The sequence below is a fragment of the Carcharodon carcharias genome, chromosome 7 (genome assembly GCF_017639515.1).
Source record: "Carcharodon carcharias isolate sCarCar2 chromosome 7, sCarCar2.pri, whole genome shotgun sequence".
In the NCBI taxonomy this organism is placed as follows: Eukaryota; Metazoa; Chordata; class Chondrichthyes; order Lamniformes; family Lamnidae; genus Carcharodon; species Carcharodon carcharias.
The window spans coordinates 169,921,777-169,993,865 of record NC_054473.1 but is presented as its reverse complement, the minus strand read 5'-3'; the positions used below and the strand labels follow the sequence as shown (position 1 = coordinate 169,993,865).

At 42.5% G+C, this 72,089-nt stretch overlaps 1 protein-coding gene across 1 annotated transcript; it reads right to left on the bottom strand.

The window, feature by feature from the left end:
* Positions 1–23,758: 23,758 nt before the first annotated feature.
* crispld2 (cysteine-rich secretory protein LCCL domain containing 2) lies at positions 23,759–70,478 on the bottom strand. Its single transcript, XM_041191316.1, has 15 exons — positions 70,236–70,478; positions 69,299–69,556; positions 67,913–68,031; positions 63,219–63,351; positions 61,336–61,451; positions 60,123–60,223; positions 56,614–56,772; positions 44,023–44,083; positions 42,816–42,882; positions 42,002–42,135; positions 40,299–40,342; positions 40,117–40,189; positions 37,483–37,558; positions 29,168–29,301; positions 23,759–25,806 (listed from the first exon to the last, which is right to left on the bottom strand). Exons 2-15 carry the CDS (start codon positions 69,521–69,523, stop codon positions 25,755–25,757), a joined length of 1,494 nt encoding a protein of 497 aa, XP_041047250.1. The 5' UTR covers positions 69,524–69,556; positions 70,236–70,478; the 3' UTR covers positions 23,759–25,754.
* Between the last annotated feature and the right edge of the window lie 1,611 nt (positions 70,479–72,089).

Sequence of the window (72,089 nt, the reverse complement as noted above, 5' to 3'; positions counted from 1 at the left end):
CATTGCGACATGATCTTCACCCTTCAGCAAATACAAGAGAAATGCCATGAACAACAGATGGGACTCCACTGTTTAAAAGCAGTTTAAAATTTTTTAAAACCCTGAAGAATCACGATCACGGGGCTCCAGCCAAACTCGAAAAGAGCACAAAACACAGCTGAGAAAAGCTGACAGCTGCAGAGACGGAGTTAAAAAAAAAATACTGTGACTGCTCTTAAAGCGGCAATGCATTTAAGCTGGTAAATATATGAAAAATGGCTATGGACAAAAAATAATAAGAGACTCCAGAGAGAGGGCAACCTAGATTCGTCATCATCTGGAAAGCCTATTGGAAGTGCAGTCCCTTTGCAGTCGTTCACAATGCCACAGTTTGGGCATGTCGATCCATTCGACCCCATTGCAAATGACTGGTCTCAGTATATCGAGTGCCTAGCGTTCTTTTTTACTGCTAATGACATCATGGGGGAGGAGAAGAATGGGGTGATTCTTTTGTTCTCATGCAGGAGCAAAACGTACAGGCTGATCCACAACCTTACATCACCTAGCGCCCCAGACTTGAAGACTTTTGCCGAGTTAATAAAAATTGTACAGAACCACCTGAGACCAAAGCCCTCAGTTACGATGCAGCGCTTCAAATTCAATTCAAGAATTCAAGGGACAGGCTTCCGGAGGAGACAATAACTGACGATGTGGCCATTATAGAGGCATTAACTGAGCGTTGTGAATTCAGAACATCCATTAGTGTTATGTTGAGAGACCGGCTGATATGCCGGATTGGAGATGATACATTCCAAAGGTGTTTACGAGCCAAACCTAGTCTAGACTTCAACAAGGCATTAGAATTAGCTACCGCCATGGAGAGTGCTGTTAGAAATTCCAAAGTAATAAAAGATACACAAAATGGCGCCATCCATCTGGTCAAGTGGGACAATCCGGCAACAAAAGAAACAAAAACTTTGGACTCCGCGGAAAAGCGGAAGTGCTATCTAGCTCCAGACCATTGAAAAACAACGGTGCTACAATGAAAACCCACAAAATGAATGAGAGAAATACACCCAGGCCTCCAGTGAGCGAATGACAACTCAAACAAGTCGAGTGCTTTTACTGCCAATGCTATGGCCACATAAGGCGGCACTGCAGAGAAAGGCTAAAACAACACTATAAAGGCAGAAGGGAAAATCGTGAAATATGCCTCATGGAAGAGCCAGAAGAAATAGAATCAGACAGCCATTCGTTATATAAACTCAAAGTGGGTAGAACCGAGCGGATCCAAGTAGTCATTACAATTAACGGACAACCCATTAAGGCAGAAGTTGATACAGGAGCATCGATGCCCATCACTGGAGGGCATACATTTAGTTATCTGAGTAAAGTAATCCATCCTATGAAGTTAGAAGTTTCGGACACAAAGCTGAGGAAATACACAGGCGAAGAAATAAATGTGAAAGGGGTATGTCAAGTCAAGATGCAGGATAAGGAACAGTCTGCAAAATTACCCCCATTTGTAATGTCAGGCAGGGGCCAAGTCTCCCTGGAAGGAACTGGCTGGGAGAGATATATCTTGGGGGCCTTCTAAGCTCCCAATTCAAAACCAGAAATGTTTCTGCAAGAAAAATGAGTACGCTGAGACCCAGTGGGAGAAGCCCATAGAAATGTACTCCGGGACAGGGTTCAAGCTGAAGTTAGCATCCTTTGAAAGGAAATGGAAAATCTATTAAAGGATTTTTGTGTGCTACAACATTTAATCAGCTACCAATTTGTGCCACAAAAAAAGATATGAAGAAGAAAAGGAAGAGTTAAACCTACCTCTGAGTTAAGGAACAAATTAGCTGAGAAAGAGCAATGATATGAGATTCTTCAGGAAACTATTAATGAGAATAGGAAAGAATTGGAAGAGCTGAAGCAGCAGCTGCGTAAAAGCCCTGAAGTTTTAAAGCTAGAAGGCCCTGAATTCTCAGAAGAGCTGTCGGATAACCCAACAACTAAACTTATTCACGTTCAGCTCACGCCTGAGTCTAGTCCAGCCAACATTGAAATTAAAGAGAAGACAGAGATACGGGTCAGTGCTACCAAGAAAAGAACATGCAGGAAGAAAGAAAGAAATTATTGACAGTCCTCGGAAAGAAAAACAATAAGAATCTTTTTTTCCCTTTTTCCTCTTTCTCCTCACACGTCATGCAGCTCATCGCTGTATTGCTTTTTGCTTGGTGTCCTTTATCTGTTTCTTGGAGGGGAGGGGCAGCAGGAGTGAATGTGACTGCACCCAGAAGATGGTGAAAATCATCCACTGAGGGACATGGTGGGCAACTGCCCCTGAAAAGGAGGAGGTCTCGGGAACACCAGCCAAGGTTATTGGGCTACGATGCTCAACCCATCAAAGAAAGCCTCCTGAGAGACTTGACCTGTAAATAGTTATTGTGTAAGTAATTAATGTGTTTTAAGTTTGTTAGCTGTACTTTTAAGTAAAGGGAGAGGGATGTGGTAAAGTGAGGTACCCTGCCCCTTTAAGAGAATACAAGCGTACTGTTCGTGTGACAGCACTGATGAATCGCAGTACAGCATGGGCAACTGGAAACAATCTACTTCTGGAGGTTTCTGAGTGAGCATGTATGATCTGGTGCTCTGCTCTATGTCTCAATAAACCATCACTGTTTATTCTTACATCAGTCTCTCCCCATTATTGATTGCTAGCAGCAATTGAGGGGAACATAGAAAGGCATGCAGTTAGAGTTCAGTTGGCCAACGAATTCATTTACCCAAGACATAAAAGCTTTGTCAACCTCCACAACAGAGGGTTTGCTGTCCAGGTTTTCACATTTGACCCAGTCTGGAAGCTTGTCTACAGCTGCCCCATTTACAGTGAATGGGCAGTTAAACACGCACTTAAAGTACTCAGCCCAGCACTCTTTGCTGCCTGTCATGTCCACCAGGACCGATTCCCCTTCAGCAGTGGAATAGTGAGTAGCCACTTGAGGGAGGACCATACCAGTCTTCAGGACTTCATAGAAATTCTTCATGTCATACTGATCAACGTAGGCTTGAAGCTTTCTGGGTTTTTTGCCCTATCCTGCGTCTTCTATTCTACAACATTTGTTTTGTTCTCCCAGGGTGGTTTCTTAACAACATATGGATCTTCATTTCCAGCCATGCGTCTTATGCTGCATTTGTCTCCTGTAACAGTTCCTTAATTTGATCGTCATTTTCATCAAACCAATCTCAGATTCTTTTCTATGTTTCCGCAATATCATTGGCAGCTTTCAGGACTGTTGATTTGAAGGTTGATCGCACCGCTTCAAAATCATCACTTGAGTTTCCTTCGGAGGACAGCTGTTCCTCGGGTCTGAAACTGAATTGTTAGCAGCGCTCTGCAGATGCCTCTTTCTGCACATCTAGCTTTCCTGGGGGTCGAACGCATGCTGGTCTTCTATTCAGTAAGATTGTATATTTCATCTTACAGCATAGCATCCTGTTGTCTGTCAAGCACCCTGCTCCTCTCATAGCCCTACCGATCATAACATCTTTTATGTTGCCCGGCTGGGTGATGATAAAGTCGGTCTGATGCCAGATCTTGGGTGCATCCAAGTGTTTCTGTACTTTGCCTTCTGTCTAAAGCTGGTGTTGGTGAGTGACATATTCCAGCAAGCGCTAAGACTCAGGAGAAGCAACCATTGCTGCTGAATCTCCCCACACCTTGATTCCACACCATCCCAAGCCTGATTGCCAGCTCTTACCCTTGCATTGAAGTTCCCCATCACTATGAGCTTGTCCTCCTGTGGAGTATTTGCAATATCTCTGCCCAAATCATCATAGAATTTGTCCTTGATATCCCCAGAACCAGCCATTGTTGGAACATATGCGCAGATGATTCTTCCTTACTTATTGTTCACAAAAAGTAGGCGTAAAGTCACGATGTGATCATTATTGCTCTTAGGGAGAGTATTCCATTTTTTTTGCAGTGACAGACTTGATAGCAAAGCTGACACCTGCCTCTCACCTCTCACTCTTTCTCTCACCTATCCAGAAGAAGTGGATTCTGCTGATGGTTCTGTTACCTGGCCCTCCTCAGCTAGGTGGGTTTTGCTTAAAGCAGCAAAGCCAATATTGTATTGCAATAGCTCCATGTCAACCAGAGTAGATTTGCACTGGGGTCTGGAATTGTTGTCTTTATCAATTTTTGCAGAATTCGCGCATTCCAAGAAGTGAAGTAGATTTCCTGTTTCTTCTTCTTTTTGTCTCACTCACAATATACATTAACGGAGTGCATTTTAAGATATAATGGGGTGTGTGTATGAAGGAGTCAGTAAGGTGTGCACACAAGAAACACCCCTGCGTGAGTTGATTATGGATTGTGCTTAGCCAGCCCCACACTCTCGGTCTTACACATCTGTTCCTGGTGGTTTGGCAAGTCAAGACGATTGGACGTATGGATCAACTGCAGTGGATGATTTGCAACACCTTCTGCACCCATGTGGATGAACATTACAGATGTCCTGCGATGCCTTCAGTACAGTAAGGGAACATCATTTCCTCTGCTTATCCGTCAAGGCAGCTTTATGAGAAGGTGCGGTTGGAAATAGGCATTCTCTCTCACATGTGGACACCAGCCCACATGCTAACCTCACCTGATTTGGCCTGCAAACAGACACAGTTACTGCGGTGTGGTTGCTGATGGAAAAAGCAGCTACATGGAGCCACAGGTGAGAGCTTGGTGCATATCGAGGACCAGGTGCAGTGTTAGCCATCTAGTGAGTAGGACGTAGCTAACTCCTGAAGAAGGGGCTAACTCTGACACACACCACAGACAAAACCTGGTCAGGACATAGTGGGGCAATTTCCACTGTGTCTGGTAGATGCCAGTGTTGTAGTTCCACTGGAACAGCTTGATGAGGGGCTGTTGTCCCTGTGTCTTTTATTGGTTCATAGGATGTTATTATTGCCCATCCCTAATTGTCCTTGTGCAGAAGGTATTTTAAGAGTCAATCACATTGCTATGAGCCTGGAGTCACATGTAGACCAGCAGATTTCCTCTCCATTACTGAACCAGATGGATTTTTTATGACTATCAGCAATAGTTTTGTGGTGATCATCTGGATTAATTCTGGATTTTTATCAAATTCAAATTTCACTATCTGCCATGATGGGATTCGAACCCAGGTCCCCAGAGCATTACCCTAGGTCTCTGGAATATTAGTCCAGTGAGAATGCCGCAATGCCACCGCCTGCCCCCAACCCATCCCCTGCCTGTTGTAATATGCCTTTAAGGGATAGCAGCACGCCTTCACTAAAAGGGAAGGGTTTCATGTGATCTAGTCTCAGTTTCACTTTGGCCTGTGAGCAGAACACAGCACACATAGCTCTGCTGCTGATGCCTTCAAGCTGTATATGTATATATGTTCTCATGTGCCTGGTTTAAATAAATGATTCCACCATATAGTTTACCCAATCCTTTATCAGTGATTGGTGCTTTTATGTCATTATAAAAACATGACAGTGGTGTGGCTAGTTTTGGAGCACAAGTGTTCAGGACTACAGCCGGGATGTTATCAGGGCACATAGCCTAATACCAGTACGTTTGGCCATTTCTGCACATGGGGTTAATCTAATTGGCTGAAGACTAGGATCTGTGATGCTGGGGAACTCAGGGGCCAAAATGGGTCAACCACCCGGCACTTGTGGCTGAAGATGATTTGCAGAGGAGATGTTGTCTGGACTGGAGAGTTTTAGTTATGAGGAGAGATTGGATAGACTGGATTTTCCTTGGAGCATAGGAGATTGAGGGGGAACATAATTGAGGTGTATAAAATTATGAGGGGCATAGGTAGGGTAGACAGGAAGGAACTTTTCTCCTTGGTGGAGGGATCAATAACAATGGGGGCATAGATTTAAGATAAGGGGCAGGAGGTTTAGAGGGGATGTGAGGAAGAATTTTTTCACCCAGAGGGTGGTGGGAATCTGGAACTCACTGCCTGAAAGGGTGGTAGAGGCAGAAACCCTCACAACATTTAAGAAATATTTGGATGTGCACTTGCAATGCCATGGCATACACGGCTATGGGTCTAGTGCTAGAAAATGGGATTAGAATAGTTAGGTACTTGTTTGACCAGCACAGACTTGATGGGCCGAAAGGCCTTTTCTCTGCTGTAGGCCTCTATGGGTCTATGACTCTGTGACTCTATGGTTGCAAAGGCTTCAGCCTTCTCCCTGAGAGCAGGTTACCTGAACAGAACCCTTGAAATCAGAAGACCCTCTAAGAACCTTTCCATGTACAACGCCCAGCCCCTTCAACATCACCAACTTTAAACAACTCTGAAAACCATAAAACAATTCTGCACAATCAAATAGAGACAATTGAATCAGCAACTACAAAAACAACTTGTATTTTTACCATAATAAATTGCCCCAAAACTTCATACGAGCATTATAAAGCAGAATATGTCACTGATCCACATAAGGCAAATATTAGGGCAGGTGGCCAAAAGCTTAGGCCTGAAGTTTACCCTTGGGATGCACCTGAAGTCAGCGCAGCTGGAAGCGGATGTAAAACCAACTCCCGGCCGAGTTTGCGTCGTGAATGCGATCTTACGCTGGGTGGCCAGTTAAGCCCGCCTGCTGTGAAACGCGGCCACCAGATGTGTTTTCCATGCGCAGGAGCGGGAAAGCATAGGGCGCCAGGTCAAATGGGGACCAGGCAGGCTGTTCAAAAATGGAAGAATCAACTCGCTGAAGGCTGCCAGGAGTTGTGGGGAGGCTGAGGGAGCAGCCTGGAAGCTGCTCAAGAAGTGTCCTGGTGTGCAGTCATGGCCTCAGCACCCGGTGGTCATGGAAGTGGGGAGGCAAATCAGGTTGGCACTCTGCCCCCTGTTTCTAAGAGGAGTGCCTGGGTTGAGGAGGTCAGTGCCAGACAGCATATCTTAATGCCCAGAAGAAGGCATTAAGAGTGTGTATGCCAACTGACGCTGAAACCTGCCCTGCAAAGGCTGGGATGTCAGTACGGCTGGCCTCAGTGCATTACAGGGTGAGATGTGCCATAGTGACACGGCCTGCCTAATCCCCGGGTGGGAACCAGCAAAGGGCCTTCAGGGAGACGGAGCAATAATAAAGCTATTTTTCCCTGTCAGAAGAAAAGGAGTTATAATGCCGCTGGGCGCTGCAGAACAGGTGGAGGAGGGCCAAATCTGTGCATCCTCACTAAGCACGAGAGCGATGCACTGGAGCTGGAATGCCATCGGCCAGCTCGCTCCTCCAGTTGCAGTGAGGTGGGGGTCTCGGACAAAGGTAAAAGTGCAGGTGACAGATGCGTGTGCGGTGCCTGCTGGAAACATATCGGGCTCCTCTCATCAGAAACTGAACTGTCGTAGCCAGAGACTTACTGATGCTCTAATGCAGCAGGTCTCCATTGTCTCCTAAGCCTGCCTAGCGTGCATAGTGACTTTGATAATTGAATGTACTGATCTTTTGCCTTCCTCCCACAGATGCACCATCCAGAGAAGCCGCCAGTGACCTTGAGGACCCCCTATTGAGCTCTGAGGAAAACAGCTCACCCACACCAATGTCACACTGTCCCTCTGAACCAGGCACCAGTGCAGATACTCACACGTCGGTGGGCATTAGGAATTCAGCAATTCAGCTCTGTGGGCAGTGAGGGCACATCATATTCACATAAGGAGCTGGCAGAGGCAGAGAGGCCTCAGAGAGCTGACAGTGGGAGCACAGGTAGCGACCAGTACCATGTTTTGTCCGAGGCAGATGATGAGCCTCTGGAGTTGTCTATCAGGCAGCAGGTGCTGGATGTCCAGCAGGATGAGTGTGGAGATCTGGCAGAGATCCATGAGGGTCTGTGTACCATGGTCTCCATCATGGAGGAGTCCTTGAGGAGCATGAGTTCTGCGTTGACCCTTAACATCCAACGAACAGACTCCTTCATGGAGAGAATGGCGACTCTCATGGAGAGACAGCTTCAGGAACAGACTCAGGGGTTCCCGGTGTTGCACTCAGACCTGCAAACCCTCACTGACAGCGTAAGAGATGGATGAGGCACCTAGTCTCCCTGCTAGGTCCCTATCCATCAATGGTAGCAGGGAGATGCAAACGCACCTCACGGTGGCAGACGAGCCACCTGTCGTCTCTATGGGCTTCTCTCAGGGCACTCTGGACGAAGGCACCAGCTCCTCCGCCCCTCTATCAGTGGTGGCTGCATCTGATGATGATATGATGACTGAGGAGTGCCCAGCTATAGGCAGAGCCTGCTCAGGCTCCGGCAGCCAGAGGACGACCACCAAGGTCATCAGGGCCACCAGGACAGCAGAGTCAGCAGCTGCCATTGTCAGCGAGGGAGGGCACCAAGACGCAGCACCCACAAATGTAAGTTGAAGGCACCTTGAGCACAGTAGGGGCATTAATTATTTTGACTCTTGTGTTAAGGGTGGACACTCGGTTTCTCCTTTGTTTGTTAATGTGAAGTAACATAAACATTTATTTGATTTAAATGGGCTGAGTTGGCTGGATGGTCTGAATAGGTGCCAGATGCAGCACAGGCTTATAAAAGCATGGCGTTGTTTGGTGCTGGCGTACTGGGTTGGGTTTTCATTTATTGATTGTTAGCAAAGGAGACAGTGCCATTGGCTTGACGAGGCATCGATGCCTTGGATGCCTAGCAGAAGGTTCACTGGATCAAAGCATCCCTGGTGTCCCTGCCTCCATGAGGGTTCCTGGCCTCAGCCTCGAGGTCCTTGCCCTGCCCCTCCCCAGGTTCTTCCTCTGAGCTAACACTTGAGTCATCCTCCCTGGCCTGTGGAGCTGCCTCGCTTTCCTCAGCCTCCAGTGGGTCCCCCTTGACAGAGCCAGGTTGTGCAGAATGCAGCATGTGACAACTATGGGGGAGACACGCTCTGGAGGATACTGCAATGCTCCCCCTGACTGGTCCAGGCATCTGAAGCGCATCTTCAGCAGCCCGATCATCCTCCCCACCACTGACCTTATGGAGGCATGACTCCTGTTGTATCTCTCCTCGGCATCAGTTCTTGGGTGACGGAGTGGGGTCATCAGCCACCTCTTCAAGGGATAGCACTTGTTACCCAGGAGCCATCCATCCACTTGTGCCGGAGCCATGAGCAGCCTTGGTACCTGTGAGTGCCGCAAGATGTAAGCATCGTGTGAGCTCCCAGGGTAACGGGCATAAACTTGGAGAATCTGTGTCCTGGGGTCACAGGTGATCTTAACATTTATTGAGTGGAACCCCTTTCTGTTGACGAAAGCTCCAGACTCAACTGCTGGTGCCTTGATGGCCACATGAGTGTAACGTATTACACCCTGAACACGAGGGAACCCAGCCATCGCAGCAAAGCCTCACGCTCTCTCTGGCTGGCTCACCTCATCGGTCTGGAAATGGATGAATGTGCGAACATGTCTAAAGATATCATCTGAAAAAAACCAGAGGCATAGAAGTTGAGAGCCACTGTGACCTTCAAAGCCAATGGCATGGGGTGTCCATCCACGCAGTTGGAGGCGATTTCCAGACCTATCATGTGACATATTGCTGTCACCCTGTCCCTGGAGAGGTGGAGCCACCTGTGGCACTGGACCTTGGACATCTGGAGGTAGTTAGAGCGCTGCCTGAACACCCTAGTGACTGGGTAGTGGCTTCTTTAGCAGGCCCTCCTGCCCTGGCCTCCATGCTGGGCCTACACCAACTGAGCCCCTGCCTCTCCTCTTAAAGGTCTGTCCCTGGGGGATGCTACCTGTGCTCACTTGGTCTCCTTTCTGTCCTGTCCCTCTCTTCCTCTTTAGAGGAGGTTCTACTGGCGGAATACACTATCCCCATTAGATGGGATGCAGAGGGGCAGTGCCTCTAAAATGAAGGAGCGCCATGCTGCAATACTCAGGGGAACCTTCCAGGGCAAATGAAGATCCGAGATGCTGAAAGGCAGGCTTGACAATCAAACGAGAAAGCAAGAAACTCTGTGACAACTCTGTAATCACACACAAAAGGACCGACAATGACAGAGAAAGTGCTGCTGCTTTTTATTCTGCCCATGTGACGAGCTAAAAATCACACAGAAAATCACGGTCAATAATCTTCGGTGGGCGCTGCTCCGACTTCCGCACATGCCCGCCGACCTCAGTGTTGCACACATGCACAGTAACGTCAGGACGCACGCCCGGCGCCTTTTTGTACAATTTTACCTGTGTTCGGGTGGGCACATGCCCGACCTCAGAACGCAAAATCCAGGCCTTAGCCAAAGAGTTAGTTTCTAAGGACCACCTTAAAGAGAAAAGAGTAAGCGAGGTGGAGGGATTTAAGGAGAGGAATCCAGGGCTTCGGGCCTCGTCAGCTGAAGGCACAGCCACCAGTGGTGGAGCAATTAAGATCAGTGATGCAAAGATAACCACACTGTATTGTGTATTATTGCCCGGGTGGTAAATGTGGCTGGTTGCTCTGTAATTATGGCCAAATAGCTTTATCAGCCACAGGCCATACAAACTCACTGTGGGATCTCTAATTCAATCTTAAATCTGGTGGCAGAGGGCAATGTCTAGGCCAAGGATGCCTGTAAAGCCAACCTCACACAGAATGTCTGATCACACACTGTGCTTATTGGTGAAACTTGCAAGGGTTTAAGTCTTGTCTATTTGATCGGTAACGGAGAATGTTGTAACATCTCATCTTTATGGGTGAAACTTAATAGGTTGGTGAGAGCATTTATTTGCTATAAAACAGCAGCCCACTCAGTTGGTGAAAAATTCTGTTTATTCTTTACTTTGAAAACATGAGTCACTGTTCAGTGGGTAAAGAGTGAGCACACAGACAGAACCTGTGCACACAGCATGTATGTTTAAATGCTGCCCACAGTCCAACAGGCCACAGCAGCATCATGTGGGGCTCAGTATCGTCTAGTGTCGCTCTAGTTTATTTTTTTAATCCCAACAATTTCTACCTTTTATTCTTCACCATTACAACCCAGGCCTTCATAGGCCTTCTCCAGCCAAGAAGGTTGGTAAACAAACGTCAGCCACCACCAGTGATTGCTGACACAGTGCTTTTCCTTGTTTAGCCAGGAGGTTTCTTAGATTCAAGTCAGAATAACTGACCTTATCATATTTTTACTCTAACACTGCAAAGCACTATTATGCTTCCACACGTCACCATCCAAGGCAAGAATATGGATTTATTTTAGTCAGAATTCAGAGTTCTTTTTTAAGTAGCTCTGAGGAAGGCTCATATTCGACCCGAAACGCTAACTCTGCTTCTCTCTCCACAGACGCTGCCAGACCAGCCTGGTAGTTCCGGCGCTTTCTGGCTTTAATTCCAGATTTCCAACATCCGCAGTATTTTGCTTTTAATTTATCCTTTTTTCAAATATCCTAGTTATCAGCCTATAATGCTCTTGCCTTTGTCTCAACCAGTCATGGGTTTCACTCCCACTTCAACAGATAATGTAGGCTGACATCTCAATACTGTGCAGAGGGAGTGCCAGTTTATAGGATGTGCCATAACTCAGATGAGACCAATAAAGTGAGGCCCCAACTGCCTACCCTGGTAGTTCAATTAAGTGTTAAGCATCAGGCAAAAGTAATTGAAACAAAGCATGTTCCTGATACATTGTACAAACTTTTCTCCTTCAATTAACATCACCAAAAGCAATATGCTGATTACGTTTGCGTGCAAGATTGCTGGCGTGATTGTCGATGTAACAGTCATTGATTTCAAAGCAATCCATTGTATATGAAGCATTGGGAGGTGTGACGATGAGTTGTGTAAATCCAAAAAAATGTTTAAATTAACCTTAAAGGATGTTGATTTTTTTACAGTGACCCAATCTGCTGACTGCGCTGGAAAGCTGTTGGAACAGATTGTTTGCTTTTAAATTCATAGTAAATCCTCATCAGAAGAAAGGAACAGGTAAGTTTAGGGTGCGAGGGAGCAAATCTCCTCTGCTTCTCCCTGAATGCTAGATCCAGAGGTACATGTGCGATATTGATGCAAAAATATTTAATACACGCAGAGATTCCCAACTCCATTATTTCAAGTAAGTGTTTTTGACGTCTGTACAAACATTGGAGAGAAAAAATTTGGACAAATGCACAAAAGACCATAAGACATAGGAGCAGAAGTAGGCCATTCAGCCCGTTGAGCCTGCTCTGCCATTCAATGACATCATGACTGATTTAATAATCCTCAACTCCACTTCCTGCCTTCTCTCCATAACCTTTGATTCCCTTACTGATTAAAAATCTGTCTATCTCAGCTTTGAATATACTTCATGACCCAGCCTCTACAGCCCTCTGTGTTAAAGAATTCCACAGATTCACCACCTCTGTGAGATAGAAGTTCCTCCTCATCTCTGTCTTAAATGGGTGACCCCTTACTCTGAGATTATGTCCTCTGGTCCTAGATTCTCCCACAAAGGAAAAGAACCTCTCAGCATCTATCCTGTCAAGCCCCCTAAGAATCTTATATGTTTCACGAAGGTCCCCTCTCATTCTTCTAAACTCCAATGAGTACAGGCCCAACCTACTCAACCTCTCGTCATAAGAAAATCCCTCCATACCCGGGATCAACCTAGTGAACCTTCCCTGCACTGTCTCCAATGTCAGTACACCTTTCCTTAGATAAGGGGACCAAAACTGTTCACAGTATCATAGGTATGATCTAACGAGTGCCTTTTATAGTTTTAGCAAGACTTCCCTATTTTTATACTCACTCCCTTTGAAATAAAGGCCAACATTCCATTTGCATTCACTATCACCTGTTGAACTTGTATGCTATCTTTTTGGGGTTCATACATGAGGACTCCCAAATCCGTCTGTGCTGCAGCTTTCTGCAGTCTTTTTCTATTTAAGTAATATTCAGCTCCTCTATTCTTCCTGCCAAAGTGCAAAACCTCACATTTTCCCACATTATATTCCATCTGCCAAGTTTTTGCCCACTCACTTAACTTGTCTATATCCCTCTGTAGGCTCTTTGTGTTATCCTCACCACTTGCCTTCCCATCTATTTTTGAATCATCCGCAAACTTGGCGATAGTACATTCACTTCCCTCATCCAAGTCATTTGTGGTGTAATTACAGGACCTTCTATGTGTGCAATATATGTTATCCATTTTGAAAGTATGTTTTGCAGCTTTTAAAGGTTGAAGTTGTTGACAAAAATAATAAGGTAGATTTTATGGGTGGATGCTGCTCCCTTAGCCGAATATTCTGTTGACATTGTGCCGACCAGAAACCCAACAGTCCCACGGCAATAATACGCTGGGGACAGCCTTAATTGATTTAGTAAAAAACAGAAAATGCTGGAAAAACTCAATGGGACTGACAGCACCTGTGGAGAGAGAAACAGAGTTAACATTCCCTCCTTTCCTATTTCTACTTAGTTCTGACGAAGGTTCATGAGGACTCGAAACGTCAACTCTTTTCTTCTCCGCCGATGCTGCCAGACCTGCTGAGTTTTTCCAGGTAATTCTGTTTTTGTTTTGGATTTCCAGCATCCGCAGTTTTTTGTTTTTAACATTTCGAGTCCGCTCTGAAAAAGAGTAGTGCGGACTCGAAACGTTAACTCTGTTTCTCTCTCCACAGATATGTTGTCAGACCTGCTGAGTTTTTCCAGCATTTTCTGTTTTCATTTCATATTTCCAGCATTCGCAGTGTAGTAATTATGGCTTTATTTAGTGTGTAAAGTACCTTTAAGAATCGTACCTGTTAAGCAAGATCACATGACCTGTAGTAACCAATAGGAGAGTAGTTCAGGCTATCTCAGCTGTCAGTGTAGAGTCAGAGTTGAAGTTGAATGCACATGTCTAGTTGCTGCTGAGTATGTTGTAAATAAACTTAATATTTAACACCTCCCACCCAAGAAGTGTCTACAGATCAACTCTATCATTAATAGCACAACTCAGCCACCGTACAACATGCAGTATTTTGCTTTTATCTTAATTGATTTAGACTTGGACTTCCACTCCCATCTAGGAGTAAGTCCAGTCCTAGAGAGCTGCAGGCCAATCTGATTGGCTGGCATCTTTGTAGTCCCAGCAGCATCAGGCTTGAGTAGTGGCCACTGTTGGGACTACAAGCAGCCCCCAGAGAAGAAGTGTTGTGGATCCTGGAGTTCAGTTAAATCTGGGGATTTTGGTCAGGCCTGCCTAGCAGAACTCACCGAGTAGGAAGGGAGATGGGTGGGGGATTGTGTTTTAGAGGCTGGGTGCAGGAGAGGTTTAAAGGGAAGTGTATGATCTGGGGATATTGCCCCGAATGGGCACAGAGACACACCCAATGGAGGTACCCACTCTTCCTGCCTGACAGGAGTCTGAAAGCTGTCTGGCTGCCCACCTTGATTCTGCCTTCCCCAGCCGCACGTTTTATAGAATGGAGGCAGAAATAAGCCCTTAATTGGCCATTAGTTGGCCAATTAAGGCCCTCAAGAGGCCTAATGTCGGGCAGGCTGCCAGGCACCTTACCTGCCAATCGCAATATGGGATTCATGGAAGCATGTTCTGCTTCCAACCCTCTGGGACCCTGTTGCACTGAGACTCAAATCAGCTATTAGAAGGCTCAGGGGAGCAGTGAGGTTTGACTCACTTGGAAATTTTCTCCTTCCTTGCCCTCTCTCTTCCCTGTGTGGAAATACTTTGTCCATAGTTAGTACTTAACCCTGATGCCAAGCAGAGGTCAGGAAATCATCACATAGAAAGTTGCAACTCTGAGCCTGAGTTTGGCAACTTATGCCACACCACAATGGTACATAAGGGGAGGCAATAGTGTAGTGGTATTGTCGCTCGACTAGTAACCCAGAGACCCAGGGTAATGCTCTGGGGACCCGGGTTTGAATCCTACCATGGCAGATGGTGGGATTTGAATTCAATAAAAATCTGGAATTAAAAACTTAATGAGGAGGGCACACCACGATCAGCACCAGGCACACCTAAAAATAAGGTGTCAACCTGGTGAAGCTATAGCATAGGAATGTAAGCAGCAAGTGATCCCACAACCAACAGATCAGATCTAAACTCTGCGGTCCTGTCACATCCAGTTGTGAATGGTGATGGAAAATTAAACAACTCACTGGAGGACGAGACTCCACAAATATCCCCATCCTCAATGATGGAGGAGCCCAGCACAATCAGTGCAAAAGATAAGGCTGAAACATTTAGTACAATCTTCAGGCTGAAGTGCCGAGTGGATGATTCATCTTAGCCTCCACTGGCAGCCGATTCAATTCACTCCATACTACAAAGGCTGTGGGCCTGGACAACATTCCGGCAATTGTACTGAAGATTTGTGCTCCAGGACTTGCTGCGCCCCTAGCCAAGCTGTTCCAGTACAGCTACAACACTGGCATCTACCCAGCTATGTGGAAAACTGCCCAGGTATGTCCTGTACACAAAAAGCAGAAAAAATCCAACCCAGCCAATTACCGCCCCATCAGTCTACTCTCAATCACCAGTAAAGTAATGGAAGGGGGTCATCACCAGTAAAGTAATGGAAGGGGGGGTCATCAACAGTGCTAACAAGCTGCACTTGCTTAGCAATAACTTGCACATTGATGCCCAGTTTGGGTTCTGCCAGGGCCACTCAGCTCCTGACCTCATTACAGCCTTCATTCAAACATGGACAAAAGAGCTGAACTCCAGAGGTGAGGTGAGAGTGATTGCCCTTGACATCAAGGCTGCATTTGACCGAGTGTGGCATCAAGGAGCCCTAGCAAAACTGGAGTCAATGGGAATCAGGGGGAAAACTCTCCATTGATTGGAGTCATACCTAACACAAAGGAAGATGGTTGTTGGAGGTCAGTCATCTCAGTTTCAGGAAATCACTGCAGGGGTTTCTTAGGGTAGTGTCCTCGGCCCAACCATCTTCAACTGCTTCATCAATGACCATCCTTCCATCATAAGGTCAGAAGTGGGGAATAGCACTGATGATTGAACAATGTTCAGCACCGTGCACAGCTCCTCAGATACTGAAGCAGTCCATGTCCAAATGCAGCAAGACCTGGCCAACATCCAGGATTGGGCTGAAAAGTGGCAAATAACATTCATGCTACACAAGTGCCAGGCAATGACCATCTCCAACTAGAGAGAATCCAACCATTGCCCCTTGATGTTCAATGGCATTACCATCACTGAATCCCCCACTATCAACATCCCGGGCATTACCATTGGCCAGAGAACCGAACTAGACTAGCCATATAAATACTGCGGCTACAAGAGCAAGCCAGAGGCTAGGAATCGTGCAATAAGTAACTCACCTCCTGGCTCCCCAAAGCCTGTCCGCCACCTACAAGACACAAGTCAAGAGTGTGATGGAATACTCCCCACTTGCTTGGATGAGTGCAGCTCCCACAACACTCAAAAAGCTCGACACAGTCCAGGACAAAGCAGCCCACTTGATTGGCACCACGCCCACAAACATTTACTCCCTCCACCACTGACGCACAGGAGCAGCAGTGTGTACCATCTACAAGATGCATTACAGGAATTTACCAAGACTCCTAACAGCACCTTCCAAACCCACAACCACTACCATCTTGAAGGACAAGGACAGCAGACACATGGGAACACCACAACCTGGAAGTTCCCCTCCAAGTGACTCACCATCCTGACTTGGCAATACATCGCTGTTACTTCACTGTTGTTGGGTCAAAATCCTGGAACTCCCTTCCTAACATTACTGTACATATACCACATGGACTGCAGTGGTTCAAGAAGGCAGCTCATCACTACCTTCTCAAGGGCAGCTAGGGATGGGCAATAAATGCTGGCCCAGCCAGAAAAGCCCACATCCAATGAATGAATAGAAAAAACACCAATATTACAAACCACCAGCCTACTAGACATCATGTATATTGAATGACAGCTATTTCCTGGACCTCCTGAAGCACATCTGAAACTACTAGAGTTGGCAAATAAAGTGACGGGGCCATTACAAATTCCAGGCTTAATGGGTGAACCAAATTGAGCTTCTGCTGCTCGAAGACTTATCATTAGTCACTGCAAGCTTTATCAAATGTCAGAATCCTGAAAACATAGCAGCAGTCTTTCACAATTCCAGTCCCGGTTTTAATGTGTCAATGAGTTACGTCATGTTATCTTGAGGCTATAGCACCAAAATATACCATTCAGATCAACTATGTTAGTGTTGCTGCTCTGTACAAACCTCCTTCCAACCCACATAAACCTCCTCCCACTACTGTTAATTGTTTTGCTACATATTATAGATAACGTTATTGGAAAATAAAATCTACAGAGGAAAAATCAATGTTCTAAAAAATATTGAACTGGCCATTCATTATTTTACGGCTGCAATGATTTTTTAAGGTCCTGAATGGGACCCAAGACCATAAGATTGGTCTGATTGATTCAATCCAAATCGAAACAAATTCCTTTAATCTAAATCTTTCGCATTGAGAAAGATTTTCCCTGTTCCAGCTCAACCATTCAATTCACCATTGAAATTAATTAAAAAAAATAACAATTGAACCTTACAACGCCTGGTTTTGGACTTGCTTTTATTGAACCAGTTGAATTTAAGCAGATCAGGTTTCATAGTCGGTTTTATCCAGGGTTGGTCTGTGCTGATCTAAGTACTGGGTGCAAGCACAGCTTGGTTTCAGAACTGATTATCGAGCCAATGTAATTTTGAATGCATCAGAGTTTTAGAAACCTGAGTAAGAAAATTAGGATGTGTGCAAAACCTGCGTTTTGAGAAAAAGTTCATTCTCGATCCGTGGGTGTCGGCCAGTATTTATTGCTCATCCACATTGGCCTGAGAAGGTAGTGATCACCTGCCTTCATAAAATTTGATATATCTGTGTGACTTGCAAGAGCGCTTAGGAGAACAATTAAGGGTGGAATTTTCTGTCCCCATTGGTGTCGGGCTTGAGTGGACAATATGGCGGGAAGACCAAAAATCAACTTCACGACGTTGTGAAACCAGATTGTGATCGTCCGCTCTACCCATCAATAATGGGCCACGTTTCCTGCCGCCAGACATCAAGAACGTCATTTTAATACATCGGCATTTCATTATAAGCCCTGCTCGCCGGAATCATCTCCTCCCATGTTGGATCATCTGGGCACATTGGTGTGATTGCACACCGACATGTTTCAATACTAAACATAAGTGATGTGCACCTGGCTAGCTGCAATTCGCTCGGGACTTTGAGGTTTGTTTGCCTACCTTGCTTCGGGCAGCACTCGTGGTCATCAGCGCCAGGCTTCACAGGCGGCACCACATCACTTTTAGGAGGGCTCATTGGAAGGTCTCTACCTACCAGACCAGCTGTAAGGCAGGGGTGGCTTTTCAATGGCTGCAGGGCTATGGCTTGCTTGGGGAAGGGGGAGAAGTGGTCTCAGGCAAAGGAAGAAGTTACAGGGCGAGGGCTGTACAGGGGAAGGGGAATATCTCAGAGTGTGTGTGTGCACATGTTGTTCTGTGCAAGTGGCCTCAAGGTGATGAGGGCTGAGGAGGCAGTCTCCAGAGGAGATCAGGCCAGATGGAGGTGTGAGGGTGTGTGTGTGAGAGGGTGAATGACAATGTCCCTTGAGCTGGCAGTGAATGAGATGCCAGTGAATGTGTGATGGCCTTGTGAGTGTGTGATTTAGAATGATGAGTTAGTTTCCTTACCCTGGCAGCACAGATGAGATCATTCATCCTCTTTCTGCACTGAATGTCCAACCTCTTCTATGCAGCATTGCCACCGTCTCCCAAGCCAGAGTGGTGCGATTGCTGGACCTCCTGTGGACAGCAATCTTGTGGAGGGTATCTTGTGGGCCTCCAAAGAGCGTGCCAGTGATGGGTCACTGAGCTCTTCTTGGCTTTCAGGGCCATTTTTAACTGGAACAGTCCTGGACTGCAAGCATTGAGAACTCTGTGCGCAGCTGCAGTTTAGATATGACACCCAGGGTGAGGAAACAGTGAGGTAACAGTGTGATGGGCAATTCAGAGGCCGCCCGCCAACGAGACACCGTGTTTCCTGAGGGGAAAGCAGACGATACGATGTGAAAACACACCATTGCGGCCGAAGGGTAAAATGATTTTCATGCCTGCTCCCGCACTTAAGAGTTGAATTGTCCCAGAATTGCTCTAAGGGTCGACCAAATTAGCACGGGACATGGGCCAGGATTTTCCAGCCCCGCCACAGAGGGTTCCCCACAACGGATGTAGCAAGCCATTCAAATTTCCGTTGCCGTCGGGAGGGGCTGAAAATCCCGCCCATATTTGATATATAGATCAAGCCAGGTAAGGGCAGCAGGTTTCCTTCCCTGAAGGACATTGCTGAACCAGCTAATGCCTTAGAAAAACCAGTAGCTTCAAACAGCTGAAGTAACTCATAAAACTTTCTTACTGGTTGAAAATAAGCAAACACTCACTTCCATCATTGACAATATAAATGGTAATTTATTTAAAATTTCTACATTTGGTAAAACTCAAAAATGATTACAAATACACTTGTTAAATAAGGAACATGCAGGAAATTCCCATTATTTATCCATTTGTTGTCCCAAGATAATAATAATGTATTTTTCCATAGAAAGTAATCACACACAAGTAATAACAGAACACCAGGTTGAGGTAGCAAACATCCCAACACTAATGAGCACCCTGTAAGTGTTTCAGAGTAGGAAAGCAACGCAGTCACAAAGGTATATTGTTTCTTGTTATTTTCATGTTAGTCTATATAAACCATACTTTATACCATTACAGGGATTGTATTTTCAATCCTAATATTTTGATAAATTAAATTAGGCGGGGTCTTGGCCATAGTATGAAATACTTAAAATAGTTGAAATGAATCATGTTAAGGCTTGTCAATTAAATAGCAGCCTTTTTAAACTGTCAAAAAATGTATTTAATGTAAAAATTACAGTACAAAAACAGAAACAGAAATACTTGGAAAAACTCAGCAGGTCTGGCAGCATCGACGGAGAAGAGCACAGTTGAAGTTTTGAGTCCTCATGACCCTTTAACTGAACTAAGTAAAAATAGGAAAGGGGTGAAATATAAGCTGGTTTAAGGTTGGGGGTGGGGGGTGAAACCAGTTTATATTTCACCCCTTTCTATTTTTACTTAGTTCTGTTGAAGGGTCATGAGGATTTGAAACGTCAACTGTGCTCTTCTCCGCCGATGCTGCCAGACCTGCTGAGTTTTTCCAGGTATTTCTGTTTCTGTTTCTGTCTTGGATTTCCAGCATCCGCAGTTCTTTGCTTTTACCTAAAAATTACAGTAATCTGATATTTCTAAATTGTCCTCTGCTTGAAGGCTGGAGATTTATAATTAAAGTGGTCCCTTTAATGGAACAATGTCAATGGTATTGGATCAAGCCTTGACATGAGACAGCTAAAAGGTACGGTCACTTTTAAGTTGCACTTAGGACAGATCCAGCAGCAATGTCAGAAGTATCAGAATGCTTAACAGAGGAGCAAATAATAAAGAAAATTTGGTGATAACAGTCAAATTCAATTATGGAGGTGATAAGTTTAGAGATGAATTAGCTCGTGTCTGGCAGTTAAGATAGTTGCTCTTAGAACAGTTATTGCTGATATTAGTGACTGCTGCACAGTGCCAATAATAGGGAGAATTATCCCTAAGTGGAAAAAACAATATTTAAACAATGTTAGAAATGTATTGTCTTGGCCCACATTCTTTTCTGGAATTGTGCACTTTCCTGAAGTAAATTTGGGCTGGTCAGTCAGCAAGTTATACCTTAACCATCATTCCCATTTTCTTGAACAGCTGGTGCTAATAATGGAGGGTGGTTGCACCGGAGTCACTGGGTGAGGAGCAAGTGTTGGCAGGTGCTTGGGAGTGGGGAATCCCTATTGATACAAAGCCAGTGAGGTGGTTTGCAACCTTGGGGTGTAACCATACCCCTACATTTCCAGAATAAGGAAGCCTTCCCTCTTTGCAAGACTTATCATGCTTTCCTCTCCCACTGCTATTCTGCTGTAACCATTTACACTTCCTTTGGGACCATCTATTGTTGCAATATTTGTCTCATTACTGTGCCACTTCACCTTCCACCATCAATCCTTTTGTAATTTAATCACTCTTGCCTCCACCCTATCCCTTGACCCGCCACCCCCAATTTTCCCTGGTTCTGTATTTGCTCACTAATTTCTAATATCTTTCAGTTCTAACGAAGGGTCATCAATCTGAAATGTTAACTCTGCTTCTCTCTCCACAGATGCTGCCACGCCTGCTGAGATTTTTTTCCCAGCATTCTGTTTTTATCGCAGATTTACAGCAACTGCAGTATTTTAGTTGTGTCCTCATTTAATGTCCCATTTGATATAAAGAGGAATGAGCTTCAATGGGCCTTTCCTCAACCTGGACTTTTTTTTTCATGTTCTTAGAGAGTGACCAGGCAGAATCTTGTGGCCTCCCTCATGGTAAGTTTGGTGGCCAAGAGGCATTTAATCAGGTCAGAGGGTGGCAGCTGTGGACATCCCCACTTTCACACCTTGAACCCAATTAAGTTTGTGGCAGAAAGCCTGACTATAAAGGCCTCCTGCCCCACCACCAATTGACACTCCAAAGGAGCCAATTAGTGCCCACTTAAGGGCCTCATCCCACCACCACTGATGTTAACCCAGCAGCAGGCAAGGGATTCACCATGTGGAGAGCATAACACGCAAACCTATGCAGGGTTGCTTACGGCTCCCAGGGAGGGTCCCTTGTTCAAAGCCACTCCATGCGTGTTTGGGGGACCCGGCATTGGGAAGTGGTCGGGGGGAGGCCCGGTGAAAACCACACTCCTGTCCTTGCTGTCGAAAACCCCTCCCATGTTACCCCCACCCACAACCCCTCTCCCACTGTTACTCACCTCTGGTCAGGGGTCCAGCGATGATTCAAGGCCTCAGACAGGTATCGTACCAGCAACAGCCACCGCTTCCTCTGTTGTGGCATCATTCAATAGAGCTGCTGGCCTCTGACTGGCCGGCTGCTCTCGGCGGGAAGGGTTTTATACTCCGGGGTCCTTAATCCCGGGGAAAGGACTGTCGCTGGCCTGTCGAGTGCCTGAGTGGAACCGGATGGGGGGACCCTCCCAAAAAGAGGCGCTGCAGAGCTCTTGCTGGCCCTCCAGCTGGCAGCCAAGATACCCCCCTATGGCCTCCACAAGATTCTGAGATTTTGCCCATCATGTACAAATGATACATGGCCTCATTTTTAAGTGCATGGTGAATTTAGACCACTGATAAATTTATTTTCAATACCAAAAGGGTAATTTGTTTTTTTTTTAAATAACAAATTGACTTTTTCTACTCAAACAGCTTTAACAAACAAGTACTGGTAAACTTAAAAAATAACTGTTTGGGGGTTGGAATTTTACACCAGCGGGATTTTACTGTCCCACTGAAGTTAATGGACTTCTGAAAGGCTCGCCACATTTTACAGTCCCGCTCCTGCCGTGACAGAGCTGTAAAATTCCCTCCTGGGTCACTTTTTAAAAATATTTTCTGTTAATAATTTCTGGGCAAGTTCAACTTAAATCTGCCATTCAGCATCTACAAGCGAACAGGAGTGCAGATATCCAATTTTTCAGGGTACTATTTACCTCATGTTTAAGGCCGTTGGCCGGAATTTTATGGCCCCATCATGGTGGGGGGCAGGGCCACAAAATGAGGCGAACCATCCAAAAGTCCATTGATTTTACCAGGACGGTAAAATCTCGCTGGCATAAAAACCACCCATTAAAACCGGCTCAAAGGGCACCGATTTAACCTGCGGCTGGATTTTATTTTTGTGAGAATTTCAAAGAATGTTAGGAATCAGCAACACAGGAATTATTATTAAACTCTAAATGCTATCCACTTTTTAAACATTATTTTTGTTTGGGGGTAAATCACTATATTTTATATTAGCTTTAGGAGATATGGGGAAATGTAGAAAATGAAATGCACCTTTGGTCAAATTTTCTTTTATATTCCAGAATTTTTTTCCGAAGTTTTGCAGAATATTCTGGGAAATAATATAGCATGCAGTCATACAGGAAACCAATTTCAAACTAATGCAATGCCACACTTATTAAGAAAGCAGTTACAAAACAAATAAACATATGTAAAATATTTTAGCTTATGGACCCTTTCTGCTTGTGTAAATCTGGATGTCACACCGAATCACACCATAATATTTAAAAATGGTGCACTGTTGAAACATTTACATTGAATGTTTGCAGAGGCTCTGGTGATGGAGCATAACAGCCCAGCTGAGCACTGAAGTACAGTGCCACAAAGTGATGGATCATAGGTCCCACAATCATGGCCGTGTGCAGATTCCCCACAGGTGGATGAAAAATGAGAAAAAAATAATCCCGTATGCACTCCTGCGCACCTCACAGTGGCTGTTTCAGAGCTGCACTGGCAAATAGGATCATCTCTTGGCCGGAGTTGGTGTGTGTCCCAGAGATCGAGAAGAGACGTTTTGTTATTGACAAGGGAGGTTACAGGAAAAAAGTTAACCTCTGTCAGATAGTAATGGACAAAGAGTACTAGACAATAATACCACTGACAGTATGTTTAGAAGGCTGTGCACAATAGGAAGGATTTGCTGACATAAACATGGCAAAGGACTTTACATAACCAGATGTCTTAAACTCCTTTCCAAGCACAATTTAGTTTCGTAATACACACAATTTCAATTTTGTTTTGTCTCTAGAGCTTTCTGTTCAGTTTGAAACTTCCACTGCCATTACAGCCACCAAGCATTTCCATTCAGTTCCACCTTGGGAGAGGTTTGAAACCTCTCAACCAAGATACAATAGGGTCAGTTGACAGAAAAATGACATTTTATTGTGAAATAATTAACTCTATTTTATAATGTATTAAAATTAGCTGATGCGGATTGTAAGTCTATATAGTTCGATATATATTTATGAAAAAATATACAATGTAATGCCATAACACAATCAAAGTGGTTGAGCAGCTATCCTCACCCCTGTTGGCCCGACGCAGCACAATAAATTATATTGAATAGTATCACCAGAATATGCACATGCAAAAATTAATTCTGGAAACATCTTTCAGATCTCTGATGCTTTGCAGGTACGCAATAGAGAAAAAGAGAACTTAACTTCTTATATTGAAGAATTAAAAGAAAGCTAAGCTACAGTGGTGAATCCAATGCATTAATGCATTATTCATTTAATATTGCTTATGTTTATCACTTCATTATCATCGTGTATTTTCCCATGAATTATTGATGTGACTGAGAATTTGGTTTTAAGATATGGTTCCTGCTATTTCTTCCTCACTCCCAACCTTCCAACTATAACAATAGTTTCATGTGATCTGTTAAGTACATAATGGCATCAATTACATATAACTCTTAGCAGAAAAATGGTATCTCAGTGTCATGTGGTCTAAATAACTGAGCAAACTGCACTCAAAGTTGGATAATTAAGACATTTCTGACAAGCACTGAGAGTAATTAAATGAAATAGGAATCACAAGAGTATTGTTGTGAAAGGAATAGTTTTGCTTAGATAGCTCTGATGAAAGGTCACAGACCTAAAATGTTAACTCTTTGTTCTCTCCACAGATGCAGCTAGGCCTGCTGAGTTTTTCCAGCTTTTTACATTTCAGATTTCCAGCATCCGCAGTATTTTACTTTTATATGGATTCACTTAGGTTTAGTTTACCTTTTAATCAAGTTTATTTGTGGAATACTAGATGAACAGGGGTAAAATACAGACCTGTGTGTGGTCATCGATTTGCCTGAGCCAGTATTTACATGAGTGGCACAGCCACAAGACACTTATAAACCCTAAGGTACTGAGGCACCACCTGTACATCTGTGTAACTCATTCCTTGCCCACCATAATTTGTATAAAATATACAACTCTTTCCTCCCCTCTCAAGCCATGTACCATGGCTGTGATGTTACTAGTGTAATATGACCTTATGGTTGGCAAGCCCAAGAATGAGCCTGTGGACATCTGTTGGGTTGGGACACATTCTGATGTAAGTACAGATTACAAGGATACAACTTCTGAGTTCAAAGAATGAGAATGGAGTTTACATACATTAGAATCTAATGGTTACAAGATAAAATAACCTTTAACACAATTGGTTATTGAAATCATTCAAGCCAAGTGCCATGCGAATAACTTCTGAGCTGAAACTCAGGCTCCAAGTATCTTCAAAGAAAAGTCACCATTGTTTTGTTGTGAAATTGGAATTAGCATTGCTAACACTTTGGTAGATTAGCCTGGATGTCCAACATGTTTAACAGCCTTTATACCCTGTGCACTTCCAGCTAAAGGAAAAGCTGCCATGAATTCCTGAAGGCTTTCCCTTTAACTGTTCTCTAGAATCTGTTTCACAAAATGTACACAGATGATGTTTAGCCAATTTGCAGTGGAGGAAACAAATGTAAAAGAGACGCACAAACCCTAATTCCAATTGATTGCACTGAAATATATATCAAACTAAGAGTACATACTTAACTGTATTAATATTGAGCAATTTAACTTATAGACTTACCAGCACTGCTGTAAATAACTATATTTCTGCCTTTAAACAAAATATTACATTTATTATGTACAAAAATGATAGGAATGTTCAAACCAGAGTCCATTATTTTTTTGGCAGATGAGATGCAAGATATGTAGTCTGAGAATGTTGTTTAATTCTTCTTGTGATGAAGATGATCACTATTGTCAAGTGTGCACAGTTTTCGTTAATGTTTCTTATGCTCATGCTTCCTGCCCTTGGAAATCAGTCTGGCAAACCCAGAAGAGTTCTCTCACAATTAGTTTCTCTCACTCATGCCACAGCAAATATTCTGAAAGCTTTCCCATCAGGAGGATTTTTTATACTGGAAGAGAACAAATGAGAGATGATCAATGTCAAATTATAGCATCTTGTGTAATGTCTCTGTGGATATGACCTCAGTAACTTCGCAGTGAAGATGGAGTGAAGTCCCATTTAAACACTTACAGGGAGTTTCTGACATCATTCCAGAGAAACTATGGAGATACGTGGACAAAGTCCAAAAAAATTCAAGGCCAACGCTAAATTTTTAAAAACAAAGGTTTATTTGCCCCATTAACTTCACACTATCTACTAATCCATTTCATTTTGTTTCTTTAACAAAAGCAGCATGGGTTTGTTAAAAGCAAATCATGTTTTCAACATAAAAAACTTTTTTTTTGATGAGGTAACAGACAGGGTTTTTTAAAACATTCATCAATGGGATGTGGGTGTCACTGACAAGGCCAGCATTTATTACCCATCCCTAATTGCCCCTTCAGAAGGAGCAGTGAGCTGCCTTCTTAAATCCAACTGAGTGTTGTGCTAAGCCATTTCAGAGTCAGGCACATTGCTTGGATCTGGAGTCACAAGCAGGCCAGATTAAGTAAAGATTGCAGATTTCCTTCCCTGAAGGACTTAAGTGAACCAGTTGGGTTTTTATGACAATCCAATAATTTCACGGTCACCATTACTGAGACTAGCTTTTTATTCTACATTTATTTAATTAACCGAATCTGAATTGTCATAATTGCCGTGGTGGGATTTGAACTCATATCTCTAAATCATTTATCCAGGTCTCTGGATTACTAGCCCAGTAATATAACCACTATGATGCTGCACCCCTGAGGCTGATGATAATATGGTTGATGGGGTATACATGGACTTCCAAAGGCATTTGATAAAGTGCCGCATAACAAATTTGTCAGCAAAATTAAAGCCCATGGAATAAAAGGGACAGGGGAAGCATAGGTACAAAGTTGGCTAGCAACAAGAAACAGTGAATAGAGGTTGTTGTTTGAACTGGAGGTAGGGTGTTCCCCTGGGGTCAGCATTTGGACCACTGCTTTTCTTGATCGGTATTAATGATCTGGACTGGCGGTGCAGGACGCAATTTCAATATTTGCAGCTGACAAAAAACTTGGACGCCCTGTGAACTGTGAGGAGGATAGTGATAGGTTTCAAGAGAACATAGGCTGATGCAATGGACAGACACATGGACAATGAAATGTAATGCAAATAAATGTGAATTGGAACATTTTGGTAGGAAGAACGAGGAAAGGTAACATGAAATAAAGGGTACAATTTTAAAAGGGGTGTAGGAGCAGAGGAACCAGGGATATATGTGCACAAATCGTTGGAGGTAGCTAGGTAGGTTGAGAAAACGGTTAATAAGGCATATGGGATTCTGGGTTTTATAAATAGAGGCATGGAGTATAAAAGCAAGGACATTATGGTGATCCTTTAGAAAACACTGGTTCAGCCTCAACTGGAAAATTGTGTTCAATTCTAAGCACTGCAATTTAGGAAGGATGTGAAGGCATTGGAGACGCTGCAGAAAAGATTTACGAGAATGGCTCCAGGGCTGAGGGATTTCAGTTATGTGGATAGATTGGCAAAGGTGGAGCTGTTCTCCTTAGAGGAGGTAGAGATGATTGAGAGGATATTTGATTGAGATGTTCAAAATCATGAGGGTTCTGGACAGAATAGATACAGAGAAACTGTTCCCATTGATGGAAGGGTTGAGAACCAGAAGACACTGATTTAAGGTGATTGGCAAAAGAACTAAAAACAACATGAGGAATTTTTTTTTTTACACAATGAATGGTTAGGATCTGGAATAAACTGAGTGTGTGCTGCAGGCAGATTCAAATGTGGCTTTCAAAAGGGAAATGGATGATTAACTCAAGAAAAAAATTGCAGGGCCACAGGAAAAAGGTGGGGAAATGGGGCTAGGCAAGTTCCTCTTGCAGAAAGCTGGCACAGACACAACTGGCCAAATGGTCTCTTTCTGTGTTGTAATCATTCTACGATTCTATGAAAATAAGTATTTATTCTCACTTCAGCCAGCTCCAGCTGAGACATTTAAACAGCTACCCATTACCATCTGAAACAGCTGTACTTGTAACATAGAAACATAGAAAATAGGAGCAGGAGTTGGTCATTTGGCCCTTTGAGCCTGCTCCATCTTTCAATGTGGTCATGGCTGATCCTGTATCTCCACGCCATACTCCCTCTCCCTTCCCGTGCCCCTTGACGCCTTTAGAGTCCAGAAATCTATCTATTTCCTTCTTAAATGTATTCAGTGACTTTGCTTCCAATGCCTTCTGTGGTAGAGAATTCCACAGGTTCACCACCCTCTGAATGAAGAAGTTTCTCCTCATTTCAATCCTAAATGGCCTACCCTGTATCCTGAGACTGTGACCTCTTTTTTAGACACCACCCCCCCCCAGCCCCCCCCCACCCCCGCCAGCTAGAGTAAATATCATCCCTGTATCTAGTCTGTCCATCCCTGTCAGAACTTTATACGTTTCAATGAGATGCCCTCTCATTCTTCTAAACCCCAGTGAATAGAGGCCTAGTTGGCCCAATTTCTCCTCATACGACAACGTTGCCATTCCAGGAATCAGCCTGGTGAACCTTCACTGCACTCCCTCTATGACATGTATATCCTTCCTTAGGCAAGGAGACCAAAACTGCACACAATACCACAAGTGTGGTCTCACCAAGGCCCTGTATAGCAGCAGTAAGACATCCTTTCTCATGTAACTCTTTCGAGTACAAACACATTTTCCATCTGTTCCTATTCAGATGAAATTACATTGTTTCATAATTTGCTATGGTGAGATTTGAACTCTTGATCTTGGGGTTACAAGCCCAGTACCATAACCACTTGGCTATCATACCAGAACTCATCCTTGCTCATGTACTCAAGTCCTCTCTCAATGAAGGCTAACGTACCATTTGCCTTCTTAACTGCTTGCCGCACCTGCATGCTTGCTTTCAGTGATTGGTGTACAAGGACACTGAGGTGACATTTCCCAATCTATCACTATTTAAATAATACTCTGCCATTCTATTTTTCCTACCAAAGTGGATAACTTCACAATTATCCAAGTAATACTGCATTCGCCATGTATTTGCCCACTCACTCAACCCATCTAAATCGCCTTGAAGCCTCCTAACACCCTCCTCACCACTCACATTCCCACCAAGTTTCATGTCATTAGCAAACTTGGAAATATTGCATTTGGCTCCCTCATCCAAATCAGTGATATATATTGTGAATAGCTGGGGCCCAAGTACTGATCTCTGCGGTACCCCACCAGTCATCACCTGCCACTCGGTTTATTCTTACTCTCTGTTTCCTGTCTGTAACAAAGTACAATGGATAATAACAATTTTCCTTCTCCTTTTCTGAAGGTTACCTCTCTGACTGAATTCCATTTTTGGAGACTCCTGTGTATCGGTTCTTCTTCTCCACTGGCTTCACATCCACAAGTCCTCCAATGTGGTTCTTAATCACACCGGCATGTACTGCTGTTCGACAGATACTGGATCTCTAGAAAATTAGCAGAGAAATGATATGAATCCTTCAGTGCTTTGTGCAGCTCAAATCTTGGCAACATTTGCAGTTAGAAATTCTATCTATATATGGCAAAGACAAAAGAAGCTTTCCTATTAGAATTCACTCTCGGGAAAGATGTATTCTTGTGTCATTTGCCTCTGATAAATCTGTATCATTATTAAGTGAGCCAAAGACTTTTTTCAGTTTTAGTGTAAAATTGAATGGTGATTGTTTTTTTATTAACATCATGTCCGGCTGCCTGTTTACTTTCTCAGAAGTATTATTCTGCCATTTATCCTCTCAACTCAGTTTACAGCCCTGAGCGGTTGGGGTGGTACAAGAAAATTAGAAGGAAATGCCACTGCTGTTCTTTGTAAACTTGAGTAGGGAGAATAGAAGAAAACTGAGGTGTCCTCATTCTAATTCAAAAAGGTGCCAGTTATTTGTTCTTTGACAAAGAGATTCAGGTTGATATTATACCACGAGGTCATCTTTTTTCATTGCCATTGAACTAAAGGAACTAATTCTTTTAGGCCTGAATTTTCAGCTCGGCGGGTGGGTGCAATCAGCATGCCCAGGAGCTGTAGGGAACAGTCCGCCAACCGCGATTTCACACTGGCTGGCCAATTAACAGCCAGCCAACATGAAACAGGTGCTGAAGTGCTCAGCGCTGCCGGGGTTGGGGGTGGGGGAGGGCGAGCACTGCAGTCAGCATGGCGCCGGGGGAGCACAGAATCGAAGCCCACTGAAGGCAGAGAGCTGCCTCGGGGAACTGAAGAGTTTAAATGCAAAAAATAAAGGTTTTAAAAACCAGGAAAAAAAATGCCCATGCATCCGATTCAGTCTCTGGTACATATGGGATTATGAAAATTCTGTGCAAACATTTTTTTTTTAATTAATATCGGAAACCTCATCCCGCCCTTGGTTGAGGTTTCCTGAAAAAGTGCAAAGGCCGCCTGGCCAATTTGCCCGCCTGCCAGCCATAATGTTGGATGGACAGTGAAAAGTCCCAGTTAATTGCGCCGTTAATGGGCTTAATAGTCCTCTTAATTATCAGCAGGCGCGCTTCCGAGTTTAGCGCGCACCTGCCGGCCGAAATATTGTACACTATTTTACGCTCGAACGCATCTGGCCCGTGCCCACACACCCAAGTGAAAAATTCTGTCCTTTCTGTTTATTGATATGATTCTATTGTGATAGGTTTTACTCAAATCATCCTTCCTAGACGTTGCTCTTCAGTCCTTTGCAACTATTCACCTACTGCAAGCACAAATGACATAACTCCCTCCCCAAAACCTGTGTTACATCCCAATTGACTCATGGCACCATATATGCCCGTGCACTGTCAAGAACCACAAGAGTTAATGGGCAAGTTAACTATTGCAGAGCTCAAATTCACAGCATGTAGCTCTTTTAAACTGTTGCACTACCAGGTTGCCAGCTCAATTCATTTGTTTAAGCCTCCACTTGTGTGTATTAATATCATTTTTATACTTCTGCAGTCCTTCTGCTGCGCACAGTGAACAATGAGTCTAGCTGGAGCTGACTAAGGCTGCTATTAATATACACTCTAACCAATTTATATTATTCCTTCCATATGATTCTTCCCAAAAAGGAAGTGCAATTGCAATTAATTTGTTAAAAGGTACTCACAGAGCACATAACAGCTCATGGATCACACAAGGCAGAAGAAACAAATCAGTGTAGCTACTTTAGTACAGTAAAATTTTGGGCTTGGGAGTTAGAATTCGTAAAATGTATTTTTCTACAAAATGTATAAGCAAAGGCTAATCCTGGCTCCACAGGCCAATCCATAATTCTCCCTACATAGACTGGGAATCCAGACTCTTTGCCATTATCTAATAAAATGCCTAAAAGTGCAGCTATATGCTCACCACTATACAAAGAGGAATTAGATACAGACATATCTCAATTAATTAGCCCACCAATAACTGGTAAAACAGACCTATACTCTGCCAGTACGATCTGGATCCACCCTGCACCACCACCTCTCCCCCTCCCCCACAGCTCCACATCTATCAGTCAAAAAGAATCTTACTTGTCACCCCTCATAATTAGATTGGTAAGGATCAGGAATTTCTTTACTCCCTGCTCGATCAACAAAATTCAGTCTGCACAAGACTCCTTTCGTCTCACATAACAGCAACTTGTCAGTTCCCCCTCCCTCACAAGTAAGACTAGGATATGAAAAACATATTTGTCCCCCTAATTCGCACAAATTATGCCTGTATAATTAATGCAATAAAACATTCCGAACAGAAAAGCCAATGGTGATAAAGAAGAATTGGGGAAAGTAACAAAATGTGGCTAAAGAGTTAGTTTTTAATGAAGACCTTTGAAATATGGTGAGCAGTAACGAAGGACTGGTGTTTAAAGAGACTGTTCCAGAGTTCAGGGTCATGGAAGGACCTGCAAGTAAATAGAAGAAAGAGAGGAGGCACTGCAAAGGAGACCATAATTGAAAGAGTGGAGCCTTTGCCATGATACACCTTGGGACATTTAACTTCATTAAAGGCAGTATAACAATATAAGGGGTTGTTTTTGTATTGGTGAGAGAAGGTTTCAGAGTTCAGGAAAAGTCTGGCCGTGAAGTAGTTTGTAAAGGACAACAAAGCTTTTCAATTTGGTGAGTTGGGGAATGGGGAGCCAATGAACAATGACTGGACTGATATGGGACTCAGACTTAGTATGGGATGCGATGTGAACGGCAGAGTTTTGGATGAGTTGTAGTTCACTTGAGGTGGAGCTGAAGATGTTGACAATGAGAGCAATAACGCAGTCAAGTCGGGAGGTGGCAAAAATATGGACTCAGAGTTTCAGCAGCCATGAGAATGAAATAATGAGATATGGGTTAGAGGTGGACAATGTTGCTTCTGATGAATTAAACAGTTTTGGAGGTGGTTGGGATGTGAGGTTTGAATTTCAGCTCAGGGTCAAACACACACTGAAGATGTGCACTATCTGGTTCAACCTGAGTGAATGGGTGGAATTTTACATGTGCCCCCCCACAGTGACCCCCTGCCCAACCCGCCCCCCCCCCCCCCACTACTGCCCCCACTCCCCAGGATTGGACTGGCAGGCAGGGAGACATAAATTTGGGTGGGATGGTGGGGGTGGCGTTGCGCCTGTGTTACCATCCACCTCCATTGAGATTTTATCAGTGCCGGGTGAGGCTTTAGGCAAGTTGCCTGCTCTTGGGTGAATTGAGGCCTTTACATGACCAATTAATGGCCACTTAATGACCTCCTCCCGCCACTGGTATTTTGTTGGAGGCTGGGGGCCATCCCACTTGCTGGGCACCTTGTGCACAACAGAGACTACTCCTTATGGTACTACCCATCCCTGCGTGTTCCCCAACCTATCCTCCCAATCTCAGCCCCTCCACCACCCCCCTTGCCAGGGCCTACCAGACTGGCCTCAGTGAAATCCCCCCTAACTCACGTTGTTATCCGACTCCAGGGATGATCATTGTTGAGGACTGCCTGCAGCCCCAGCAGTGTCCACAACTCCCAGTGGCGCTGCTGGGACTAGAGAGCTGGCTGGCAGCTCTCAGATACAGGGCTTCCTTCCAGATGGGGGCAGAAGTCTTGCCCCAATCCAAGTAATGGCCTAACAGCCGTAAAATCAGCCACATCGTCACCGTTTCTGCATAAAATTCCACAAAAGCAAATCCAAACCTAGAATTCTGGTTGGTAGAGTGCCAGATAACAGAAATTTTACTGTATTGCATCACAGATTTACTTAACTAGTGAGCACTATAGAACAGTCAAGTTTCTTAACTGTAAAGTAATAAAGTAAACATAGTCTTCGGTCAGTACGAAATAGGCCTGCTTATACTGCAATAAAAGAACTGGGCGTATCCTTAAAAAATGTTATTACGCTCAGGCTAGACAACATTAATGCCTCATTGCTTTTGTTCCACCTTGGACACTGGTGAAGAAGCTTTACTCCACAGTTGGCAATGCTCTATCTGTCAGCCTCGATTTACTGCCACTGCGTATAGCAAAGCTCTCTGGAGATGCGCAGGAATGCATTTGCTTTAGTCAAAGTCACACAGTGTCTCCATACATTAGTGGAACCTGGTCTGTTGGAAAGTCACAAGGATTTATCACATCTAGGCCCTTTGCCTGAGAGCTACATAAAGTTTGCATGGCAAAACGGATTGTATTCTAACTCAAGTATTTTGCTTAAGTATTTCACAAAAGGACAATCTTCTATGGCATTGCTGCCTTCAACTTGGATCATTAAAATGATCTACTAAAATGTTTCAATAGATGCTTTTAGAGCTTTGGAGTAGCCAAAAGAATGATGTACATGCAAGCGCGATTACTTTATTATTCATTTATAGTGCAATTACTATTGTAGTTAATGAAGTTCATGAAGTTAATGTGTATGCTTGCTCTGAGAAACAGTGATAAATACTGTTGAACAGACAAAATGGAGCCTTACCCTGATTGTGAACAGCAGACACACAAGTGATTTAGCAACAGCAAAAGGCATAAAGAAACTTGCACTTGAAATTTTCTCAATTCGCCCCTAGTTCATCCAGATTGTAGGCAAACATATCAACTGGCAACTGAACAGTTTAAGCCTGCTAAACATGTCCAACCAATGGACAGCAAATAGCAAATTTTAGGACTACTTCGCCAAAACAGCCGAATATAATTCAAAGAAATCCACAATCAAACATACAATGCTCTTGTCAGACCACACTTTGAATACTGTGACCAATTTTGCACTATTAATGAATAATAAAGTAATCGCGCTTGCATGTACATCATTCTTTTGGCTACTCCAAAGCTCTAAAAGCATCTATTGAAACATTTTAGTAGATCATTTTAATGATCCAAGTTGAAGGCAGCAATGCCATAGAAGATTGTCCTTTTGTGAAATACTTAAGCAAAATACTTGAGTTAGAATGCAATCCATTTTGCCATGCAAACTTTATGTAGCTCTCAGGCAAAGGGCCTAGATGTGATAAATCCTTGTGACTTTCCAACAGACCAGGTTCCACTAATGTATGGAGACACTGTGTGACTTTGACTAAAGCAAATGCATACCTGCGCATCTCTGACAAAAGGAAGTCATTGAAGTACTGAAGACAGCAGAGGGGACAGCCACAAGGTTGATCTCTTGTGTCGTGGGTCTGAGTTATTAAGGGAAACTGGAGATACTTTAACTTTTCAATGCAGAAAGGAGATATTTAAGAGATGACCTTATAGAAGCACATAAAATAGCAAATGGGATAGTTGCTAATAAATCCAATCAGGAATCCAGAAGGAACTTCTTTACCTGGAGAGTTGTTAGAATGTGGAATTTGCTGCCCCATGGAGAAGTTGAGGCAAATATCAGTGATGCATTAAAGGGAAGCTAGATATGTACATGAAGGAGAAAGGAATAGACAATTATTCTGACAAAATGATAGGAAGCAGGGTGGGAGGAGACTCGTGTGGAGCATGAACACCAGCATCAAGCAGCTGGGCCGAAAGACCTGTTTCTCTCCTGTCCTGTCATTTTTACGTAACTCTATGAATGGTAAAAGTAAATATGGAATTTATATTACGAAAAGGGTACACAGCTTCAAATTGATAAAATGTAAATTGGCAAAATTTTCCACATACAGTGAATATGGAGAATAACTTTCCAGGTTTGGCAGTAAAAGTCCCTGGCAACATTTGGATGCCACAAGAGGAGAACTTTAGGATGTCTCCAGAGGGAGTATATATATATATATATATATATATATATATACACCATACACTAATGGGCAACTATGAAAACATCCAGCTTTATGTACTGCAATAATATGTCTGAATCAAACCCTGCCCATTAACAACCCTGTATTTCTATTACAAATAAATAATTTCAGTGTCATAGATGAGTACTTCATGTTTGTCATAGCACTGTGCAACGAGATGTGCTGAAATTCATCTCTAAAGGATGGATAAAAGTTCACACAAAATTTACAGGTAAACTAATGTTCAAAATGTGAGCATTATGCAGAAGAAAGCCAGAAAAAGCTCATGAGGAGAAACCAGAAAAGTTGTGTAGTTAGATAAAATAGAGTCTAAAATATAATCTACTGAATCAAGTTAATGCAGGTTATTGTCCTTGTGAATCAAGCATTATTATTTCAGCACCATTCTTTGTCACAGGGTGAATTCAGTGAATGGCAGTTCAGACATTGGCTCATCTCTCTCCCACTCATACACCAAACCTCCAATTCTCTCCTCATCATTATTTTCTTCTCTTTTCTTTATATCAATGCTTAGCTTGCCGTTGTCTGTTCATGTGAAACTTTTATTGCTTTTCCCCATTCCTTCTTTTCCCTTCCAGTTACTTTAGCTTGCTTTCAGCCTGATGGTCAGACAATATACCCTTCCTCTCCCTGTGAGCCCACAGCTGTGCCATCTGACACTGCTCGTGATTTTCTTTTGGCAAACCACCACTATTCAATGTGTGGTGTACATACGATAAGTCTTTCCTTTCATCTTCTTCTATATCAGTAATGCATTCTGACACATAATTAGGCAAGTCTTGTAAAGGCTGTTCATTAAGTGGAACACAATGGATTAACACTGGGAACGTCTACAGTGTGTGTCTACAGTTGAGTCCCATGCCACCCCAGCTGTCCCTCTTAAAGCAAAACTGAACCTGCTGACATTATCAGAATGCGTGGATATTCATGTGGATTCCACATTCGGCCAATTATTTTATTAATATTTCTGGTTGTCTCACATGCAGTTAATACAGACGGAACAGAGGCTAAAGAGGATACGCATCACTGTTAAACTAAAATGGACCACGTGCTAAACCCTGATTTCAAGGTTTCAACTTAATTGATTCTAAATCCAGAGCAATCAAAGCAGAAACCTTAAAAGTAGCTTAGTTAGGTAAAATTAAAGATTCTCAAATATAATCTAATGAATCAACTTTTACCATTGATGTTGCAAAAAGGAATTGGGGAGATTATAGAAATTCGGATAGATGTTCATTAAACAATTATTAAATGAATGCATTACAGCCTAAATAAATGCTCATTAAATTCTCAATTTGTCATGTCTATTTCCACTCTGACAGGCTTTAATGGTAATCATCCTATTCTCTAATGAGCTTTTCCTGGCTTTGTTCCTCTTACAGTCTAGCAATGCTAGAGCCCAATTCCTGCAAGGGATTCTTGGGATAGACACTTCACATTATATGAGACATCATATCCATTGTAGCAGCCCGCCAGTAATAGTTATCTAATCTGTTGTGGATGCAGCTATCAATGAAGAGAATGGTTTCATGGCTTTAGTGTTCTTTTGCTCTGAAAAATGGTACCAGCAGCAAAATAGGAACAAAGGGATTTAGAAAACAGAACATCATCTGCTGGAATGAACCAGCATCAAAACCACAATTGGTCATCAAACACAAAACAAAACTGAGAAAGAGAATAATCCCCAGGAGGCTTTAACTTTTCTGCAGTGAAGAAAGTGACCGCAACATAAATTTCCTGCACTGGTTTTCCCTTTTCTTGTTGCTGTTATCCAGCTTTTAGAAACACATTAATGAAAGTATTGCGCATAATGAAAAACAGAATACTCAGTGAACTTTCCGTGTAGGTGAACACATTTTCTTTTCTCATGGGATGTTACATTGAATTAGCATCAGACATTACAAACACAAGCTGCACAACCCATCCCACAAAGGTGGGATAAAAGCAAAATACTGCAGATGCTGGAAATCCAAAACAAAAACAGAATATGCTGGAAAACTCAGCAGGTCTGGCAGCATCTGTGGAGCGAGAAACAGAGTTAACGTTTTGAGTCCATATGACCCTTCTTCAGAGCTAAAGAGTAGAACTGTGATGAATTTTATGCTGTTTGAGAGGAGGTGGAGCAGGTAGAATGAGATAGAAGGTCAGGGATAGGTAACAGCTAAGGAGAGATTGACAAAGATGTCATGGACACACGACAAAGGGACTCGAAACGTTAATTTCACTCTCGCCACAGATGCTGCCAGACCTGCTGAGTTTTTCTAGCATTTTCTGTTTTTACCACAAAGGTGGGATCTTGGCTTCTACTCTTCATGATATTGCTTGATCCAAAAACTTACATTTTCTAGCAGAACCTAGATAATGTGTCACAACCACATAAAGTAAAATACACTTACGTCAGAATAAATTTTGTTGCCGATGACTCGTGACCAGAAGGGAAACTCCTCCAAACAGTTTGGTGGGCAGTTAATTCTAAGGATCAAATAAATGAGTCTACAACTTGGGAAGTGCACAATAAAACATTATTATGTAAGTTATTTATGGACTAATCAATACAAGCTTGTACAAGCAAACATTATGGGTGAGATAAAAAATTTTCAAATTAATTACAGATAAACAATCTCAAATCTAATTTTTACCAGGAGCTCAACTGGAGTAGAAATATGACATAAAAGAAACAACAGAAAGTGACAGGTGGAAAGAAGGTCGAGATAAAGTGCATTACATTAAGGACCTGTTTAACTTTATATTACAGTCAAACTTCAGATTTATACTTGTGGCTTAGCTCCCAGGATTGCAGTGTTCACGATAGCATGGTAAAGCCAAGTATAACACAGTGATTGATAATACTTCCACAATACCTTGCATTGATCTGGCACCCTTGGGGAGCTTGATAAATGGAAATACATAAGGAAAATGGATGCGTGACCTTTAAGGGAAAGATTAGTCAAGGTGAGCAAGATTTTGATATAATAGATAGGTTTTGGAAAGTTTTTTAAAGAGGGAGAAGTAGAGTAAGAAGGGATCCAAGGAAGGAGTTGCTAATAGTGGAATTGAGGCCACTGAAAGCACCATCACCAATCGTGGGATAAAGGGATGGAGGTGCACAGACAAAAAAAAGAATCAGATGATTGAAGAGTGTAGAAGGGGATTATTTTGCTGAAGGAGGTTGCAGAGCTATGTTAGGGTAAAGCCAGAGAGGGATTTGAAGAGGAAGATGAGAAGTTTTGATATATCAGTGGACAGGAAGTCAATTTTTGGTCAGCGAAAATAAGGGTGATGAATGAGTTAGACTGAATACAAGACAGGACAGGTACAGCCAGCTGCATATTGGACCAGGTGGAGCTAATCGGCTGTGAAAGGAGTAACCAAATGTCGATGTGACCAAAGCTCAGCAGTGTAAGGGCTGAGATAGATATAGAGGTGGAAAATGTTGGAAATGGTCCAACACGGTGATAGAAAGGATATGGGTTTTAATGCTTAGCTCCAAGTTAATAGAAGTGACTGGGGATAGAAGCAGTGGGAAGGGAGAATTTATGGTGGGAATTTTGATCTTCCCGCTGTTTGGTCAGATGAAGTTGTGACTTGTGACAGGTAATCTGATAGTATGAAGGATGTTATGATGTTGAAAGAGGTAGTATAGAAGTATATTAAGCATATTAGAGAAGGCTATCATCAGTATGCATATGGAAGCTGGTGCTTTAATTGCATGTAGATGATGAAGAGGAGGAAAGCAAGTATAGACCCTTGAGGGGCTGACATTTGGGTTGTAGAAATGGGGAGACAAGAGAAGCCATTGCTGGAGATGCACTGCCTGTGTTTGGGTCGACAGAAGTGGAAACACATGAAGAACAGTCTCACGGCGCTGAAGGTTGCAATGGAGGTAGGTGGTATTTTGAACCTTGAAGAGAAATACTATACACAGCAACAAAACAATAAAGGCATAAATAGATTCTGCAGGAAGTTGGGAACAGATAACATGTTCTCAGCAGCATACATACTGTGGCTGAGGCTGTGAAGTGAGTTATAGAGAAGGACTATTCATCCCCAACCCGAGCGTTTTGATTAGATTTAGCTCACTTTCATTGGCCTGGACTTTTCAGCACGCGTCCACTGGCCAGAAAGTCAGGGGCATCCCTGCCTTGGCCAGTCATGTAAGTCCTGACTGCATCTTACATTCATCAGGCAGTCAATTACCTGCAGCCGGGGCTTCTGCCCTTTTAAGAGATGAGGTCCCAAGCCCCAAGAGCTGCCAGCCAATCAGATGGCCAGCAGCCCTTCAGTCCGCGCAGTGCCACCAGGAACGGTGGCCACTGCTGAGACTGCAGCAGGCCTGGATCAACCACAATCCAGGAGGCCCTGGGCTGAAGGTAAGTTGGGTCAGACTCTCCAGGCCAATCAGGCGTCCCCGGTGAGGGGTGGTGGGGTCATTCATGAGAACAGGGATGGGTTCTTTCAGTGGAGGCAAACCTTGGCACTGGAGGAGGGGGTTGCCCTCCTTGGGCAACAGGGTGTCCAATCAGGAGGGTCCCTCTCCCAACCCCCATCCAGCCTGCAAGGAGGCTGCCTGGATATATCTGGCTGTCTCCCCATGTGGTGAAGTGCAATGGGAAGAAGTGAAAAAGAAAGATGTTTTCATTGAGTGAGAGATTATTACTGTGTGGTTGATTGATCATGCCATTATTAACACTGAACACTTCCAAATCCAAACAGAGAATTGATGAAATACAAACAACCCTCCTCATTATTCTCAATCCAAACTTCAGAACACCACTATTGCATTGGAATTGCAGAATACTTTCATTATCCTTAAGGCCTGGCTGAACATATTACAAAGCACATTTGTAATATGTTGATTTGGAAATAAATTTAAATCTCAGTTATAAAATCTCAGGTACATCTTAACAAAGCACTCATCACATAATCTGTTAGTTTTAATGATGCTTTACATGACATTTCTTCATAACAATCTACAATGTTAACCTGAGTTTTTGGAGAAAAATAACTGATGGACATTGTAATCATCTTACCTGGGACAATGGGTGGCTGGCTTTCTGAATGGGCACAGTTGAGCCACTGTAGCATAACAGTCAACTGTCTGGGCTAATAAAACAAAATTATACTCAGTACAATAGCACCACTTAAAGTGAAGGTTATACACCATAAACAAAAATTTCTTGAAACATATGAAAATTTGAAGAAATAAACTTACTGGTCACTTTGGACACACTAAATCCATTTGCTGACTTGAACTTGCTGTAAATGAATATCATATGAATTAAACTAAAGATCAGTGATGGATTTTGAATGACAATCATCACCACCTAACATCAAGCTTTCTACCACTCAATTAATCAGATATCGCGCACCAGACTGGAACACAGCTGAAAATGAAACACTGCTGAATCCAATTTTGACTAGATGAGTAAGTTGTAACCCCCAGGAGGATAAAGTGCAAGAATAGTTTGTTCCAAATTGAATGTGCTCTTATGAGTTTCTGGTAATAATTGCTCAGATTTTTGTTCTGGTATTTCATCAGTGATGTAAGTTCCAATAGATAAAGTTTTACCATCTTAGGATTTTAGGCTATCTCTAATTTCAAAATAGCAATTAGCAGAACATTTATTCTTTTCACTATTTTTAACTTTATAAGAAACTAATTTGGTTAACACTCCCAACATTTTGGGGAGCAGCATCCAGAGCTTCTGTTAAAGCCAGTAAGACCTAATCCTGATCAACCGGAATCCCAGAGGTGTACAATGCAAACTAAATATACCACATAAATCCATAGCCATGGCATCAAATTGAAGGAGCAAGTGAGCACAAATAGATAGCATAACAGCTAAGTCACAATATACAGTGCCTGAGAGGCAGTTTCAATCAAAGCATTCAAAAGGGAATTAGGTTGTTATCTGAAAAGGTTACAGGGCGAAGTTGGGGGAATGGCACTAGGTGAATTGCTCATTCACAGAGCCGGTGCAGACACAATGGGCTGAATGGCCTCATTCTGCACTAAGACAATTGTAAATTCTGTGAATACTGACACCTGCACTTCTGTTATTTTGTCTTCTTTGCCAATGAAATGTTATTGCCAAGAAAATCACAGTTGGCTAACACCAATCAGATTAATTGTACATACATATGCGCTACCTTCATATCCCTAACGTTGAGAGTGTGCTTGTGTGTAAGAGTGAATAAGTGAGAGAGACGGCTGGTAAACCTGTAACAAAAGGGTCACTAAAAAGAAGCAGTTGGCATCACTGAATTATTGATATTTATCAGCTTTATTTGTCTTTATAATTAGTGGTTAATCTACTCAGTGGCCACATGCCTAGACATGCTCTACATAATTACTTGAAATTTCCATGGAGGTCTCCAGCATGAGATCGGCACAAGCCCACTCAAAAATCAGTGTAAGTGGCTAAAAACAGCCATCTATCCAATTTTGAGAATTTTGTCAATCTCCTGATAACTTTATGGCAAGAGATTGTGAGTTCCTCCACTTAGTGCCATATTGCACCACAGTTTTTGTTCATTTCTCATATTGGCGGAAATTAGATCAAAGTGCAACTATTTTTAATGTTCCAGACTAGACTGCATACATTGACATCCAATAAATTAATACACTGTGAAAACGCAATTACAAAGCATTACCTAAAAATCACAAGACAAAAACAGGTCGTTCAGTCCAACCATTCTTTGTTGGTTTTATCCTCCACACATGCAGTGATCCTAATCCATTTTATTTTAGAATTTTGATTTTAGTCTTCATTTATAAACGTTTTGGGAAAATTAAAAAGCCCAGTTAACCTCAGTTGTTTTATGCATAGCCATTAAGAATTTACTGCAGCTTCAAACTAGGGAAAGTATCTCCTTTGGCTTGAATACTTTTACCCATATACTGGAGGCTCTCACCTCAGAGATTGAACACCATTTCGAGAAGATTTGACGAAAAATGGGATTTTTCCTTTCCGAGTGATATCCACGAACCCACCTTCTTCGTTACTGATGATCCCTTGGTGAACCGCAGCCCGACAAATACTGGATTGCTATAAACAGGCAAGAGAAATGTATTGTCCACCTGCTGCACTACCAGACAAAGCACCAGAAAATGACAGGCCCCTAAAAATCCATGATGGTTCCAATAAGCGCTGCTGGGAGCCTGATGGAATGCCACAAACTCAGCCAGGACTCCCAACCTTAAGTTGGAGGTTCCAGAATGGCCTAATCGGAATGCAGCCACTACCTGTCCTTAAATGGTCCTCAGTGAAGATGAGAACGCCAAACAATAGGTATTCCCACACCATGACCTGACCCCCTCAGAAGTGGGGTCTACCTGGAGTTCCAGGCCTGAGTTGTGCATGATTCAACTTTTCAAAAATATATTCGAAAGTAGTCCCCTTACAAAGAAGGATGCGGGGGTGGGGTGGCAGCCAATATATTTGTTTCCTGGGAGCTCCTAGGGTGAGGAGATTTACCTCCCCCCACCAACCCCTCAAAAAAGCTGGCTCCATATGCCACCTCCACTGAACGTGGAGCATGGGGACTGTACACCAAATATACCCCATTTCCCCCCATCACCAAAGGCCTGGATCTCCTGGCCCTACCTATAACCCTTGGCGAGGCCAGCAGGCAGGGAGGGGTAGGCACATTCCAGGAACCTTTGTGGATCATTAAGGTAATGGTGTTTAACACATCAAAATAAGCTGAGAGGCATTCAAGCCCTTACCATTTCATAATAGAGCGTTCCAATTACTTTAGCCTTTGAAGATTTGCAATTTCGTGGGCACTCATACCTAATCAACAAAAACTCTATTAGCCAATATTTCTGCATTTACTGCATAACACCTGAATATCAACAGATCACAGAGCATTTTGAAAATAAACTTAAACACCTGAATTGATCAAAAGAAATGTTTAAAATATTTATCTACAATAAGTGCTCTCATTGCCTATTTAAAAGCACAGTTTTTCTGGCCTTTGCTACTGTATCAAAACTTCTATTGATGGGCTATTGCCATAATAGATCAAATGTCATGCTTTGGCATTTAGCTCTGCAGTAACTGTCAATGGCAACATCAAATACTCTATAGCCAATTTTATTTTAAAGGGCTTAGTATCAGTGTAACAAAAGTAGAATTGTCACAACATTGTGGGAAAACACCAGATTGATTGAACACATGTTACAAAACCATAATAAACTTGAAAGATTCTGATGTGTTCCATCCCTTTCCAAGCTGTCTGTTTGTGTATCTTTTACTAAAACAACTTCATTTTCCTCATACCACAAGTGCCAATATAGCTGCCAGCTTGGTGTCACATGACAAGAAGGGATTTTTTTTTTTAATTCTTATACCAAACCAGGGGATTAATAAGAAATTAATGCATCACGGCAGACTTGACATTACTAATTATATAATTGTGTCTTGTAGTCACATTACTCATTGGGCAATGGTCCTGCAAAGCACAATTCTCTTTACAGCAGGATCTCCATGTAAACCCCTTACATTATTGCTATATCCTATAACAACATGGTCTAGCTCTGATTAGATGAAAATTCAGTCAAATGAAATCAATCTAAAGCAAGTTCCCTTAGCATCTTATCAAGCTGTTCCAAAAAGTGTGCAACATATGGGATGAACCAAAACCTGTGCGCTACCAAGATGTAACAGAGGTTACTCAATTTCAAGTATTTGCTGCCTAGTTGATTGTCTTTCCAGGATTTCCATTCTTTATGAAAGGCCATCTGCTCCTGTCCTTGTAGAATACAGACTTGCTGAATTTAGATTTCTAACATTTTATATATGTACCCAAAGTACATATGTAGTACTTCAGTCAAGAACTATATTCTTGTTACTTATGCTTATATTGTGTCATACACAGGAAATACAAGAATAATACAGAAATAATACAGATGCAGGAATCAACAACAATACCTGTTGCACGTTGTCCCTTTGCATTTATCTCTCATTTTAGTTTCACACTTGATGACTTGAGCTGAAAAGTAGGAAGGCAGTGAAAATTTATATAACGAGCCAAGAGCGTAGCAGTTTAAATCAAACAGCAAAGGAAACAGTGAGCATATGAAAGTTGAGGTGCGATGGTGAATTTGTATAAAATTTTAGTCAAACCATCTGTGTTTTTGGCTCAATAGTAAGTACACTAGAGTGCTGCCTGCTGTGAGAAAATACAAATAGAAAGAAAGATTAGTAAAATCGCGGCAGCTTTCATTAGAAGAGATTAAAGTTAATTTTATAAAGGTGTTTGAAATTACAAAAGGATGAGGAAGGGTATATAAAAATGGACCGTTGCTTTTATTACAAGGTCTAGATTAAGGGGACATAGATAAAAGATGAAATCACAGAATGGTTACAGCATAGAAGCAGACAATTCGGCCCATCATGTCTGTTCTGCCTCTCCAAAGGAGCAATTTACCTAGTGCCACTTCCCAGCCTTCTCCCCGTAACCCTGCACATTTTTTCCTTTTCAGATTATAATACAATTCTTAAACATCTTGATTGAACCTGCCTCCACCACACTCACAGCCGGTGCATTCCAAATCCTAACCTCTAGCTGCGTGAAAGTTTCTCCCCACCTTACCATTGTTTCTTTTGCCAACTACCTTAAATCTGTGCCCTCTGGTTCTTGATCCTTCCACCCATGAGAACAGTTTCTCCCTATCTATTCTGTCCAGACTCCTTGTGATTTTGAACATCTCTATCAAATCTCCTCTCAACTTTCTCTTCTCCAAGGAGAACAGTTCCAACTTATCCAATCTATCCATGTAACTGAACTGACCTGAAGTGTAAGAGATTTAGGACAGAGAGCATGAGAAAATCTTTCTCCACAAATAATAATGAGGTTGTGGAATTAACCACCAAAGTTAGTAATGGAAGCAGGGATCATGCCGATGTTAAAGAATAAATTAGATAAGTGATTGATTAGAAATAAACAGGTATGTGAACACAGAGAGCACATGAATTTTGGGTCTACTGCTCATGTGGAAGATAAACACTAATACATGCCAAGGTCAATCATGCAGATAAGATCATGTGACTTATTTTAGGGATAATTTGGAACAAAATCAGTTCTATAAAATGCAGCGGCCCGCCAGGTGAAATTAGACCTGTCCTTCTGTGAGCGCTGTCTGATTGATTCAGTAGATCTGAAAAGAGATGGTTTATAGAGACAACTTGGGCAATTTTAAACTGCACTACATAGGTGACAATCAACTGGAGCAAACTGCCCACCCATTGTTGCATCCAATGGCATGAAATCAACAGAATAAAAATTGGGCAGCTTTTACTAATGGACAGACAATGAGAGGCAGTTAGCTTGTGCTACTTCCAACCTGTTACTGCCCCGCTCACATTGATAAATGGTACAGCAGAGACCCAAAAATCACCCACATCATCAGGGTATTGATTGCTGAACATCACCGTTCTCACAACTTACAAAGCTGCTGGCAGAGGTGTTAACATGTGGAAAAGACTGAAGGATATAATTGTGGTGCATTTTGTGCACAGCCAAAGGAGTAGGCAACTTGCAAACAAAAAGCCTCTCTCAAGGTATTCCATCTGTTCTGGCTGCAGACAGTAGGAGTGTGAAGGGAACACTGTCTTTCATTACATTAACCAAATTATACATTTTGTTTCATGCAACTAATTGATCCTTACATAAATGACTATATTTGACTAAAATAAGACATTCATTCCATAGCATTCATTTTCACAAAGCTTCTTTTGATCTGCCAACAAATCTGCAGTGTGGATTCTAAAGTATATTTTTACTGTATGTTATATTGTATTAATCCACACAAAAAATTCCACATAATCCCACTTTTTATAGAGTAAATAAAATATATTTAGATTGAAAACATTTTTTAAGAACAGTTGGTTGCTTATGAATAAACAGGCTAGAAAATATAATTAAATATATGTATGCAACAGTTATTAAAAGAATGCTAACCCATATGCTAATCTTAAAAAAAGCTATATCCAGTTTAATGTCAGGAAAATAAGTAAAGCCTAGTCAAGTGTCTCCATTATTTGTTCCAGGTCTTGCTCTGTTCTGTGCTGTGCAGGCTTTTTTTTTCCGGGTTCATTTGCAGTGTTCTATAGTTGGACCACCATCTCCCAACACACAGGGTAGCTGTAGTCAGGGAAGGGGAAGTAAGTGTTGGGCTGAAGAGTCCAGATCAGACACATTCTTAGTCTGAGCAGTCTGGGGACACATCAAATCAGCACATTCAAAACCAAGTGCCTGATCTTCAACATTAGGCAGAGTAGGAGAATCTATTCCATCCAGCAATGCCAATGGATTCCAGCCAGTCTAATAGTCCCTGCAGGACTTCCTGGTTCTGCTTGAAAGCATTGCATTATTTGAATTATACGACAAATTGAACCTAAACTGACCTGTCCCTAGGCGAGGGGTTCCCAAACTGTGGGTCGCAACTCCCAATGGGGTCAAAGAGATAACGTTTGGGGTCACAAGCTCCCCCTCATCTGAGACTGTGGATAAGAGACTCTGGCAGGACGGCCCTGGAATCACCGGCTGCTTGCTGCCAAACAACAAGGAGTGGATGGTGAACCCAAAGCGCTCGTTAACCTCAGAAAACATACCTTTAGTGGCAAGTGCCAAATGGGCCAAGGATTTTTTTGCACCAACTTGATGCAGGCAGAAAAGAGAGGTAAGTGTAACTCGGTGACTGACTGTGAGTGGGAAAAAAATAAGAGGTTGTGTGGCTGAGCCAGGAAGATGAGCGACAGATTCAAACTTTACTGTGTTTCTGGTCCTATTGTACAGGCCCCTGACAATGCTGCTTCGCAGGCACGGCAACTAGGCCTAAGGGAGGTGGAGGTAGGGCAGATTACTGTGTGTTGGGGGTGGAGAGAGGCTGATTACAGCATGTGGGGGGTAAAGGGGCTGATTACTGTGTGTGTGGCAGACAGACAGGCTGAATGCTTTTTGTGGGAGGAGGGGGGAGGGGCTGATTATTTTGTGTGCAGGGGGAGAGGAGAGGTGCTGATTACTGTGCATGTATGGGAGGGGAGAGGGGCTGATTACTCTGTGTGTATGTATGGGGAGGGGAGAGGGGTTGATTACTGTGTGTGTGTGTGTGTATGGGGAGGGGAGAGGAGCTGATTACTGTGTGTGTATATGGGGAGGGGAGAGGGCTTGATTACTGTGTGTATATAGAGAGGGGAGAGGAGCTGATTACTGTGGGCGTGTGGGGAGGGGAGAGAAGCTGAATAGTGTGTGTGTGTATGGGGAGGGGAGAGGAGCTGATTACTGTGTGTGTATGGGGAGGGGAGAGGAGCTGATTACTGTGTGTGTATGGGGAGGGGAGAGGAGCTGATTACTGTGTGTGTATGGGGAGGGGAGAGGAGCTGATTACTGTGTGTGTATGGGGAGGGGAGAGGGGCTGATTACTGTGTGTATGGGGAGGGTAGAGGGCCTGATTACTGTGTGTGTATGGGGAGGGGAGAGGGGCTGATTACTGTGTATGTATGGAGAGGGTAGAGGGCCTGATTACTGTGTGTGTATGGGGAGGGGAGAGGGGCTGATTACTGTGTGTTTATGGGGAGGGGAGAGGAGCTGATTACCATGTGTGGGGAGGGTACTGGGTGATAGATGGGCTTAACTGTACCTTCTGTCACTGGGGAATGTGGAGAGCTTGGCTGAAACCTACATGAGTACATAACATATTAACATTTTTACAAAGTACTTTAAAAATAGAGATTTTTATATTTATCCAATGTATTATTTATAGGTTGATTCATAACATGCAAACTTTGATAATTACATACGGAGTGTTACTTTGCTGCTTGGTTGCTGTTTCATTTTTGTTGCTGTCAGGGGTCACTTTAATTTTCAAGTGTTAAAATGGGGTCACATTGGAAAATAGATTGGAGGAAGCATGGCCCCTAAGGCCCCAGTAAGGGCACCTCATGAGTACATGATGAAGCCAAAATGATTGGGGGTAGCATTAACAGTCAGGAAGTAGTTACTATCTCAGTTTTTGCATGTAGGATTTGTTTATTTAGTGAATACTTTAAGAGTTATTGAGCTTTTGTTCTTCAGTGTTTCACAATCTGCCCTAGTCTTTCGCAGCTGGAAGAACAGGCAATCAGTACACAAACTCCTTCAAAAATTCCAAAACCACAGTCTGCCCTGAGCATCAGCCAACACCAAGATTCCAGCTATAAGCAATGGAACCGGATAGCCATCTTCCTCCCATGAAAGTTGGATGGTGTATGTTGCTGAGAACTAAAAAAAGATTCTTCACACAAATACTAGCCATTTCCTGGACTCAAACCTTAAAGGTACAGTCAAGCATTGTGCTAATGGGCTAAAAGGTCATTACATTCCAACAGCTGGCAACATGCTGCAAGGACACTGAAAACCATATCCGATAACAGGGATCACAACCATATTGAGCGCATGTTGATAACACTGCAGTTGTTTGTAGAAGTGGGGGAGGAGCATAACAGAGAAGTCAGATGAATCTGTTAACAAGCACCTGTCTAGATTTAGCAGAGGTTCACTAAATATAGGGGCACTTATGAGAAAGGGAGATCCACTGGCAAAACTTGCCCAGGCCCTTGAAAGCGACCTCTTCAGGTAGCACAAGACATTGAAGAGCAAGACAAAGTCCAAAGGTCTGGTTTCTGGTAGCAAAATCCCTTCCAGACCAAGCTACATGTCAGAGTGTAAGAGATACAACAATCAGTTAGCCCCTCAGAAGAAATAGAGAGAGCGATTGAGGAGTTAAGAGGAAAGGCTGGGCTGGAGCTCAATGTTCTACTTTGTGGGAAGAGCTTATTAAAGAAATGTGAGAACAAGAGGAATTAGAAACTTAAATTGAGGAATAGAGGAGGTGCTGATAGAAAATAAAGAGCTTAAGCAGAGGCTAGAGCAACAAAAAGTGGAAGTAACAGAGCTCAGAGGCACCTTTAGGTAGAATATGGGACCAGGTAGCTAGGTAGTAGTTGCAGTTCAGAAGAGTGAACAAGAAAGAGACTGGGACTCTTGACTGGTGCTAGAATCAACAAATGGGCACAGCACAGCCGCTCATCATGTCCCTGTCAGCTCTCTGCAAGAACAACTCAGCTAGCCCCACTTCCCCGCCTTTTACCCGCAGCCCTGCAAATGTGTTGTGGCCTAACCAGCGTTTTATACAGTTGCAGCATAACCTCCTTGCTCTTGTATTCTACACCTTGGCTAATAAAGGCAAATATCCCATATGCCTTCTTAACCACCTTATCTACCTGCCCTGCTACCTTCAGGGATCTGTGGATATGCACACCAAGGTCCTTCTGATCTTCAGTACTTTCCAGGGTCCTACCATTCTTAGTGTAATCCCTTGTCTTGTTAGCCCTCCCCAAGTGCATTAATTACCTCACACTTTTCCAGGTTGAATTCCATTTGCCACTGCTCTGCCCACCTGACCAGTCCATTGATATCCTCCTGAAGTTTACAGCTATCCTCCATACTATTTACCTACTAATCATCCTACGTCATCCACAAACTTCTTGATCATACCCCCTATATTTAAGTTCAAATCATTTAATTACACCACAAACAGAAAGTGTCCCAGCACCGAGCCCTGGAGAAACAGACTTCCAGTCACAGAAACGTCCCTCTACCATCACCCTCTGCTTCTTGCCTCTCAGCCAATTTTGGATCCAACGTGCCACTTTGCCTTGGATCCCATGAGCTCTTACTTTCTTGACCAGTCTGCCAAGAGGGACCTTATCAAAAACCTTGCTAAAGTCCATGTAGACCACATCAAATGCATAATCCTCACCAACACTCCTGGTTACCTCCTCAAAAAATTCGATCAAATTTGTCAAACACAACCTTCCTTTAACAAATCCATGCTGACTATCCCTGATTAATCCATGTCTCTCCAAGTGCAGATATATTCTGTCCCTCAGAATTCTTTCTCCAAACTTCCCCACCACTGAGGTTAGACTGACTGGCCTGTAACTTCCTGGTCTAACCCTTCCTTCCTTTTTCAATAATGGGACAATGTTAGCAGCCCTCCAGTCCTCTGGCACCTCACCTGTGGCCAGAGAGGATTTGAAAATTACTGCTGGAGACCCTGATATCTCTTTCCTTGCCTCCCTCAACAGCCTGGGATACATCTCATCCAAGCCTGCAGATTTATCTACTTTTAAGGCCGCTAAACTCACAAGTACCTCGTCTCTCTCTCTATGTTAATTTCCTGTAATATTTCACAATCCTCCAACCTGATGTATATACCTGCGTCACCCTTTTCCATTGTGAAGACCAATGCAAAGTATTCATTGAGGACTGTACCCACATCTTCCGGGTCCACATACAGATTACCTCTATGGTTCCTAATTGGCCCGATTCTTTCCCTAGTTATTCTCTTGCTCTTTACATATTTTTTAAAAGCCCTTTGGGTTTTCCTTTATTCTACCCACCAATGCTTTCTCATGCACTCTCTTAGCTTTCCTAATTTCCTTTTTAAGATCCCCCCTGCACTTTTTATACTCCTCTAGGGACTCTGCCATATTAAGCCTTCGGTATCTGCCATAAGCTTCTCTTTTTTCCTTAATCCTAACTTTTATGTCCCTTGACATGCAGGGTTCTCCGGATCTGGTCCCCCCCCACCCCCACCCTCCCCTTTGCCTTTACGGGAACATGTTTGCCCTGTACTCTCTCTATTTCCTCCCTGAATGCCTCCCACTGCTCAGACACTGTTTAATCTGCAAGTAGCTGCTCCCAGTCCACTTGGGCCAAATCATATCTCATCTTAGTAAAATCAGCCTTTCCCCAGTTTAGAACTTTTACTCCCGGCCCAACCTTATCCTTTTCCATAATTATTCTAAATCTAACTGAGTTATGGTCACTATCTCCAAAATCCTCCCCCTACTGATACGCCTTCCACCTGCCCAGGCTCATTTCCGAATATTAGGTCCAGAACTGCCCCCTCCCTTGTTGGGCTTTCTATGTACTGGCTAAAAGTGTTCTCCTGGATGCAATTTAAGAATTTTGTTCCCTCCCTACCTTGCACACTAATATTATCCCAGTTAATATTTGGGTAGTTAAAATGCCCGACTATTATTGCCTTATTATTCTTACGCTTTGCTGAAATTTGATTACATATTTGATCATCTGTCTCCCCCTGACTGTTTGGAGGCCTATAGTACACAGCCAACAGCATGCTTGCCCCTTTTGTGTTTATTACTTCTACCCATATCGCCTCATTTGATGATCCTTCCAAGATATCATCCCTCTTCACTGCTACAATTGATTCCTTGATTAATATTGCAATTTCCCCCCTCCTCTACTACACCCCCTCCCTCTCTTTCTCATCTGAATACTCTATATCCAGGAATCCTGCCCTTCTTTTAGCCAAATCTCGATTATAGCTATGATATCATACTCCCATGTGCCTATCTGGGCCCTCAGCTCATCTGTCTTATTCCTAAAGCTCCTTGCATTAAAATATAGTCTGTTTAGCCTTGCTAAACTCACTTCTTTCATATCTAGCCTATGTTTCCTCTGCCTTCCAGACTCACTTACTAGCGTTACTAATTCCATCTCAGCTTCTCTCCCCTCTGAACTACTTTTCGGTATCTCATCCCTCACCAATTTAGTTTAAATCCGCCCCAGCAGCATTAGCAAACCTCTCCACGAGGATGTTGATCCTGTTCCTGTTTAGATGTAACCTGTCCAACTTGTACAGGTCCCACCTCCCCCAGAAATGGTCCCAATGCCCCAGGAATCTAAAACCATCCCTCCTGCACCATCTCTCCAGCCACGCATTCATCTTTTTGTTCCTATACTCGCTACTGTGTGTCACTGGGAGTAATCCAGAGATTACTACCTTTGAAGTTCTGATTTTCAATTTCCTACCTAACTCCCTAAAGTCTGCTAGCAGGACCTCATTTCTTTTTCTTCCTATGTCATTGGTCCCAACACAGACCACGACCTCTGGCTGTTCATCCTTCCCCTTCAGAATATCCTGCAGCCGTTCCATGACGCCCTTGACCCTGGCACCCAAGAGGCACCATACCATCCTGGAGTTACGTCTACATCCGCAGAAGCACCTGACTGCTCCCCTCGCTAACGAATTCCATGCTACTATTGCCTTTCCACACTTCTTCCTCGCCCCCCAGCCGCACCGAGCAGCTGGACCACCCAAAGTGCCGTGCCCTTGGCTCTAGTTGGCCTCCACATAGGAACCATCACTCTCACCATTTTCCAAGGCCGAAAATGGTTTGCGAGTGAAATGCACTCAGGGGAGTCCCTCACTACCTGCCTGGTCCCATTCTTCTGTCTGACGGTCACCCATGCCATCTCTGCTTGCACTTTCTTAAGCTTCGGGGTGACCGCATCCTGAAACGTGCTATCCACGAACGTTTCAGCCTCATGAATGCACTGTAATGCCCCCAGCTGCCGCTCAAGCTCCGAAACTTGGCACTCGATTTGCTCCAGTTGGGGGCACCTCCTGCATACATGGTCATCCAGAATGCCAAGAGCATCTAGGATTTCCCACATAGCGCAGGATGTGCAAATCACGGGACTGAGATCCCCAGGCTTATCTTAACTAAACAGAACACTTATTTTATTTTACCCTTACTCCTAGTTGAATATAGACTAAGGCTAGATCCTCTAGATGGACCAGATCCTCTATGTGCTGTTGACTGCCTGTCCCAGGGACCTTCTCTGGCACTCTCCTCTAGGTGCTGCTGACTGCCAGTCCCAGGGTCCTCCTCTTGCACTCTCCTCTAGGTGCTGCTGACTGCCTGTCCCAGGGACCTCCTCTCACACTCTCCTCTAGGTGCTGCTGTCTGCCTGTGCCAGGGTCCTCCTCTCAGACTCATACGTTTCGAGTCATACGGATTCAAAACATTAGCTCTGTTTCTTTATCCAAAGATGCTGTCAGACCTGCTGAGTTTTTCCAGCATTTCCTGTTTTTATTTGAAATTAAATTGTTTGCCAATTTTATTAACGTCACAAGAAACATTTACCACTGTTAAATGCGCAAGAAATAAAAGAGTAAAGGGAGTTTGGAGGATCACACAGTTACAGGAATATGTCCTTTTTAGCTCTGAGGGGTCTGAGGTATAATTTTTTATTTCTAATTTGGTAATGATTCTTTAAATTACTTGATATCTACCCAATTCTGCAGCTGCTGTGACGAAGCTGGGTCTATCCATTCTTTTCACCATCTGTACTGTAGAGAAGTTAAATCCCTTACTTCCATAAGCAGTGTTGGTTTAAAAAAAGACTCCTAATGTCAGATCAGCTCTACCCAAAGATTCACTAAGCAACCACTTTTGCTAATTCGCAATGTTGAGTGTAAAGGTATAATGCTTTATTAAATTTTAAGTTTCAGGACTTAATCTGAGTCAGTATTTAACAATTTCACTCCCCAAATGACAGAAGGATGTAAGAAAGTTAACAAAGACATCACATGTCATGCAAATTAAACCATTCAAGGTCTCTCCAGAAAAGCCATAATAGATTGTTCTTTATTACAGGTGATCATGGTTCCCAGGACTGCACTCAAGGTGGTGGCAGAGGGCCACTTACAGGATGGTAGAAATACAGAACAGCCTTTGCCAGAATAGGTGTTGGTGCAAGAAACAGGTCCAGTAGTGTTAACATGCATGACTGATAACTAAAGAACAGGTAACACAGATAGCCATCAAACAACATTTTGAAGAATGACCAAAAATAAGGAAGAGTTGAAACAGTGAGTTTGGGGAATGGTTACCTAAATAGTAAATATAAGCAGTGAACGTGACAGATGATGAACTGGTGTACCCGGATAGCATTGCAAGTGGCCGAAAGAATGGACTTGAAGTTATGACATGGAGCTTCGACATTGTTCCAGTGTTGTTCATTTTCACTGCTGCAACTATGCCAAAAGGCTTGTGCACTCAAAACCATGAGCAACTGTATCTGCAAATGATTAAACTTACACAGCATCTCCCTAATCAGCGTAACCTGAATTGGGGTTACAGAAGAAAAATAAAGAGGGATTTAGGAGAATGTATAGGACTAGGAGCAAGTACTGCAGATAGGCATCAAATCATTGTCCGAACATGACAAGGTGATGAAAGAGTAAACAAAGGGAATAACTAAAGCAGAGAAAAAGGCAAATCACAAAAGCAGACGAGATGGAGGATATTCAGGATAAAATCAATTAAAAGATTACACTCACTTTTGTTCAGTTTAAAGACTAGAATATATCAAAAGCCATAATACACAGCTTGATTAGAATGTCGCTCTTCAATCAGATCCAGAAAAGGTTTTAAATGGCATAGAGGAAAATTGGATCCTTTTTATAACAAATAAATATAATCAGACCTAAACTGATGTAAAACAAGATGGTAGGGAGCCCTTTATTATGACTGGAAAGCTTGTAGCCAAATCATTGATGTGGTTGGATCAAGACAAACAGTGTGGCTATCGAAGGCTGACTCGAATGATAAATGTTTAAAGTGGAGAATTCCTGGGCAGTCAATGCTCGGAATATGAATCATCCAATACCACTGCTAAGAGGGAAATGGGGAGTCCGAAAACATGAAAGATAGAGTGGGCTGTCCTAATTCTGATGTGCATCAGCACATTGCCAGCATGTGGTTTTACTATGGATAAAGGACTCTCCCATCTGTACTGCCCAAGTTAAGAGATGGGGCCCAAATCAAATAAATATGGGATATTCAGAAGGGGGAAAGTATCACCATTGCTCCTATACGCCTTCGGTATGGGACTGCCAATTGCCTCATTCACAAACTAATGTTTTATGCACTGACTGAAGTGTCAAAAATTGGGAATAAAATATTGGTACTTGTCTAGGCCCATAATGTGACTGAAGATCGGGAGAACATGACTCTCCAAACAAAGGCATTTAGGGTAATGGTTAGATTCAGATACCCAATAACCCCACTATCACTGAGACTTAAATCTATCCAGGGTGAAATAGCATCTCCCTGAAGCATTTAGTGAATGCTAACATAGAGCAAGATATCTCCCATCTTAAAGATCTTATATGCTGAAAGGTGGTATATAAATAGCATCCTTTTGATCAGAATCATGTCTTGGAGGTTCACCTTGGGAGTTATGATAAAAATCTTAACTATCTTCATTTGTATGGTTAAAGCAGACCTCAAGACAGATGAGACACAGGGAGAATGTCATGGGAACTATTGTTTTAATAAGAGATAGGTGGGACTGTGGAGTAGAACTATCAGGGTTACAGGTACTCATGAACTGAGAGCTGAAATGGAGATGATTGAACCTTTGGGGAAAGATCCCAGAGTTACAAGATGGAGAATGTTGGCAGCAAATGAGTTAAATGGTTTGCTGTACGAATATGGAATTATAGAAACTTACAACACAGGAGGAGGCCACTTAGCCCTTGGTGTCTGTGGCAGGGCATTGATAAGTACCAACTAGCCCCACTCCCCTGCTTTCTCCTCATACCCCTACAATTATTTCCTTTCCATCCAGTTTCTCCCTATTTATTCTATCAAAACCCTTAATAAATTTGAGCACTGCTATTAAATCTCCCCTTAACTTTCTCTGTTCTAAGGAGAACAATCCCAGCTTCTCTAGTCTCTCTGCTTGGCTGAAGTCCTTCATCCCTTATATCATTTGGATAACTTTCCTCTACACTCTCTGCAAGACTTTGACATCCTTCTGAAAGAATGCTACGCCCAGAATTAAACACGATACTTCAGCTGGGGCCTTACCAATGATTTATAAAGGCTTAGTATAATATCCTTGTTTTTGTACTCTCTGCCTCTACTTATAAAGCCCAAGGGTCATGTATGTTTTTTAACATACAAACTTTTCAATTTAAGCATGAACTGTTCTCATGATGGACACGTGATACAAAAGTACTGAGTACACAATAATGGTTAGAAAGCATTAACTCGTGTCCATTACAATGAGAATGAGCAAAGAATTCTGAATGTTTTGGAATTGGTGAAGGGGGACATATGAGCAAGCGGGGACAGAATGAAGGACAAGAAAGGAAACACTAACCAGCAAAAAAAAGGTAGAAATATGAAACCAAAAGTAAATAAGCCTGGCATAGACAAAGGAGGGAAATTAACATTACCAGATGCAAATGAATAATTACTTTTGTGTTTCTATACTAGCTATAAACATAAGGTCTGCCCAAGAGGCTACAAGATCCTTATCCCAAGGATCCTTGCGGCCATGTGCATAGAGTTTCTTAGCAGATCATTGGTTCTATGTACGCGATTAAAGCCATCTCTCACTGACCTGACTGGAATTACTTTTGTAATTAAAAGAACCGCCCATACAAATGCTTTATTGCTACATTACTATTAGCCCATTTTCAGCTTCTGAATCTTATTTGGAATTATGCATCCCAACAAAGACCAATCTTCACTTGTGCTCCTGAGACACTAGAAAGCTGTGCAAGTCTTTTTTCAAAGCAGCACATAAAACTTCTGATGCTTTCAGTAGCATTTAAGTGAATGAGGCATAAAGCTCAAATGCATCCTTACTCATGAACTCCTTGCTGTTAGGTTCCTCCTTTGGTTGCGGTTGTGGTTGTGGTTTTGGTTGGTAATATGGCACTGTCCATGGGTTTAATGATTCTGTATTGATCTGGGGAGGCTCCACTTCATTGGTTTGTTCATGGTGTGGTCTTCTCATTGCATTGCCTGAGAACAAATGTTGAAATAAAGTTAAATAATGTTTTGCATGCATGGGACCAGAATTTGAATTCAGATGAGGTGAATCAAGATATTTTTTCACGGTTTATTTTCATGTGTTCCTTTTTCCAACCCATTCACTTCCACGCTCATGTCAGCAGAAGGATGGCTCACTGTGTGAACTGTAGATACTCATGCACCTTGCACACTGATAATACATCTCACCTTAGAAAATAGAGGTCTACATTTTTGGAAAACATAAGAAATTGTCATTTTTTTCTCCCCAAAGATTGGAAGGCCCATTTGCTGACACCAAAAGGCTACTTGCAAATTATGCACAAGACTCACCATATCTTTGTTAAATAGGTAGCTTAGCTTCCATACTCTGACACACACACACACACACACACACACACACACACACACACTCACGATTAAATGCCTCAAGCTGCCCACACTGCCATTATATGATAGGCAGTGGAGAGACAGCAGGAGTGTGAAGGCCATTCTTTTCACCAAAGTTAGTGAAAAGGTGGGAAGGGGGTGTACATCATTTGGGGGGTGCCCTGTGCACATCATGTGCACCTCCACCTAAGATTGTACCCTGACTTTGTGCCTGCCCGCCCAGCCTCCAAAACCTGCCTCCCACCCCCAATTCCTTGTCCCACTCTTGGGTGTCCGATCCCTCCCACCCAAAAAGCCAGAACTTACCTGGGTCCGATTATCGTCAGTCTTCTTCATGGATATGCTTGCCGTCTCAGCAGCACCCACTACCGAATTCTGGCGCTACTGGGACTGCAAGAGCTGCCGGCCAATCGGGGTGGGGTGGCTGGGGGGGGGGGGGGGGGGGGGGGGGGCGGGACTTAATTCCATTGAGGGGCAGAAGTCCCACTGTCAGCTTGTTAAGACTGCCGGCAGCATAATATTGCTGTGGGGCAGCCTTTTTTACAAAAAAAAGTCGACCAACTTTTCTTCTGGGGAGGCTGGCAAGCAAGATACCCTCCCCTAAAATTCAGCACCAGGTTTCCCGGTGTAAGGTAATGTATGCATGGCCAGAATTAAACAATATCTAGCTCAATCTAACCTCATTTAGCTTTACATATCAAAAAGTAAAGGTGGTGTGTATGGAAATATCAATGTTAATCCAAATATATCAAGTTCATTGAAGTAATAAAATCTATCCATTGGATGCACAGTCTAGTTTTAACAACTAAAATACTGCATCTGAATACATTAGCAAGTCTTTTGTTTGCATACTTTTGAGGTACTGAGATGTTTATTGGTCATAATGGGTATCTGGGACAAGCATTAAACTAGGTTTGGTCATCACAAATAAACTGATGCACTAATGTATCACCAGAGTCCTTGAACAAGTTTACATTGGATATAAAGATATACATTGGCCAGATTCCAGAAATCAGATCCCTCTTTCTATCCCCACAGGCACTAAGAAAGCTTTTCCTCATTTCTCCTCGCCAGTTATCTCCCCATCTCTCTTGAAGGCATTCATTTATCCCCAAGGGAAAGGTTCTATGGTTGCTAGTTTTCCTCCAGCACCCACGTTCTCTGGGTGAAAGTCATGACACTGAGGCTGGAATTATCCTGTTTGCAGCTGAACATTAACAAGAGGGAGAAGAGGCCTCTCTCTACAAGGCCCCCTATTTCCACAGCAGTCCTGATGGAAATAGAGGGTTGGTGGGGAGAAGGTATCTCCAGTCAGGTAACAGAGAAAGTAGACTGTAACACTCAAGTTTTCTCTTGTTCTTAGCCACAGTCACATCCACTTTTGGACAGGGGTACAGAGTACAAGTCTGGCCTGAGTGGAGTGGCAGAGGTCTATTCAAACCACAGCAGGCATTACATTGAATCTCAGTCCTCACCAAACCCACTTCCTGCAGTGGTCTTTGCACAGCAGGAATCTTAGCCACTTTCCCCTTTTATAAAAGACCATTTTAGTGGTCCTACTGATAAATAAGGGTACATCAGACAACATAAGACAAAGGGCAGATTGAGACTTTTCTGGTCAGTATGGCTCTGACTGGTCTCAGCCAGTGAGGTAACTCTAGGATCCTTTTGCTAATTCTTTGATTCGGTTATATTTTCTTGCATTATCTGTCCCCAGTAGAAATAAACTGGAGCCCAATAGCCTCTCAATTTTGCTCAGAAGGGTAATTTAATGTCAAGTCAACTGTTAAAAAAGTACCTGGCAGCTCAAAATGAAAGGTTCTGTTTAGAAACAAGCAGCTATTCATCACAGAAGTGGATTATGCAAGCCAAAATCAACTGGATTAAGAATTTTAAATTAGTCAACCAAAAATTATATTAATTTAGGCTGAGTAGGGAGACATTGAAATCTTTTACTTGTAACAAACAGAAAAATGAATTGGAAACCACATAATGTGATCTTAACTGCACCAATTCTTTTTTCTGATAGCCATTTTTATGTTTGAACTGAGGCAAATTTTAAACTCAGTAAACTAGACACTGTGTAGCCAATGTAAAAATGCTTGTGCTGCCTGTACTAATGTTATAAAAAATGAACTTTTCTAAGAAACACAGTATTGCAATAAAATAATTGTTAGAATGTTCAACTTAATTAACTTTAAATTGACAGTGGAAAGAAATAATTACAACTGATTACAGCTAATTATAATTCTGATAAATGCTACCTTTCATTTTTTCCTCCAGTCTTTTTTTTGCACAAGTGACATACAGAATATTCCATTCAAAGACTTCAAATTTTTGTCTAAATTTCCCTTGTTGGTGTGAAATGGGGTCTGTCCTATACTCCTTTGATTAAGCTTCCTTTTCATTATTCATCTGCTCTGATCTCTCACTTTGATTTCTTCATATTGGTATGAAGGGTCAGTTTTCAATCCCCAGATATAATTATAATTACACAAGCTTAATAAGCCAGTTGGCCGTTTCTCACAGTAACCTTTAGATATTTATTTTCATATTCCCATGAAGGCTTTAAGTCAATTGCAAGTTCCTCCGCTAAGGGACTTCACCTGTCTCCGTTACTCATATTTCAAATTCTTTGAACCCAAGCCTTTCCTTTCACCTTCTCACAGATGTGCTTGCTTCACATTTCACCTCACTCTATTCACCTGAAAGGCACTCATTAACTGAGACCTGGTCTAATTGTTTGCAGCCGCAATGATCACTCAACTGCAATAATTCAGTGACCACGTTGTATTGATGACACAAAATATTGGGCGAAACATAAGTGAATACTCATCCACATTCAAACAACCTGCGTTCCTTGTTAAAGAAATCTATGGATTATTTTTGGGTGTTAGAGTGTAAATGTTGTTGCTGATCCATTTTATTGAAAGCAGTACAATAGATTTATATACCTTTGTAGCAGAGATTGTTCTTGCAGCCTCCACCATAGCTGGGCGGACACTCTGAGCATGGCCGGCCATGCTTATAAGGAGCTTCTCCGATCCAATTCCCCCTGGTTAGTTAAAAACAGAAATTAATTCTGGTAAATCTAAATTCAGTTCAGAGGAAATAATTTAAAATGAAGTGTTCTCATGCAGCTGTGTGTCTTTGCTTCTTAAATGAAGGGATTAATAGTTAGCCAAATGTAGGTTTCAAATTTGTGTATAATCCTGAGCCAGAATGGTCACCATCAAAAAATATAAAGCAATCTCCACCACTTCATCATTGACAGTATAAATGTAAGGGCTACAGAAGGGAAGCTTGCTATTTCTGATCACTTTCAACCCTGACAGAGAAATGGTTCAAGGTGGCAAGTGAGAGAAGGATCTCATGAGTTGCCTGCAAATCTGTTTGCTACACTTGCTCAAGCAAAAAAAAAATAGTCCATGTCTAAACAAAAAGCAAAGGTAACTGCAACAAACTCAAATAAATATTACCCCCAATGGTTTTCTTCCTTCTTCTCCCAAAGGCAGTGACTCATGCCGAGTTATAATTCCAGGTCAGAAGCCAGATGGCCATTGACTGTGTCAGCAGAGACAATGACAGCATTGACGGGTCATTCAGCCATGAAAGTTATCACATCCAAGTCCAACCTGGCTCTTTCCCAATGTATACAAATGTAAATTTTCTAGCAATGTTACTGGACTGTTAAGGGATCCCTAACTGATTTCAAGCTCCCTAACATGGGGGTGCTGAAGCCAATGCTGGCACTCCCTCCACCAGTGTGAGTGTCCCTACACCACTTGGAATATGGCGGTTCAAGAAGACGGCTCGCCACCACCTTCTCAAGGGCAATTAGGGAATTGCAACAAATGCTGGACTTGCACATCCCAGGAACGAATAAAAGAAGTACATCACCATCAGGATTAAACTAAAGTGATGGGTTTACCCTCTCACATCTGTTTCTTTGACCAGGGTAAATGAAGCATTGTGTAACTTGATATATGCACACTTCATGGAGAACAAATACATCTTAATTATTTGTTTAAATAAACATGTTATTTGCCAATTGTATTATAAAAGAAACACAACCGTTAGACAGATCCAAGGATTCCGTTTTATATCTCCATTTATCAACTAAATAACAATAAATCTAAATAAATGAGATGATGATCAATAACTTACTTTGGTGAATAATTGCATACTAAATAGACGGCATTCTCCCAAATTTCTCCCCATACATTCATTCTTGCACAGACATTAACAGCACAGCCAACTCTGTTCGTTGTTGCCCACACCAACTGAAAATAAACACAAAATGAATGTTAAACAAAGCATTGAGCTTTAAGAACATCTTGTGCACAGAACATGGCTTACTGCTAACCAAGTGAAAATAAGCACTGGTAACTTTATTGTTTTGGTTTGAAAACGGAAAGGCAACTTAGTTGGCTATCTTTACTCATTCATGACAAATATTTTATTTAACAGATTGCAAAATAATCAACAGTGTATAATCTCTAATAAGGGGTGATTAGAGGAGGAAATGGGATTGAGGGTTAGTGAGAGTGAAAAGTATATGCGCAGCCTTTAAAAAGGCAAAATACTGAATTATCCTTTGGTACAAGGCCAAACTGGAAGATAGCTGAATTGTTCATGATCGGATCTGTGAGTGAATGGTCTGCAGCTGTTGCCTGCAGATGTTCAGGATAGTGCATTGGTGAAACACTAAGGCAGATGATCTGGTGGGTAGCCCATTCTTAATTATGAAATGAACCAAGATACAGCCTACAGCAAGGCACAATAACCTTTACGGGATGTATATGTCAATGTTTGTGGTTGGAACATCATGTCAGTGCTGTCCAAACCTCTTTTGTTCAAATTTAAGAACAAAGGCCTCAGGGCAAAATTAGTTTCCAGAAATCTGAAACCTGCAAAACATTTTTTCACCTCTGCCCAAAGAGAGGCTACATGATATCCAGGAAAAAATCATTTTAAGATTTAATACCTAGCCCTATAGGAAACTGCCTTTATTTCAAGTCACAGTAAACACCAAGCCCACATTCTTTGGCACAGTGACTGCTTCTAAAGGCTCGAGGCAGGATTCATCTTATCATGAGATATCGTGGCAATTAGGGTATCATTTACATTCTAATGGCAGTTGTTTATTCAGTTAAATTATTGGCACTCAAGTATTGGTACTAACTACAGTGCAGTCCGGACACAGCACAAATCAAGGGGTTGTAAATTTATTTATCTTACAAACTGGAGTGGACTGCTAGTGCCAGATGGACAGAATTTCAGTATCTTCTCCACACTGTCTGATGGCCTTGATTCCATTTTGTGCCATGTTCCCTAAGCTAATAATACTTATTCCTCATAGGGCTGCTTGTTCTTGCCACAACTATTTCAAATCAGTGATTGATATTTGTGTTATATAACTTTGTGCATGAAAGGGCTAGAGTATAATATACAATATATACACCAAGCACATTCATTCACCAGCATCTATATGTTGATCAAACTTTAACATTAATAGAGAGCTCATTGGGCAGTCAATGTCTACAAACACTAGCATAGTTAAAAATAATACTTATGAGGCTCCCTGAGAACTTTAAAGTCTTCATAACATCTATAGTGTATACTGCAACTAGCAAACTGAAGCAGTGCAAGACCGCCTCATCAATGTGATCCCATGACTGACAACTTCAAGTCCAAATTATACAGCCACTTGTGTTGTTGAAGAATCAAAACTGTTTTGCTTTATAATTGCCCTATTAATCATTGTTTTAAATCTTTGTCACAAACAGTTCCACACCTCTCCTGAAGTTGATTTTTCTTGCTCATTTATCCACTGCAATGCAGATATAGTAACAAAGATTAAAATGTAATCACTTCTAACTAATGAACCATATGTTTGTCGGAAGTGATGTAATCCATAAATATTCCTAACCAGAATACACAAACATTTTGCTCTTCACAATAACCATTCAGCCATTATGTAAAACATCTGTTGTTTGGTTTGTGTATTTGTTTTGAAATGTAATCTAATTCTTGGGAATTCAACTTACTTGTGTGTAGTGGGTGCACATTGCACCTGAACATCTCTCAGGGCACCAAGGGTTGCACTCATGTGCGTATGGGTAGGTGTAATCTTTCACTTCATCATACCATGCTTGCACATGGGAAGCTGGAGAACGATATCTGAAACAACAGATGCACTAATCTTTCACAGCCATTACTTGCAAGCCATCTTATTGGTGAATCAGATTCATAAATACCTATTTAATCACACACAAACATCTTAAAATTATAACATAACAACGTAAGAGGAGCAGGAATAGAAATAGCATCTGTGGAGAGGAGAAAAGAGTTAACGTTTCGAGTCTGTATGTTTCTTCTTCAGAGTCGTATGGGCTCCAAACATTAAAGCTGTTTTTTTTCTCTCCACAGATGCTGTTAGACCTGCTGAGTTTTTCCAGCGTTTTCTGTTTTTGTTTCAGATTTCCAGTATATGCGGTATTTTGCTTTTACCTTAGGAATAGGGATAGGCCATACATCCCCCTGAACCTGCTCCACCATTCAGTAGGACCATGGTTTATCTGACCTTGGCCTCAATCCACTTAACTGCCTGTTGCTCATCACCCCAATGGCCCCTATAGTTCACAAATATGTCTATCTTGGCTTTAAATATACTTGCCACAACAGAAAATTGTGATTGAGTGATATCTATCTGTAACTTCACCAGCTAACTAAAAGCATACTAAATTGTTTAAAGAGGACCTTTTTTTTTAAAGACAAGAAATGACACTGACAAAAGATGGCTGCCACAAGTCAACTGATGATGGGAATTGTAAATTGACCACTGTTCTGGGAAGGTACTGAATGGATGCCCTGGCATGTTGCACAAGGAATTCCACATCTGAAGGTGTCAAGGTCCATTCCAAACAGGAACTAATGAAAAGAATGGGACATGACATTTGCATCTTTATGAGTCTACCAGGACAAAAGCTACCTGGAAGAGAGTCATCATAATGGATAATGACTCCTTCAGAAGCTAATGACCGGAGCATTATATATAGAGAACAAAAACCAGATTCAGACACCAGATAAACAAACCCTTTATGAAATAGTTGTTGAAGAAGGAGTTCACATGACTCAAGTGACCATTTTGAAATCTCTTTAATATAGCCACTTAACTCAGAAGCAAGGGTAGTCTGGAGAAACTGCTAACAGAGCAGTAAGGAACCTCTCTACATTAAGTTAAGTAAAGCCCTATCCATTAACAGTCTAAAAATCCATCACAAGAGATAATGGATTCCCATCGGAAAGAACCTCCGCAGAAAACGAATCGATTTCTGTAAAAGACAGTTTACGGATTAAAAGGGAATTGTCTCCATCAAATGCAGTTACATTGATTTCAATTCAGCTCTGGGATTTTAATCAGGAAACCAGGAAAAATCTCTGCAACAGTCAAAAACGCAAACTGTGACCTTCCATTTTCTTACCTTTTCAGCGTTGACTTGTAATTTGCTCAGGAATGTAACTACCTCCAGTATAACTTGTAATTTTTTTACATGCTTGTGTGTGTGTGTGTGTGTGTGTGTGTGTGTGTGTGTGTGTGTGTGTGTGTGTGTGTGTGTGTGTGAATGTGAGTTGCAAAACGTTCGAGGAGCATAGGATTACTTTTTTAAATATTTTGCTATCTTGTAATTAATGGATTTTAACTCAATAAAAACCAACCCCTGTTGTTAAAAAATATCCAGAAAGCCTGAGAGACTTACTTATTTGCAATCAGTATATAAACAGTTAAACAACGACCTTGAGAAAATTCCTTCAACCTCCTAAATTTACAAACGAATCTGTTACAATCAGACTTGGGGTGGTAAATTAGGGGAGTAATTTTTACCCCATCACGTGGTCCTACCAATTCAATGACTCAAGTTTGGCAGCTCTCAGGAGTAGAGAATCCCAAAGATTCACAACCCTCTGAGAGAAGAAATTCATCCTCATCTCCATTTGATCTGGTGTCATTATACATTGTGTCAGGATGGAGTATTCAAGTGAAGCAGGGTTAGGGAGCAGGGTTTAATTTAAACAGGGTGTGCACAGACAAAATTCAATCCCCTTTTTAAAGCCTTAAATTCTGTCCTTAATTTTATACAAGAACATTTTTGATTTTATGTTAACATTCAGTAGCAAATCTTGCAGCAATTTGGGATGCAGGTCAGATGTGAAGAACTGAAAGGGAGAATTCATGCATCCAATCAAAAATAAGATTTTTAATATGTTATTAGTTGATCAAATGTGGTGTTACAGACAAGGTGTCAGAGAATAAGGTCACTTCCTTACCTGTCTCTGTTACTCCTCTTTTTTCAATGTAATCGTTATTGCCCCTTCTCCATTGCCATAAACTATCTACAGCAGTTTGATACCAAAGGCAGTAAAGAGTCAATCATGTTGGTGTAGGACAGGAGTTATTTACAGGCTGAAGCAGTTAAGGATGATAGGATTTTTTTCTAAAGGACTTTAACAAACCAGTTGGGCTTTTATGACTTATAGCAACAGCAGTATTTTAATAATTATATTAACATTCAAATTCTCAACTACTATAGTGGGATTTGAACTCATATTCTGTCAATTAGTTAATCTAGCAACTTAATCACCACAGTACGAATACCCAGCCTTCTGCTCCTTTCTGTCTATTTCAATCAACTTTTCTTCTTCCACTTCTCTCACTCTAAATCTCTATTTCTTTCTGTTCTCTTTTGTTTCTTCTCTCTTTTTGGATGGTGGTAGAGCATGGTGAGTCAATCTGGACAACCAATATGGGCAAGATACATGTGGGCTGGGGTTGGAGGGAAAGTGTGTTCCTCAGCTTCTCCTTTCAAATCCCCTTCTAACCTTGTGTTTCTATTTGTCTCCTCCACCTTCGCTGTTCCACTATCTCCTCCACTTCCTGCCAACCATCACTCTCTCAATTCTTTGTCTTTGAACTTCCCAATCTGCCTCATGTATACTTCCATCCCTCTTGCACCATTGCGATTCATCTCATCATTAATCATCCATCTAGTCCATTCCCACTCCAATCCCCAGGCAGATAGCCAGAAGTCAATCTGCCTCTCTCTCTGACTCATTAGTATTAATAGTTACAAACATTTTCTCACAAGAGTAAGCACTTTGTAACCATCTTTTCGAACATCAAAAAATATTCCTCTTCCAAGAAACATGCCCTAAAAGGGGACTGACAACTATGGACTTCCATTGGATTGGTCCATGATTATGCTTGGCAAAGTACTGCTGTGGTTTGCCATTGCCTCCTGCAGGATGGCTGACCAGGAAACTCTCACTGCCTGCCATCAGGCAGATTGGAAGGATAATTAACCTATATGGCCACACTATGAACACAACTTCCATAGCGGTTAAGTCATGGAGTGGGACTTGAACCCAGAGGTGGGGACACTACCACCACACCACAAGACTTCCTTTCTGAGATTTATTGAACCCAAAACAAAAGCCACAGCAGGTATATTGTCATTATTCTCTCAAAAAGAATTATCCAATATAAATGTGACCTCAACAAAATGCTGAAATTTGCCCTCTGGCTTTTCAAAAAAGGCAACAGACTAAAAAGTGCTGCAAGTTGAGGGAAAATATGCCATCGATGTATCTAGCAATGCAGTGCTGATCTATTCTGGGAAATGAGGCACAGATTGCAACAATTCAAATTCAGCTCACAGCATCGAATCTCTGGGCAAAAATATCAAATCTATCTCTAAGCTTTCGGGAGAGCTTGAAGTCTTCAAATAAAAACTTGAACCACGATACAAAAGAGATGGGTAATTTTACTATGAAATACATATTTTTTAATTTATTTTAAAAATCTTTATTCGGGCATTAAAACTTTTAATTACTGGGAAAGGGTGACAGGCAATTTATCAGCTGAAAATTATTCAGAAACATTTTGAATAATTTGTAAGGCAAAGCCACCAACTGGTCAGATGATGCAGTTGCAGGGGGATTAATTCACATCGGCAAAAACTATCGTGGATGTGGATATAGAAACCTATAACGGTAAAAACTTCACACAAAAGTGTGACAATGTGTCAAATTTTGTAGAAAATATGGGCAGTATAGGGCTTTTGAAAAGTTTTATCGTTACATGACAAAAACTTGTGGCAATTTGAGATGCAGTGTGGCGGAGTTGGTTGGAGCACCAGCAGTACATGAGGATGAGGAGCTGGGGGAGATTTAAAACTGAGATGCTACTATGCCACCACTGGTGATGGGTTTAACTGCAGAATTACAAGATTACTTTTGTCATTTTCATTATAGACGCAGATGCAATAATGCGTTATAGGAAAAATTGACAACACATTTTGATGGTACTAAGTGCATAAGATGACAAAAGATGCTTAATATAATGTAGATCAGCTTTTGGACCTTATTATTTTTCCAAACAAAGATTCTTTGGATCACTTAAAGAGAGTTAGAGAGGAATTTCTCTGACTTTACTTCCCCCGATTTAACCTGGGTTTTCATCTGTTTTTTGCTTCTCCCAGAAGATGATTTTGGGTGGGGTGGAGAGTATAAATATTATGATGCACAAGGTATACAATAGTGTTAGACAGGCTGGATAGCATAGCCAGATGATCAGATCCCCTATTGCAAGTTCCTGTACTTGTTTCAAATTGATCCACGCAAGCCATGTTATAACTGTGTTCTGAAACAAGTGTAATACAATGCATCTGTGCAAGACTCTTACCTTCCCCAGTGCACGGCCAGGTTCTGACCTATTGACTTGAGCAAGTGGGAAGGCCCATGGTCCCAAACACATTGCTGGGCCCAGCTTTCAGCAGACCGCTCCAGTTCATTGTCCCACTCCTACAAAACGACACACCACACATTGAATAATGACGTGCAAGTAACGATTCATTGTGAGTCAAGGGTAGCAACTGGAGTTAAAACATTCCTTATGATGGCCCCATCATTAAGTTTTATTACAGAATCCTACATTTATTGTTCATTCATTCCCATACCATTTCAGTTTAGTGCAGTGATAATGATTGAGAACATCTGAATAAAAAGATGAAAACACAGAGTGGTGAAGTTACTAATTTAGATTCCTAGACCCCCTCTGAAGTTCCCTTTAACAATCTCTTTACATTGTTTTAGTTCCATGTCGAATTTACTTTAAAGCCCAGTTATAAGAATTTTAGGAATACATTTTGCTGGTAGGGTAAAGGATAAATAAGAGAGATTGGTTGTATTGACCGAGTATTTAATATTAAAATGTTTAGGTTTTCTCAGTTGACAATTCTGAAAAGAATGCATTACTTATACAAATACTTATCAACTCTTTTCCCTGCCCTTTTATTCATTGTCTAATCCTAGTTTCTTCACATGGGCTATAATGTTGCTTTACCAGTGTCCACAGTCCACTAGAAACAATCACAATGGGAAAATAAGTCTTCAACAAAATGGAAATCATGAGCAAACATTGAAAAGGTGTTATAAAAAGGGATTTAATTGATTTATTTTGCAGAAGCCAACAAAAAATGGTTTCTTCACACTTTCCCCAGGTTTATTCTACTAGGTTTACATCACAAGAAGGTTTCTCTGTCATTCTAGACAAATCAAACACAAGGAAGTCATGCTTCCATCAATATATGCAGAGAGGAGGAAGTCATGCTCCTCCTGAAAGTGGAGTTTCAGGGACAGGACAAGTGGGGCAGTGCAGTCCGGGCCTGGTTCAGCAATGGATGCGCTGTTGCACAGGGCAGTGCACAGGTGCCCCCTGGCTTTTTCTGGTAAATTGAAAAACCAAAAAGGGCATTTCAAGTAGTAATGTTGTTCTCCACACAATATACAATGACAGCTAGCCTGCCCTGAGCGATTGTCTCATTCACACACACAAAAAGTGCTCTGAACTTTCAAGAAAGCCTGAAAATGAAAAAAGAAATGATGCCAGAAAAGGGCAGAATGAACTAAAAGCAGAGTAAAACTTCTCATTTACTCACAACAGTTGTATCTAAGGCGTTTTCTGTATTGAGTTATTAAACTGAGAGTTCTCCACCCTCCCGTCTCTGGGACACTAACATGGCCATCAACAGGGTGTCCAGAGATGGAGAGACCTATGGCATCTACTCACCATATACTCCATATTCGAGCATGAAGGGTAGACCTCTCCCCTCAGGTGGTTGTGAAGTTGCAAAATCTCGTCTTTATCGATCTGGGGGATGGCCCTCTTGCTCCTGGAGTGGAAATAGTCGAGCAAACTTTCGAAATGCGAGGCGTTGCGCAAGAACCAGCAGCGCGACTCTTGCGCCAGGGCCAATACTGCGGCGAGCAGGAACCAGGAGCGGAAAGGGCTCATGTCTGAGAGGTGATCGATCTGAATGGGGACGACCTGGAATGAAGATGACAGGAGGTCAGACTCAACTGCTGGTAACAGGACTGGACCACATTGAGTGCTAGCTCAAGAGCCAATAACTCTTTGTAAGGACTGGTGCTGGAATCTAGTTCAGCATCAGCTTGGTGAAGGGCTTTGTTCAGTGCAGGACAAACTGGAAACCCTTCCTTACATCGGATGCTTCGACACGGAGGCTCGACACTCCAGCTTGCTGACCTGGATCAGAAAGAAGGGTGCATTGCTCTCATGTCAATAAATCAGAGCTAAATTCCGGCGATTAGATTAAAGATTATTTCATTAATCTGTGTTTTCTACTCTCCTCTTCCCTCTTGACTATTAACCCTGTATGATTCCCACCGATTGGATCCCCACCACCACCTCCCCCGAATCGGGAGAAGGGTCTCCGACTGAGGCTGAATGGGTGGGAGTTGGCGGGGGGGGGGGGGGGGGGCGGTTGTCCCCTGAGCTGAGCCGACCCCTGATCGGGGAACACGGCGGACTTTCCAAACTTCCCCCCTTGCGCCTTCAGCGTCCCAGAATGTTTCAGTAAAACAAACAAAGCCCAAGTTCCAGGTGTTTGGGGGTGGGGGGGGGGGGAAGAGAAAAAAAAAACAAGCTTGATGAGTTTATGCAAGTCAGAGATTTCGCTATCAATCCCCTGACTCCTTTTACTCACTTTGCACCAAGTCCAAGTGCGGGACAGACGAGAGAGAGAGAGAGAGAACGAGAGAAGGAAAGTCTCAGTCTCCTGCGCCGCCTGAATTTTGCTCGAAATGCTTCACTTTAAGACAGAAAGCTCCGCAGTTAAAGAGCAATTTTAACAGGCCACTAGCTTTTATGAGGTCGATTTCCCAGCTGGAGTAGGGATCCCGGATTGATGGCGGGTCTCTCCGTCTCTGCAGAAATCGATTGCTGAATTTATATATTTGCGCTGGGAGCTGGAGGGGGGGTACAGAGCGAGCTGGTCATATCCTGTGAAGTGATGTTGTTGGCTCGGGACTGGGGCTGTGACGCTGGAGAGAGGGAGCGGGAGAGAGAGCGAGAGAGAGGAGTGACGAATTCATGGACCTCGATGGAGATCGAGCCTCCTAACAACTTGCAGCATCTTTCCTCTTGAGTTTAAGCTGTGTGTGTGTGTGTGTGTGTGTATGAGAGAGATTCATTGAACTTTTTACTGGTGCTGCTAACAAGTCTGCAAAAATCGGGCCTTTCGGCTTTCCCTGAAGGGTAATAGGACGGTAATGTCCCCCCCCCCCCAAAAAAAAACAACCATCCCACTGAGTTTGGGTGATTCTGATGTGAAGAGAAAGTGGGGAGGTTGCTCACCAGCAGCCTCTCTGGGCTGTCCGCACGGCGCATTCGCCGCCGCACAAACCCACTTTCAATCCGTTTAATTTTAAAAGGGTGGAGGTGGGGGGGATGGGGGAGAGAGATGGGCAGAATACCTTCCCTGACATCGAACATAACATAATCCCAACATAATTCTCATCCAACCAGGCGGCTTCACTACTGAACATCCTTTCGCAACGCACACGGTTGGATCGCGTTTTCCGAGTTAATCCATTGAAAACAGTCCTTCACTTTCGTACATCGGGTGGTCATTACGTTTCGCAAGTAATGTTTTAAGGGACTTTGAGTGCTTAAAGCATTTAGTTTTTCCAAATGCAGGGGTTAATATATAGCCAAACATCAGCACCAAGGGACTAGGAGGGAGAGAAATGGACTTATCGACTTTGATTATGCTAACAGGAGCAATTTACAGTAACCCTTACCCCAAGATGATATTTGGCCGTTTATTACGTACTTTGCAACAACAACAAACGGGCGGCCAACTGAACATTTTACTGCTGGACTTCATTTAGAATTCACTGAAAATGCGTAATTGATCTTTCAATCTTACATATGTGTGTTTCAAGAAGCACTTTATAAATCTCGCCGTCATGCTCCCTTTAATCGTGGGTACAAAGGCGAATAAAACACAAAGTATTGATGTCTTAGGGAAACAAGTTAACATTCTGAAATCACCTCCTCCTGAGCTCCGGGAAAGTTTTGGTTGGGATGTTAATCACTTGATATTTGACGAACATCTTACGCTTAGATAAAATTAGGTATGGGTCAAGGATTTTGTACAGTTGGACAGGCCGGAGCATCTGGTTCACCGTAATGTTGAGAAGTCGGTTTGGATTTTGCTCGGATGGGTTAACCTGGAGCAGCCAATGGTTTAATATCTCTGCCAGTTTCCATTGGAACTTGCCCTCTAGCGGTAGCAGATTAAATTCACGTTTTCTGTACCCAAAGCCGTATCAGTTGAGCCAAAGTGAGCTCGCTCCCAATGCAATGTTTACAACCAGCTTAAAAAAATGTGCCTTTCAAAAGAAGTCAAAGGTTTTCTGGCTCTTGAGTGATACCATTATTACAAACTCAAGAGTCCGTGAAATAATTAGAGATTCGTGTTAAAAGGCCTGATCTGCTCTCCCAGTTACAAAATAGGCTGAGGGTGAATTAATTATAAATCACAGGAATACAGGCT

What these genes read in the sequence shown, in the direction of transcription:
- crispld2 (XM_041191316.1), bottom strand. Translation starts at nt 69,523, where the DNA reads ATGAGCCCTTTCCGCTCCTGGTTCCTGCTCGCCGCAGTATTGGCCCTG. An exon ending in TGTGCACCCACTACACACAA is followed by an intron (nt 61,452 to 63,218) that starts GTAAGTTGAATT and finishes GTTTATTTTCAG; the next exon opens with TTGGTGTGGGCAACAACGAA. An exon ending in AATGGAATTCAGTCAGAGAG is followed by an intron (nt 25,807 to 29,167) that starts GTAACCTTCAGA and finishes GTTCTCTTCCAG; the next exon opens with TATAAAAAATCCTCCTGATG.